The sequence below is a fragment of the Cyrtonyx montezumae genome, unplaced genomic scaffold, assembly GCF_038088225.1.
Source record: "Cyrtonyx montezumae isolate F1298 unplaced genomic scaffold, pur_monq_1.0 scaffold_110, whole genome shotgun sequence".
Taxonomy (NCBI): Eukaryota; Metazoa; Chordata; class Aves; order Galliformes; family Odontophoridae; genus Cyrtonyx; species Cyrtonyx montezumae.
The window spans coordinates 1-64,970 of record NW_027071838.1 but is presented as its reverse complement, the minus strand read 5'-3'; the positions used below and the strand labels follow the sequence as shown (position 1 = coordinate 64,970).

General features: G+C 61.1%; 6 protein-coding genes across 6 annotated transcripts in view; 4 read left to right on the top strand and 2 right to left on the bottom strand.

Annotated features, from left to right (window-relative positions):
• KCNN3 (potassium calcium-activated channel subfamily N member 3) overlaps positions 1–18,101 on the top strand; it is a 19,314-nt gene extending 1,213 nt beyond the window's left edge. Inside the window, exons 2-8 of the mRNA XM_065729840.1 lie at positions 3,445–3,540; positions 7,444–7,862; positions 13,218–13,359; positions 14,706–14,816; positions 15,940–16,067; positions 16,388–16,457; positions 17,526–18,101. Coding sequence (XP_065585912.1) covers positions 3,445–3,540; positions 7,444–7,862; positions 13,218–13,359; positions 14,706–14,816; positions 15,940–16,067; positions 16,388–16,457; positions 17,526–17,822 — 1,263 coding nt within the window. The 3' untranslated portion in view covers positions 17,823–18,101. The remainder of the gene's footprint in view (positions 1–3,444; positions 3,541–7,443; positions 7,863–13,217; positions 13,360–14,705; positions 14,817–15,939; positions 16,068–16,387; positions 16,458–17,525) is intronic.
• A 12,456-nt stretch (positions 18,102–30,557) lies between these two features.
• On the top strand, positions 30,558–40,838 carry ADAR (adenosine deaminase RNA specific). Its single transcript, XM_065729839.1, is given in 15 exon segments — positions 30,558–31,567; positions 31,570–32,281; positions 33,501–33,687; positions 33,769–33,923; positions 34,303–34,444; positions 34,580–34,788; positions 34,953–35,109; positions 36,062–36,233; positions 36,742–36,835; positions 38,099–38,224; positions 38,302–38,435; positions 38,595–38,777; positions 39,203–39,315; positions 39,821–39,948; positions 40,218–40,838. Coding segments are annotated over 15 exon segments (2,760 nt in total). The 5' UTR covers positions 30,558–31,560; the 3' UTR covers positions 40,459–40,838.
• Positions 40,839–41,940: 1,102 nt separating this feature from the next.
• CHRNB2 (cholinergic receptor nicotinic beta 2 subunit) lies at positions 41,941–45,942 on the bottom strand. Its single transcript, XM_065729836.1, has 6 exons — positions 45,803–45,942; positions 45,114–45,259; positions 44,490–44,534; positions 43,935–44,044; positions 42,885–43,845; positions 41,941–42,114 (listed from the first exon to the last, which is right to left on the bottom strand). Exons 1-6 carry the CDS (start codon positions 45,843–45,845, stop codon positions 41,944–41,946), a joined length of 1,476 nt encoding a protein of 491 aa, XP_065585908.1. The 5' UTR covers positions 45,846–45,942; the 3' UTR covers positions 41,941–41,943.
• A 663-nt stretch (positions 45,943–46,605) lies between these two features.
• UBE2Q1 (ubiquitin conjugating enzyme E2 Q1) lies at positions 46,606–53,887 on the top strand. The gene is made up of 13 exons (XM_065729838.1): positions 46,606–46,908; positions 47,502–47,606; positions 47,913–48,017; positions 48,433–48,483; positions 50,385–50,525; positions 50,904–50,988; positions 51,259–51,319; positions 51,809–51,899; positions 51,998–52,056; positions 52,327–52,375; positions 52,566–52,661; positions 52,965–53,031; positions 53,461–53,887. Exons 1-13 carry the CDS (start codon positions 46,621–46,623, stop codon positions 53,490–53,492), a joined length of 1,230 nt encoding a protein of 409 aa, XP_065585910.1. The 5' UTR covers positions 46,606–46,620; the 3' UTR covers positions 53,493–53,887.
• A 2,320-nt stretch (positions 53,888–56,207) lies between these two features.
• Positions 56,208–61,039, top strand: SHE (Src homology 2 domain containing E). The gene is made up of 6 exons (XM_065729835.1): positions 56,208–57,037; positions 57,504–57,630; positions 58,680–58,910; positions 59,408–59,552; positions 59,636–59,755; positions 60,672–61,039. Exons 1-6 carry the CDS (start codon positions 56,600–56,602, stop codon positions 60,856–60,858), a joined length of 1,248 nt encoding a protein of 415 aa, XP_065585907.1. The 5' UTR covers positions 56,208–56,599; the 3' UTR covers positions 60,859–61,039.
• Positions 61,040–62,815: 1,776 nt separating this feature from the next.
• Positions 62,816–64,413, bottom strand: IL6R (interleukin 6 receptor; the record flags this gene model as incomplete). The annotated part of the gene is given in 8 exon segments (XM_065729834.1): positions 62,816–63,320; positions 63,323–63,351; positions 63,449–63,500; positions 63,503–63,555; positions 63,652–63,737; positions 63,862–63,902; positions 64,010–64,154; positions 64,253–64,413. Coding segments are annotated over 8 exon segments (713 nt in total), but the record flags the coding sequence as incomplete, so codon positions are not given.
• Between the last annotated feature and the right edge of the window lie 557 nt (positions 64,414–64,970).

Here is a 64,970-nt window from a genome sequence, read left to right as displayed (position 1 = left end):
ACGTTGAGGATGTTGGGGTCCTGTAGGGTGGGCATTGGGGTGTTGGGGTCCTGTAGGGTGGGCATTGAGAACATTGGGGTCCTGCAGGATGAATGCTGGGGACGATGGGGTCCTGTAGGGTGGGCATTGGGGATGTTGAGGTCCTGTAAGATGAACCTTGGGGATGCTGGGGTCCTGTAGGGTGGGCACTGGGAACACTGAGGTTCCATAGGGTGGGTGCTGGAGATGTTGGTGTCCCATGGGGTTGGCACTGGGGTTCCTATGGGGTTGGCGTTGGGGATGTTGGTGTCTCATGCAGTGGGCATCGGGGTGCTTTGCCCCCACCGATGTTGGGAGATTTGCTCCTGAGGTCACAGTGGCGTTGGACATTGGACGGGGCGGGCAGTGACAGATGCCCATGTGTACCCCACGTGCCTGGGGGGTGTCAGGGGACGGAACGGGATCTGTCACTGCTGTAGCTCCTGGACATAGAGGGGAGGGGTCTGCCAGACCCCCGCGTGGTCTTGTCCCCACCTGCAGCTCTTACCCAGAGGCCTCATAAAGGCCCCATGTGTTCCTTTCGGGCTGAGAGGGGTCCTGGCCGTGTCCCCCCCCTCCCCACCCTACAGTCTGAGGGTGGGAACGCAGAGACTGAGTGCTGCAGGGGACAGAGGCCCCACTGCCACCAGCACACGGGTGGGTGCATCCCCTGGAGGATGTCCTCTCAGGGTGGGGGCTGCAAAGTGGGGGCTCTGGGGGTCCTCATCCCCTCCCATCATGCGAACATGCGGCCGTCCCCATCCTCTCCAGGCGTTCCTTGAGCAGCCGCGGTGCAGCGGTGCTCTCCATCCTCCTCCACACCCCTTTCTTCCATTTTATTTTATTTTTTTAATTTTTTTTTTTTTTAATCGCAGGACGGTGTCTTTTATTTATAATTCTCCCCCCCCCCCACACACCCCTTTCAGCTCTGCTCCCTGGCTGTGCTCGTTGGCAGCGATATGAATAACTCTTTGTATAGACATCTGTCATGTTATTTATACCTATCCATGAGGGGAAGGGAACAGGCACCGCGCTGCGTGGCACCCATGGGCGTCCGTGGGACAGCGCTGGGGGCGGGGGCTCGGGGGACGCCGGGGGTCCCCGCGTGGCGGTGCCATGTGTGGAGGGGACGGAGCGGTGTGGGAAGGGGCCGTGCTGCTTCCCACCCTCATCCAGCAGTGCGGGCGGAGAGGGCAATGGGGCCGGGAGGAGGCAGAGGTGGGGATGTGCCTGGGGGTCCCGTGGTCCCGGTGTCCTTAGTGGGGGTGGGATGGGGGCGTGGGGGCCTCGGTGGTGCTAGGGGACACCGGGTCCTTCTCAGCACCCTGCTGCACGCCTCGCAAGGAGGGGGGAGGATGCGTTTCTCCGCCTCCAGAGCCTCTCCCGCGGGTGTTCCGCTTGTAGGAACGGTGCTGAGGTGCTGTCCCCCCCCCTTCCCCACCGCTGCCCACCACCACCTGCAGAGCCGCAGAGCCCACGGCCGCGATGCCGCCCGCAGCACCGCACCGCTCCCCGACCCCGCGATGTGAGCCGGGGAAGACCCCCCCCCCTCCAACCCCCCCCCCGTGAGTCAGCGCTGCCCCCGCGGTGCACGGAGTGCAGACGGGGACGGAGAAGGGTCAGTGTCACCACGTGCCCGCGGTCCCCTGGGGGCACCCTAGGGTGCTCCCCGCACGGATCCGGGGCTCTATAAATACAGACCCCCCCCCCCCAAAGCCCCCTCCGATGGGAAACCGGAGCTCGCAGCGGGGCCGTGGCCGTGCCCGAGGAGTGGGGCCGGCAGCTGTTGCGTGGATGGGGATTTCGGTGCCGCCGGCCCTGGCCCCGCTCCAGCGCGGCCCCATTGGAGATGCCACGCGCTCTTTGGGGCTGGGGGAGGACCCCACCGCCGTGCAGCCGCGCTTTGCTCTCTGCCCACCCTTTTTGGGGACACGTGAGTGGCACACGGTGTGAGCAGCACATGTGTCGGGGTCCCTCGTGGTGCTGCGGTGCCGGTGCCCCCGGACGAGGTCTCGGTGCCCCACGGTGTTGTTGATGGCAGCGTGGGAGCCGGCAGTGGCTCTTCCTGCTGTGTTCCTCCGGGACCAGCGCCGGGCTCCGGCCGTGCTATGCGGCCGTATTGTGCCAGCCTGCCCCATAGCCACACCGGGGGGGGTTCTGCTAACCTGCCCCATAGCAGTGCCAGGGGGGGTCTGCCGTCCTGCCCTATAGGCACAGCTTGGAGGTCTGCTCCCTGTGCTGCGCTCTCGGAGCTTTGCCATGGGGACATTCGGTGCTGGGCCGTGCTGGCACCCATCTGCCTGTGTGCTCGCCCATAGGGTGTCCCCGTGGAGGTGACACGGGGTCGGTGTTGGCAGTCAGCGGAGGAGGGATGCACCGGGCATGGGATTTTCCCATCTGCCACCCATCCCCGCTGTGCTGGGTTGGCACATGGCTCCACGCACGGCACCGCGTGCCAGGACCTCATCGGGGCACATCGGGGCATCCCACGGTTGTGGGGTCGGGTGATGCCGGTGCTCTGCAGCCACGCTGGCAACGGGAGGGTTAAAGATGTCTAGACGGCGACTGAGATTGGCCCTAAAGGATGCCAGATCCGTTGCGGGAGTGACATCTCTGCAATTAATCCCGGTGTTCCCCCAGGCACCGCTCCGCTATAAATAGCCGCGGTGCTGTCGGAGCGCTCGGGGTCCCACCGCCTCAGGGTCCCGCGTGGGTCCCGTGTCACCGGGCAGGGCGGCGTCTTCGAGTTTGGGGGGGGGGACCCTTGGCACGAGCCCTCCCTGAGGGCCGCCTATTAATAGCGTTGTTTGGTCCCGGCACTTCTCTCAACACAGCCATTATATGCAGACAATTGCACGGCGGGTGCCAAGTGCTGGAGCCGCTCACAATGCGCGGCCCCGAGCTCCCCGTGCTGCCTCAGCTCGGGGAAACGTTGCCCTAAATAATCCCACGCGGAGGAAAAGCCCCACAGAGGGGGTGATGGGATGGGATGGGGTGGGGGCGGCGGTGGTGTTGCACTGGGGTCTCAGCACGGCAATGGGATGGGTGCTGCCGTCTGTCTGTCTGTCCTGCTGTCCCTCTCTGTGCCACCACTGTGTCAGTCCTGGGGTGGAGTGAGGGGCTCACAGGAACCAAACAGGGTCTGGGGTCTCACACGGGGAAAATGAGCACTGCTCCTCCCCGCAGGGACCTGCAGGAGGTGGGGAGAGTTTTACTGTAGTCGCCATTAAATCAGGGGTCAATTGACATAGGGCTAATTAGCAGGAGGGTCTTAATTAACTTGCCCATCAGGGTGCCATACCGTTGGGCTGGGTGCAGGTGGGTCACCAGAGCCGTGGGGAGGGCGGTGGGTTCAGTGAGCGGACCACGGGGGTCCTTCAGTCCCATCCCCCCAGCTGACCCTCCCTCCCCCCTCTCTCCCTGCAGGACTCCATGTTCTCCCTGGCCTTGAAATGCCTTATCAGCCTCTCCACCGTCATCCTGCTGGGGCTCATCATCGCCTACCACACGCGGGAGGTGCAGGTACGTCCGGGCTGTGCACGGGGGACCCGTCCCCATCGGCTCCGTGTGCTCTGCGTGGCTTTGGAAGCAGGGATGTCCACTCCCCCCCCACCCCCTCCGTCCCGTCCCTCTCACGGGGACAAACGGCTGCAGGAGCCACGGGCTCCGTCCCGCACATCCCCTCATGCTGCCCGCAGCCGGGTGCGAGCCGCAGGTTTTCTCCCTCTCTCCCCACTCCGGACTTGTAGGTCGGGGGGGGGGGCCGCATTTCTCCTCTCTCACCGCGCGGCCGCTCTGCCAAGGAAAGCTGTGAAATACTTTCCTAATCACGCCGCCCATTCTCTTCCTCTCTGCCCTCCCCGGCTTTGCAGGGAGATAAAGGCTCCGGTTCGCCCCGGTTTAGTACCGGCGTTTTGGGGCCGGGAGGGGCCGGGCACAGCGTGGCCTGCCCTGTGGGGTTGGGGGCTGTCCCCTGGTGCGACCGTGACCCAGCACCGCTGTCCCCACGGTGCCCATCCCTCGGGAGCAGCCAAGGAAAGGCGCGGGAGCAGTCACCTTCCTGCCGGGCCCGCGGCCAAACCGGGGCTGCGGCGGCCGAGCAGCGGTGCCGGGAGCTGCCGGCGTCACACTGCACCCACCGAGGGACACCGGGAGCGGGGTCCCTTCATCCTGCGCCGTACGCGCCGTCGGGGCTGAGCTCCCGAGTGCAGAGCTCCGCAGGAGATCTCTGCCCCTTTGTGCGGGCGAAAGGCCGCCCAAAGCAAATATTTGAGGAGCTGCGCTGTGCTGCAATAATATTTACCCCCAGGGCCGCTGTGTTTGTGCCCGGCCGGGCTGAACCCGGCTCGCCGCCGCTTCCTCCGCTCGTTGTTCTTGGTTCTGTGCTCCCGTCCCGGCTGAGCCCCGCGGTGCCGCAGCTCCCGCTCGACGTGCGGGGCAGGGCTGCTTAAATCCGCCAAAACCTCGCGATTTGGGGACAGGCCGCTGCGCTGGGGGCTGTGAAACCGAAGCACCCCCAGCGCGGAGGTGTCCCACCCCCAGCTCTGCCCTCCCCCGCTTCCTTCCACCCCTCCCCGTGGGCTCTCCGAGGTCTCTGCATCCTCACATCCTTCAACGCGCAGCCACGCGGCTTCTGTAGCCGATGTTGGGTGGCAATTAGCGGCGCGTGCTAATTTCCTTGCTGCCCATCCCTTCCCCCCCCCCCCAGTGCAGACCCCTAAATGTGAAGTCCAGCACCCCTGGGCTGGCGGAGATGGGTTTGAGTCCGCTTGCTCCCACAAATCCGCGCCTGCTGTCGGCGGCTCTGTTGTCTTTTAGGTGCTTAGAAAGGGATTGCTGCTAATGCGCCCGTGATCCCGGCGGGGATGGATGTGGGGCCGCCAGAGCCGTAAATCCTCTGCCACCGCTCCTCCCCACCTGTGGGAAGAGCTCAGCTGCTTCCCCGGGTGTTAATTATGTTAATTGCCAGCTCCCTGGGGACGTTCCCAGCTCTCCCTTTGCCATATGGGGCAGTACTGTCTGGGGGTGGTTCTGGGGGGCAGTGTCCTGCTGGGATTCTGTAGGGCTGTGGGGCGGTTTTTGGGGGGCAGAAGGAATCCATCCATCCTCAGCTCCCCCCACAGGGTCCCCTGGGGTGGGCACAGGATTTCCCCTCATCCCATCGCTGCTCCAAATTTGGGAGAGAAAACTCGAGGCTGTTTGAGGAACTGTTGGACGGGATGTCCTGGGAAGGTGTCCTTAGAGACAAAGGAGTGGAGGAAAGCTGGCTGCTCTTGCAGGATGCCTTTCTGAGAGCACAAGGGCACTCTGTCCCTCTCAATAAGAGCCCGGGCAGGGGAGGCAGGAAACCAGCATGGCTTGGCAAGGACTGGTCACACTGGGGAGAAGGGATTGTACCGACTGTGGAAACGAGGACGTGTCACCTGGAGAGAAAACGTCACTCCCATTTACAAGAAAGGGAGGAAGGAGGACCTGGGGAACTGCAGGCTGGTGAGCGTCGCCTCTGTGCCTGGGAAGATCACAGAACAGACCCTCCTAGAAGACAAACTGAGGCACACGAGGGATGAGGGGGTGACCTCGGCCGGGCTTGGGTGGATAAGGAGTTGAAGGGCTGTAGGCAGAGGGCTGTGTCATGGCACAGTGTCCCTGTGGAGGTCGGTGACGAGCGGTGTCCCCCAGGGGTCTGTCCTGGGACCGGTGCTCTTCGATATCTCCATCAGTATCTGAGAAGGGATGATAAACGGAGGGGAGTCAACTTTTTATGAGAGCAGGTAGTGATAGGACAAGGGGGGCTGGCTCTAAGCTCAGGGAGGGAAGGTTTAGATTGGATGTCAGGGGGAAGTCCTTCATGGAGGGAGGGGCGAGGTGCTGGTACAGGAGAGGACTCCATCCCTGGAGGTGTTCAGGACCAGGGTGGGTGGGGCAACCTGGGCTAGCACCAGAGCTGGAGGTCGGTGGCACTGTGGTGGGGGGGTTGTAACTCGATGATCCTTGGGATCCCTTCCAACCAAAGCCGTTCTGCGAAGCTGGGGATGCCCGGGTATCGCCGGACTGTGCCGAGGTTTCCATGGAAACCCCATGCAGCCGTGAGCTGCCAGTGCTGGGGAGTGGGGTGGGGGGGCTGTGCCAAGGGCCCCCCCTCCCCCCCATCCCGACACCCTTTGCCCAGTATGCTGCCAAAAGGCTCTTTCTGCCTCTTTCCTCTCGCTTATTTGTTTATTTTTAACACCCTTTTCCAGGAAGGAATGGGCTGTCAGCTCGCTAAATGCCTGAGGATCTCCCCTGACAGCTTGGAGCGTTTTTATAAACAGTTTCTCCAACAAAGCAGCTCAAAGGAGCGGAGCTTTCCCAACACAGGGAGGTGGCCGAGCCGCAGGCAGTGTGCGTCAGCCCCCGGGGACGGCTCTGGGGGACGGCCCCGCGCTCTGCCCGTGTGACACAGTGCTGCCCTGGGGTCCCACCCGTGCTCCCACCCCCCACCCCCCCCCTTTGAGTCCGTCTCCAGCCGTGTCTTTGCAGAGCGCTCTTTGTGGGAGGTCCCCGCTGGTGTAGGGGACGGCACTGATGCCTCTCTGTGTGCTCTGTGCAAAGCAAAGGGCGGTGGGAGTGTGTCCTGCAGCCCTTCCCCCTTCCCCCCCCTGTGGGGGGCTCGGTGCAGACCCCACCGCAGCGCTCGGAGGAGCTGCTTCGCCCAGGATGAACCTGCGCGTTGCCATGACAACGCAGCATCCATCGCTGCCTTCCTCCCGAAAAGTCACCCTCTGGGCGCAGCTGGGAGCGGTGGCACACGGTGACACTGCTGCCGTGCAGGAGGTGTCTCATGGGGTGGGTGAAAGGGTGGTCCTGCGGGGACACTGTGCAGTGGGGGCATCCCGTGTGCCCTGGGAGTGAGCTGGAAGGGACCTGAGGCTTTTGAGTGTCCCCAGTGTCACCGCCATGCCCTGAACGGGAGGAGGTGGGGATGTCTTGGCCCTGCTGTCCCCATCCGTCCCTGCTCCTTTGGGGGCATTCCCCTCAGCCCAGTGGAGCTGTGTGATGGGGTCCCCTCCGTGTCCATCCCCTCAGTGGTGGTGGGATGCTGCAGGGATGCTCAGGACCCCTAGTAACCGCGGGATCTCATAGGGCCATCAATAACCACGGGGTGCCATAGGTCCACGGGTAACTATGGGATCCCACAGGGCCCCCAGAGATCCCATAGGGCCACCAGTAAACACAGGATCCATGGGGCCACCAAAAACCATGGGATGCCATATACCAACAGTAGCCATAGGATCCCACAGGGCCACCAGAGATCCCCTAGGGCCACCAGTAACCATGGGACCCCCTAGGTCCACCAATCACCATGGAAGTGGGGTGCCATAGGGCCACCGATGACCACGGGGTGCCACGTGGCTGCCCGTAACCGCGTGCTCCCCCTCCCCACAGCTCTTTGTGATCGACAACGGCGCCGACGACTGGCGGATCGCCATGACGTACGAGCGCATCCTCTACATCAGCCTGGAGATGCTGGTTTGTGCCATCCACCCCATCCCTGGGGAGTACAAATTTTTCTGGACCGCGCGCTTGGCGTTCTCCTACACGCCCTCGCGGGCGGAGGCGGACGTGGACATCATCCTGTCCATCCCCATGTTCCTGCGGCTCTACCTGATCGCGCGGGTCATGCTGCTGCACAGCAAGCTCTTCACCGACGCCTCGTCGCGCAGCATCGGCGCGCTCAACAAGATCAACTTCAACACCCGCTTCGTCATGAAGACCCTCATGACCATCTGCCCCGGGACGGTGCTGCTGGTGTTCAGCATCTCCCTCTGGATCATCGCCGCGTGGACGGTGCGGGTGTGCGAGAGGTGAGGGGGGGGGGGGACGCCCAGGAGGTGTTGTGGGGGTGGTGATGGGGATTGGGGCACCCAGGTGGTGCCATGGGGGTGGCAGTGGGAAATGGGGGCACCCAGGAGGTGTTGTGGGGGTAGCAGTGGGAAATGGGGGCACCCAGGAGGTGACATGGGGGTGGAGATGAGGATTACGGACACCCAGGTGGTGCCATGGGGATGGCAATGGGGATTGGGGCACCCAAGAGGTGCCACGGGGATGGAGATGAGGATTACGGATACCCAAGAGGTGCCAAGGAGATGGTGATGGGGATTGGGGCACCCAGGAAGTGCCATGGGGATGGCAATGGGGCACCCAAGAGGTGCCACGGGGATGGAGATGAGGATTACGGACACCCAGGAGGTGCCGTGGGGATGGAGGTGAGGATTACTGACAGCCAGGATGTGCCAGGAGGATGGCGATGGTGATTGGGGGCACTCAGGAGGTGCCATGGAAATGGGGAGGTGAGCAGCTTCGGTGGGTGCAGGGGGGATTTGCACAGGGAGAGGTGCAGCTCGGCTGTCTGTGAGTGAGTGCCATGACAACACGGTGCTTCCAAACCCACTGCCGGATGGCAGCGCGGCACTCGGCACTGGCGTTGCTGTGGCGACCGGTGCCAGCGGGTACCACGACGCGCCGGCATCAACAGCATCCCCGTGGTACCGGGGCCATCCCAGTGCTGTCCCAGTTGCTGGGAGCAGTTCTTCCCCATTCCAGCAGCCCGGGTGGGATGCAGAGCCACGAGCAGGGCAGCTCTGGTTGCTCAGTTGGGCACTCTGTCCCTGTCTCCATTGGGAGCACATCCCCACGGAGGATGGAGACGGGGCACGCGCTCAAGAAGACAAATGCACGATATGATTTGCTTTAAGTGGATTAGCTCAATCGCATGAAATCCCTTTAAGTCGCCGTGGCGGGACGGTGCCGGGCTCAGCGATGCGGGGTCGGGTCACCCCATCTGTTCCCTCCTCCTCCTCCTCCTCCTCCTCCTCCTCCCAGTGTCACTGTGTGATCCCATCTGCATCCCTGTGCTGCACAGAACCACGACTCTCAGTGGTGTGGAAGAGCACTGGGGTTGTGGGAGCTCTTCCAGGCCGTGCTCCTCTTAATGAGGTCTTTAGAAAGTGCTGGAGAGCTGTGTGCCCTCGCTGCATCAGGAGGTTCTCCTTTGGGAATCCTGAAAGGGAGCGGGCAGGCGGGGGGGGTCTCCTGTGGGGGGGGGGGGGGGGGGGGGGGGGGGGCTTCTGCACCGGAGGGGCTTTGTCTGAAGGCACAGAGGATAGGAAGGACTGGTGAGGAGCGGAACAATGCGGGAGGACTGCTGCAGAGTGGGGTCATGCAGGGGGTGGGGGCACACAGGGAGCAGAGACACGCAGAGAGTGGGGACGTGCGGGAAGTGGAGTCACTCAGGAAGCGATGCTCTGACCCTACATGAGTGCTGGCCCGGTGTGACAGCAGGACCCTCGTGCCCACCCACGGCAGCATGCAGGGAGGGGATGCAGGGAGGGGATGCGTCCCCCTATCCCCACCCCGGCAGCCCTGAGGGCTCCGTGCCCCACCGTGCACCCCCGGGATGGTGGCGCGGTTGGGGTGCATCCCCGAGGCCGTGGCATCGCTCCAGGCGCCGTCTTCCCCCCCTTCGCCCCCCCCCTCCACCCCCCCCTCCGGGTGCCACATCCTCTCCGGAGGCAGCGAGTCTCTTAGCAACCCTCACCCCACCGCTGCCTGCGGTGCTGCCGCGCTGCCCGCGGCCGGCACACGTGTGCACACACGTGCGTGCAGCCCGCTCCCCTCCCGCATCTTGCACCGGGGGGTTGCATTTTTCACCAGAGCTGTTTGCATTCTGCACCGAGGGGGGGGAAGTTGCGTTGTCCTCCGGGAATGTTTCCGCTTTGCACCAGGCTGCATCTCACACCAGAGGTGTTTCCATTTCTCACTGCCGTGGGGCAGTTGCATTTTCTACCAGGGGTGTTTGCGTTTTGCACTGGTGGAGTGGTTGCATTTTGCACCAGATGTGTTTCCGCTTTGCACCGGGGGTAGCAATTGCATTTTGCAATGGTGGGCTTTGCACTTTGCACCAAGGATGCTTGCACTTTGCACCAGCACTGCTTTGCATTTTGCACCAGGGATGCTTGCACTTTGCACCAGCACTGCTTTGCACTTTGCACCAGTGCTGCTTTGCATTTTATACCAATGCTGCTTTGCACTTTGCACAAATGGGCTTTGCACTTTGCACCAGTGGGCTTTGCACTTTGCACCAGTGGGCTTTGCATTTTGCACCAGCACTGCTTTGCACTTTGCACCAAGGATGCTTGCACTTTGCACAAATGGGCTTTGCACTTTGCACCAGCGCTGCTTTGCACTTTGCACCAAGGATGCTTGCACTTTGCACCAGCACTGCTTTGCACTTTGCACCAGTGCTGCTTTGCATTTTATACCAATGCTGCTTTGCACTTTGCACCAGTAGGCTTTGCACTTTGCACCAAGGATGCTTGCACTTTGCACCAGCACTGCTTTGCATTTTGCACCAGTGGGCTTTGCATTTTGCACCAGCACTGCTTTGCACTTTGCACCAAGGATGCTTGCACTTTGCACCAGCACTGCTTTGCACTTTGCACCAGCACTGCTTTGCACTTTGCACCAGTGGGCTTTGCACTTTGCACCAGGGATGCTTGCACTTTGCACCAGTGGGCTTTGCACTTTGCACCAGTGGGCTTTGCACTTTGCACCAGTGGGCTTTGCATTTTGCACCAGCACTGCTTTGCACTTTGCACCAAGGATGCTTGCACTTTGCACCAGCACTGCTTTGCACTTTGCACCAGTGGGCTTTGCACTTTGCACCAGTGGGCTTTGCATTTTGCACCAGCACTGCTTTGCACTTTGCACCAAGGATGCTTGCACTTTGCACCAAGGATGCTTGCACTTTGCACCAGCACTGCTTTGCACTTTGCACCAGTGCTGCTTTGCATTTTATACCAATGCTGCTTTGCACTTTGCACAAATGGGCTTTGCACTTTGCACCAGTGGGCTTTGCACTTTGCACCAGTGGGCTTTGCATTTTGCACCAGCACTGCTTTGCACTTTGCACCAAGGATGCTTGCACTTTGCACAAATGGGCTTTGCACTTTGCACCAGCGCTGCTTTGCACTTTGCACCAAGGATGCTTGCACTTTGCACCAGCACTGCTTTGCACTTTGCACCAGTGCTGCTTTGCATTTTATACCAATGCTGCTTTGCACTTTGCACCAGTGGGCTTTGCACTTTGCACCAGTGGGCTTTGCATTTTGCACCAGTGGGCTTTGCATTTTGCACCAGCACTGCTTTGCACTTTGCACCAGCACTGCTTTGCACTTTGCACCAGCACTGCTTTGCACTTTGCACCAGTGGGCTTTGCACTTTGCACCAGGGATGCTTGCACTTTGCACCAGTGGGCTTTGCACTTTGCACCAGTGGGCTTTGCACTTTGCACCAGTGGGCTTTGCATTTTGCACCAGCACTGCTTTGCACTTTGCACCAAGGATGCTTGCACTTTGCACCAGCACTGCTTTGCACTTTGCACCAGTGGGCTTTGCACTTTGCACCAGTGGGCTTTGCATTTTGCACCAGCGCTGCTTTGCACTTTGCACCAAGGATGCTTGCACTTTGCACCAGTGGGCTTTGCACTTTGCACCAGTGGGCTTTGCATTTTGCACCAGCGCTGCTTTGCACTTTGCACCAAGGATGCTTGCACTTTGCACCAGTGGGCTTTGCACTTTGCACCAGCACTGCTTTGCATTTTGCATCGGATGTTTTCGCACTGGATTTCCTGCCCGCTCCCGGACCCACAGCCACGCACGTGCTGCTGCAGCAGCATCCTCGTGCCGCGACGCTCTGCTCCGAGCCGGGGTGATGCTCCTTCCGGGGAGAGCAGACGAGGGGGTGACGGAAACCGACGCTCGGGTCTAAACAATTGCATCAGCCCTTGGCGTGTGCAGCCGCCCCTCTTCCTGCTCGTGCTGATGCCAGCTGCTCCTGTTTATGAGCTCCGAGTGCTTCTGGGAAGAGAAAGCGTCGCTCTGTCCGGGAGCTCTGCAGATCTTCGTTCCCATCCCGTCCCGATGTCACAGCAGCACCACGAGTCCCTTAGGGGCTGTGCTGTGGGGGGGAAGCACGTCTGCGTGGTGTGGGGTTTGGGTGGGTTTGGTGTAGGGGGAGAGGGTGAAAATGTCCCAGTTTTGGAGGGGGATCCATCACCGTGTGGCCGTACTCTGCAGCTCTGCGCTGCTGCCTCCTCCTGCTGTGCTGATCTGTTGGGGTCTCCCGTTACTATGGGGGGGGGGGGGGGGAGAGAAAAACAAAATGCAGAAAGAGGAGAAAACCCAACTGTTGGGAGAGTTACGAACTGCAAGGCTTGGATGAATCGATTTGCAGGGAATTGCCAACAGCTCCATCTGTTTTTCCTCTAATGATTTCGCGAGGAGGCCGAGAGGAACCTGCTGGGGGGGGGGGGGGGAAGGATGCAGGAGACAGGGCTCCGTGATGGGGAGGTGGGGGGCTGTGGGGTGCACTGCCCACCCCAAGGTGCTTTGGGGGGCTCCTGACCCCATAGGAAGTGGGGCAGTGGGGTTCAGTGGGGCTGCATGGGGGTTTGCAGCATCCCTGGATCTGTGGGTGCTCTGTGTGTGCACCCCATGGTGCTCTGGCAGCCGGGAGCTGATGCGAGGTAGGGGGACAGAAACAAAGCAGCACGTGGACATCGGGGGGATGGTGTCCCCCCTTTGTAGGGCTGGTGGTGCTCGGGGTGGGGAGCTCGTGCGTGGCTCAGGGTTGCTTCAAGCAAAGCTCCTGCCGAGTGCATCCTCCCCTTGCACCATCCTGCCATCCCAGATGTGGGTCCTGCTGGGTCCCTTTGGTGCTGCTCAGCCCCATGCCCTCCCACTGTGAGTTCTGTGCATCCCAACCCCATGGGTCCAGGGGGGCTCCTCTCCACCCACACCCACCCTCCTGCAGCCCCACATCTGTTTCTGCCATCAGCCACGTGGCACCGGGGAGGGGGGGACCGCACCGCAGTGACAGCTCTGACCGAAAGCAGAAGCCCTCACTGCTGGATTTTTGGGTGGTTTTTTTTACCCTTCGATTTTTATGCCGGAAATTGTGCAACCTCTGTGGGTTTGGGGTGTCCTGCTGCATCGTTCATCTTCATCCTCTTTGCTTCGCACAGTGCAGGAGGAGCCCCACCCCCCAGCGTCCTTTGGGACCATCCCCTGTGCCAGCACTCCCCATGGTCCCCAGCTGCTGTCCCAGCCCTGTCCCCGGCTGTGACACTCACACTTCTGTGTCCCCCTCCCCCCGCACAGGTACCACGACCAGCAGGATGTGACCAGCAACTTCCTGGGGGCCATGTGGCTCATCTCCATCACCTTCCTCTCCATCGGGTACGGGGACATGGTGCCGCACACCTACTGCGGGAAGGGGGTCTGCCTGCTCACCGGCATCATGGTAAGCACCGCGCTCTCCGGCCGGGAACGGGGGGCATGGGGTGCTCTGGGGGACCCGTATCCCCAGTGCTCTGTCCAAGCATCGAGGTCTCGCAGCCTGAGAGCTGCTGGAGCTGTCCTTACTGTTGGTTTATCAGTTTTGTGGTGATTTCAGTTTGAGGGAGGGAGCAGCCAGCCCATAGCTGCGTGGGGATGGGCTGGTCCTTAGGAAGCAGCGGATGGGGGGACCAGGGGCCCCGTGCATCCCTTGGCTGCCGGTCTGACTTCCATCACACCGAGCAATCCCAACTGCTGCTGCATCCCACGGGGAGCAGGGACAGCTGGGAGCGCTCCCGCCCACAGCACCGACCCGCAGGACCCCGTCTACCTGCTCCAAGGGGCTGTGAGCCGGCCCAGCTCACGCTGCTCTGCAGCTGGGGACGGCTGCTCCACGGCTCTGCACTGCTGTCCCCATCCTCCGTAGCGTGTGATGCTGCCACGACCCAAAAATCCACACTGGGGGGAGGTCCCGGGGCTCACACCCCACCCAAGCTGATGTTGTGAACTGTGGTACTGTGCAGCGTCCTGGAAATGGGGCGGGGACCTCTGGGCTGGGGACCCCCCAGTGCCGCCCTGCCAAGCACTAGTAGTGCACTGGGGGTCCCCAAAAAGCAGCACTGGGGTGGGTGTGCTGCTGGCAGAGGGAGAGACAGTGAAAGCCAAGAGCGCATGCTGGAAGCTGCAGGGACCCGAAAGGACTCAGCTCAGCCCATGATGTTAATTAATGACTCTTTAATAAATAAAGGATTGCGTGCCAGGGTCATGGGCCTCTGCCAGAGCTGCGGGAAGGGGGAGCGGCGCGGGCAGAGCCAGGCGGCACAGAGCCCTGGAGGAGTGGGGTCCCCTGCCTGGCACCTTCCGTTCCCAAACACGCACCGGATCTGGTGCTCCTTGCCAAGACAAAGCCCGTGCCAGCTGCCACCGGCTGCGGCCAGATGGGGGTCCGGCCCCGTCCCATCACCACTCCCCTGTGGGTGCTCCGTGTCTCCTTGCCGCCTGGATTCCTCATGGGTTGCCCATCCCATGGGGACATACAGTGCTGGGATGGCACCGGTGGACGTCAGGGACCACTGACCTCGTCAGTCAGCCCCGTTAATTACTGGGAGCACTGGCTGCTGCTCAAGGCCGTGCTGCAGAGTTTGTGCAACCTGCAGGTGGGGGCTGGGGGGCGCGCGGTGCTTCTGCTAATTGGGGTTTGCACGTGGTTCCGTGATCCTTGGGGTGGGAATAGAAGTGGGGGGGGGGGGCAGGTGAACCCCATCCCCAGGTGATGTCCCCATGTCCCCCCCCATCTCGCTGTCCCCGCAGGGCGCTGGCTGCACGGCCCTGGTGGTGGCCGTGGTGGCACGGAAGCTGGAGCTCACCAAAGCCGAGAAGCACGTCCACAACTTCATGATGGACACGCAGCTGACCAAGCGGGTAAGGGCTGGGGGAGGGGTCCGTGGGGGGGGAGGGGAAAGAGGGGGAGGGGGTGCAGCATCCCTGGGGCTGATCCCATTGGAGTGCTGAGTGCAGAGCATGTTGAAGCATTAGGGTAAAAGCAAAGAGCATCGGCCCTCTGCTCCGCTTTGCAGCACTTTGTGAAATGCAGTGAGTGTGGCTGCACCCCGGGGAGGAAATACGCCTTATTTTCTCCTTCTCTCGGAGGAGATGGACCATCTCCTGTGGTGGAGCATGAGCTCACTCATCTCGGCGTCGGGGTTTTGGTGATTCAGCAGCTCCGTGCTGTAGCTGAGTGCCGTGCTGCAGCGATGCTGTGTGCTCCGTCCCAGTGGGGCACCCACAGGTCGTGTGGGTCCGTGGGTGCTGGTCCCAATTGGGCTGCAGCCCCCAGACCCCAGCGTGGCACTGGGATGGAGATGGGGCTGTGGGACACCCAGGTCAGGTCCAACATGAGCAGAGCACACAGCAGCATTGGGGTTTCAAGTTCAGACGTCTCCTTACAGAATAACCCCACTTCTCCCAGGGAATTAAATCCCACATTTTTCCGTTTGTGCTGTGCGGTGCCACGGCGTCGATGTCACTTCAGGTGACACAGATGGCACAAGATGTTCTGTCCTCAGCTGTGTGTGAGCTCAGAGGAGGAGAGCTCTGCCTGCAACCCAGTGGTGCTATAGGGCTGGAGGGGCTCCCAGTCCCCATTTGGGATCACTTTTGGCACAAGGGATGCATGGAGTTAGGAGCAGTGCAGGCACAGGGGTACTTTGAGCCCTCATTTGGCTCTGGGGGGTGCAGGTGGGGCACCCCCAGAGGGCAAAGAGAGCGAGGAGCCCCATGGCTGGAGCACGTTTCCCCGAAGCACTGAAACAGGATGGGGATGAAGCAGGACCAGGGTCCATCTCTCTGCCCGGAGTGCTCCATCCCTGCCGTGCGTGACCCCACACACGTCCAGTCCTGCGGACGGAGCTCCCAGCTGGGACGAGTCAGCTCCTGTGATCCCAACCAGCAGCACCCAGCGGGGCCAGAGCTCTGTTTCCGTGCAATAACTCGTCCCACGCGCTGCAGCAGATGGGGCCGCTGACCCGCTGCCCTTCTCTTACAGATCAAGAACGCGGCGGCCAACGTCCTGCGGGAGACGTGGCTCATCTACAAGCACACCAAGCTGCTCAAAAAGATCGACCACGCCAAAGTCCGGAAGCACCAGAGGAAGTTCCTACAAGCCATCCACCAGTAAGCGGGGAGACATGGGGCGCTGCGGTGGAGGGGGAGGGGGCTCTGAGCCTGGGGAGGGGGTCCCTCTGGGATCCCACGGCGATTAGGAGAGCTGGGCTTGGGGAGGGGGTCCCTCTGATGTCCCGCAGTGATGGGGGGGGCTGGGCTCGGGGAGGGGGGTCCCTCTAGAGTCCCGTGGCAGTGAAGAGGGCTGGACTTGGGGAGGGGATCCCACCCCATCCTCAGCATGGTTCTCCATTTGCTGGCAATGGGAAGGTCCCGGCAGTGTTTTGTGTTTGGGAAGAGTGGTGCCTCACGTCGCTCTCCCCCCTCCCCAGGTTACGCAGTGTGAAGATGGAGCAGCGGAAGCTGAGCGACCAGGCCAACACGCTGGTCGACCTTTCCAAGGCAAGTCCTCCCGTAACCCCACGGCCCCGTGCTCCTCCTCCCTCAGAACACCCGAGGCAGGACCTGGCTGACCGCGGTGCTTCGGCTCCTGAGCTGTCAGTGGGAACAGTTCGCAGCCCCTGCATGCACAGCAGAGCACACCACGAGCAGGGACGGGGGGGGGGGGGGGGTCACCCCGTTTCCAATAGGGCTCTGTGCTCTCCGCCCCATGGGAACGCCCCACGGTCCAGCTGGGGATGCTCAGGGCTCAGCAGTCCTCAGGTTTCATCATTCCTGTCTCCTCGCAGCGGAAACCGGGCGCGCCAAGCACCGGTCCCGGCACGGGGGAGTCAGATGAGCACCGGGTGTGCGACGTCTGCTGTGCTGTGCTGAATCCCCGTGACCCCGATGTACCCACCCCTCATCCTGGGCTGGTGTGGAGGGGCTATGGGGCAGCGGCTGGCTCTGCTGGAAGGAAGGAGTTAAAGTGATGGGGATTATCTGGAGTGCTGCTCCCAGATGGCCAAGCATCCTCTGGGGCCCCATCCCCGCCTGCATCCCAGCAGCAGCTGGCTGCAACCAGCCCTCTCCGTGCTCTGCTGTGGGGGCAGCTCTGTCCTGGGGGCTCTGCGGGAGGGTTTGAGTGCAGCAGTGGGGCTGGGGTGGATGAGAGCAGCCCGTGTGTGGCACAGAAGAGCCCTGCTAATAATTTTGCTGGGGCACAGATGGGAGCAGAGGCTGCAGAGTGTCACAAAGCTGCAGCAGCCCCTTCATGAGCTGCCCTGCCATCAGCTGCTGCTGTGTGAGGCTGAAGGCTCTGCACAGGGCACGAGCTGGCAGTGCTGCTGTCCCCATCCCCTCCACTTGCTCTTTCTTCCCTGCATTGTGCTGAGCTCGCAGAGCCCCGGGGCGGTCTGATGAGAGCTGACAGCAGCAGGCTCAGGGTTGCAGAGCAGGCAAAACCTCCGGCTGCGATAGCTCAGGAGCCATCACTCTTAGAGCCCCAGGAAGGGTTGGGGGCTGCGCTGCTGCACAGGGGGGCTCCAAGGTCTCAAAGCACTGAGCCAACCTCTCTCCTTCCCTCCGTAGATGCAGAACGTGATGTACGACCTCATCACCGAGCTCAACGACCGCAGCGAGGACCTGGAGAAGCAGCTCGGCAGCCTGGAGGCCAAGCTGGAGCAGCTGAGCACCAGCTTCAACTCGCTGCCGCTGCTGCTGGCCGACATGCTGCGCCAGCAGCACCAACGCCTGCTCGCCGCCGTGGTGGAGGCTCGGGCTGTTGCCGTGCCCACCGGCACCCCGCAGACCCCGATGTCCGAGAGCCCCATTGGGGTCAGCTCCACCTCCTTCCCCACCCCGTACACTAGCTCCAGCAGCTGCTAAAAGCGCAGAGCAAAGCCCCCTCCCGGCGCTCCGTGGACACGGGGAGAGCTGGCGGCGGTCCCGAGGACCTGGTGTTCCCGCTGGGAACGGTGTTGGAGCGGTGACGCCTTGGGATGGACATCTCCCCCCCACCCCTCTCTCCCCACCCCCCCCCCCACCCCCACCCCATTTCGGTGCCTCTACTCGTGGTGAAGGAAGGGGACGGAGGCGACGCCTCGCGGCGCTCGGTGGAGGACAGGAATCCACGCTCAATCTCAGGTCTTCACATTGAAAACAAAACGAACACAAACCAGTCGGAAGCACTGAAGCGACGGAGACACCGGAGGGAGAGCATCGCACCATGTGGAGCGCAGGGGGATGGGGGCTGCTCACCCCCCCCCCCCCCCCGTGGTGTGTTCCCCTCCTCCTGCCCCGCAGCCCCGGCGCTGACCCTGGAGTTCTTGCACAGCTCTGCCCTGAGATGTCTGTGCTCCGTCCCGTATCCTTACCAAGACACCAACACGTTCCCCTCGCTGTGTTCCAGGGTAGGTGGTGGGCTCCGAGCTGCCCGGGGGGGGCTCTCTGCTGGGGCAGAACCAGATCTTTATTTTGGCTCATTGGAGCCCAGAACAGTGCTTAACACAGGTGTGGGGACGGCCCCCCCGGTGCCCCCTGCCCCATCTGGGGGTCTCCAAGCCATGGAACATCCCTACAGTTGGGGAAGGCACCGGGCACAGCTCCGACCCCAATGCTATGGACGATGCTCAGTGTGGGACACTTCATCTGTTTAAAACCACCCCAAAACCGGGGTTTGCTGGGGGTCAGCAGCACCGGGGAGCAATGGTCCCTGTTCTGCTGTCACCGTGTCCCCCCTCTCGTGTCACCCCACAGCGGTTCGGGGTTCTGCCCGGTCCCCGCGCTGCCCCCGCTCTGGGGACGGTGTTTGCTGCTTTCAGTGAAAACACAGCAGAGGATATTTATATATTTTTAAACAGATGAAGTAAGCGTGTAATTACTCCGTGATATTAATTACACATCGCCCGGCAGTGTCAGTAATTGTAATCAAAGTCACTGTGTTACTCCAGGTATACTCAGCCTGTAATCTTCTCCTTCGTAACTCTTTCGCTCCCGTCAGTAACGCTGCGTTTCGAGCGCACGTGGGCAGGGACGGATCAGCCCCAGTGCGGAGGAATCGCTGTGCAAAACCCCACTCCCTGCTGCTGGAAGGTGTCTGGCTCCTCGTGCCCTGCAATTAAGGCTGCGCAGGAAACAAGCAGCACTTACAAGGCGCTCTCCCCCACCCCCCAGCAGCCCCACCATTGGCACGTGGTGGAGGAGGAGGAGGAGGAGGAGGAAGGCTCCTCCAGAGGAGCTGTGAAATGCGCTCCTGGTGCTGCAGAGGTGCTGTGAAGCCTGTTGGTAGCACGGTAGCAGCCCCGGTTGTTCTTGTCGCGTGGTTTGCATTCAGGGAGCACGGAGCTCACTGCCAGCGTTTTTCTATTCCTTGGCCGGCAGCAAATCCTCAGCTTCTGGGAAGGAGCTGCCCTTCCCCTGCGTGAAGATCTTGTCATTAGTGTAATTGCAGGGCGGGCAGAGCTGCTGGGAGCGTGTCACTGCCTCGGCAGAGTGCCAGCACCGGTCCCCTGTGCCTCCAGGTCACCCACTCCTCGCCTCCCCGCTCCTCGGATGGGGTGAAGAGGAGATGCCCATCTTCCCAAGGAGATTTGGAGCACGGCAATGGAGAAAGCCTTGTAAATGCGAAGGATGAGCCTAAAATACAGAATCTCCACTGGCCGCAGGCAGCCAGCAGAGAAAAAAAAACGTTTCCACGCCTCTCCTGTGGTTTGTGTAGGAACAAACGGCCGTGCACAACGCGTACATGGAGATGCAGCCGTGCATCGCGGGGCTGAAGGAAGTATTGATGGCTGGGAATCGATATCTCCAGCGGGAACCTCCTCGTGGGCTGGTGATCAAGTCTGGGAAAGCAGCATGAGTAGGACAAGAGGAGGAAGTGCCAGCTGGGCTGTGAGGGAGTGACATAGTGGTGATGAGAGCTTCGGCATTGCCACCCGTGCAGGAGCACCTCGTCCTTGGGCAGAGCTGCTTCTTCCTCATGGCACCGCTGCAGCCCACGGCCCTGCACCCTCCACCGCGTGCTCGGAGCTCAGAGCTTGCACGTGGCACCCCCAGCTCTGCACCTTGCACCCTGCGGACCCCCATTGCTCACTGTGGCACAACCAAACCGTCCCTCTGCCCGGCACCCTGCACCTCATGCACCTTGCACCCACGCACCTTGAATCCCACAGCCTGCATCCCTTGCACCCTACACCCTTCATCCCATGCATCCTTCATCCCGTGCATCCTTCATCCCTTGCACCCTACACCCTGTATCCATGCACCCTACACCCTTCATTCCATACACACTACACCATGCACCCTACAACCTCCACCCCACGCACCCTTCATCCAATGCTCTACTCCCTCCACTCCATGTACCCTCTGTCCCATGCACCCTTCATCCCTCGTACCCTACACCCTCCGTCCCATGCACCCTTCATCTCCCATACCCAACACCCTCCATCCAATGCTCTACACACTCATCCTCCACCCCTCCCATCGCCGCCGGTTCAGCACCGCGGACAGCACCGCGCCGGTCCCGGTGTCGCTCCCGGTGTCGCTCCCGGTGCTCTTTGGGGTCTGAGCCCATCAAACACCGATGGACGCGGGGGGACCTCTCTCTTCCCTTGGGCTCCGAGCACCAAAGCGAGCGGGGAGGAGAGCTGGGACCAGCGGGAGCCGTGGAGGAAAAGCACAAGAACCAAACCGCAACGTCTGCTCATAAACCCAAAGAGATGCCGACCTCCCTCCAGGAAGAAACCCTCAGACCCCCAGACCGGATCAACCCACCCCTCCCCCCCCCAGTTTTGCAAAGCGAGACAACGACCACCCTGAGCACCCTCCGGCTGCTATCCCCGGGTGGGGCAAGCGTACCCCGACGCCCTCTGCACCCACCCACCGCCGCCGCCCCCTGCGGCACAGCCTCGGTTTTCCCTCTGCGAAACTCTTGCACTGCCTGCAAGGAAACGTCCTAGAAACGCCAGAAAAAAAAACCAACGAAGACATCCTCTCTGCAAACCCACAGACTGAAGCGTTTCTGTCCAGACTGAAGGAGGCGTCCACACGGGTTTGCACCTTTGCCTCTGTACTGCTCGCTTCTTTTTTTAATAATAGGGGAAAGCATAATAGTTTATTTTAACTATGAAATATATTGCTATATTACAAAGGTTATTGTAACTTTCAATTATGGTTTTGTACCCGACCTGTTGTCGGCAGGCAGCGACGCCCGCCTGCTGCCAATGTCTGTTTCTGAGTACAGTCACCGCTCCACGCGAGGACGGGGCCGGGGCCGGCGGGAGCTCCCTGTCCCATCCCGATCCCTCCCATCCCAAGGCGTTAATCCCAACTGGGATTCTAAATTCGTGCCGCACCGGGGCTTTGCTTTCCCCTTTTCTCAGCCTCCTGAAAGCCATTCCCTCCCCTGGTCGCACGCTGTGTGGGGTCCCCGTTTTCCTGCGGGACGGAGGCTCTGGGAGCAGTGCTGCTCACGTAGGAAAAGAACCAATCCATTTTGGCTCAGTGCAGCGACACCGGCAGAGTGCGGTGCGCTCTGAGCTCAGGGATTGCCCATCCCTCCTCCTCCTCCTCCTCGGGGCAGGAGGGCTGCAGGGTCCTGCTCTCTTCTTCCTCTCAGGTCAACATGTCCCCACCACGGGGATGATGGGGTGAGGGCACCCCCACGCCCCTGCTGTCCCCACAGGTAAGGATTTTGGTGCAGGGGGCACCCCGAGGTTTTGCTCCTTTCCATCTCAGGCTGTGGCTGTGTAGGACGGAGGGGCAGCCCCGAATTTAGGAGAGGGACGCGGTGAGGTTGCAGGGAGTGTCCCAGCTCAGCCTTCCCATGCTCTATGGCACTTGGAGGGCATCTCAGCACCATGTGCAGGACGAGGTCCGGAGGGAAATAGTCCTAAACCCACTTGTGCAGCCCTGCTCCGTGCTCCTGGCCGGATCCTTCTGTGTGGAGCCTCAGCCAGGGGAGGGCAGGGTGTCTGGGACCAATTTCTTCTGCCTTTCTTCAGCACAGCGAAATCCCCTACACAGCTCTTCTATCCCCCGTCCCCGCAGCGCCGTCACTGTTATCAGTTATCGCTGTCAGGTCCCTGCAGCAGCACACAGCAGCAGTTCTGCTTCGCTGAGGGCTCGGTGGGCTCCTCGCAGGGGTGAAGCCCCCCCCCCCCCCCAGCAGCTCCAGCTGCCCCTCGTTGGGCTCAGCCTGGGCGGGGGGGGGGTTCCTGGGCTTTATAGCCGGGCTGGTGGAGAAGGGCTGGCTCCTCTCCTTGTGAGTGGTGGTGAGGGTATTGCTGACCCCTTCTGCTGGGGCTGAGGTCTGTAGGGTGCTCGGGGCCTTCATGCTCCTCCCGTCCCCAGCTGTCTCACAGCTCTGTGATCCCCAGGTAGGTGTGCGGGGTTCTGGGGTACCTCCTGGGGGGGGAATGCTGCTGCTGGGGGGCTCTTTTTTGCTTCCTGCCCCATCTTCTCCCCGTTCAGCTCTGAGCTCTCTCCCTAAAGCCGCCCCAAGGGCTGCAGAGGGGATATAGAGAGGGGAAGCCACACTGCTCTGGGGGGTTTCTTTCTTCCCCTTTGGATGAGCCCCTATTAGTGTCCCGTTGTCTGAGCAAAGGGGAGGTCTGCAGCCCCCAGGATGCGCTCTGCTCTGCCTTCTGCCCAAAACTTTCCCTCCCTGCACTGCATACCCCAGCACGGCCCTGCAGAGCTGCTTGGGGCTGTGGTCAGGATCTGGCCCTGCACTAGTGTTCCTTCTCCCAGTCTGTGCGTGGTCCTGAAGCGGGGAAGGGATCGGGCCCTGCCCGCCCCAGCAGCATTGCCATAAACTGAGCTGTACCCAGAAACAGGCGCATTTTAAACTATGGCTTTAACCTGTTCACTGTAAAAAGTGCCTTGGACTTTAATCTGAAGAGGTCAGTATCTATAAATATTTACCTGTGCGGGTGTGTAAGTATGCAGATCTCTATGTATAGTTACACACACAAATATATGACATATACGTACCTATATAAACGCTTCAGACCCCTCTGTTCTGCTGGTCCTTGGAGCTCTGTTCTCGGTGCTGGAGGGAGCAGTCTTTGGGGGTGGGGGGGGCTGGTGTGATGCTCGGAGTGGTCGTGCTGTGGGTACACTGCCATTGGGGTGCTGCCTCTGGGGGGTGCAGGTGGTGGAGCAGCTCCTGCTGGGCACCTCGCTGGGGGTGAGGGGATGGGGGCTGAGCTCCTTGGACTCCAGGGAAAGTCTTTGTGTGCCTTGGGGTCAGTGCTGGGCTGCAGTGGTCCCCACGTGACCTTTAGGAAGACCCCCACCAAGGGGAACATCAGGGACACTTGGATGCAGTGTTGGGGACATAGGGAAAGATGGGGGCAGTGTCACCAGGGCCGGTCTTCCAGGTGGATGATGCCATCACTGCCTTCGTCAGCGGTTTGAGGGAGGAGAGGGGGAAATGAGCCTTCCCCGGGGGTCACCCTGAGCTGCAGCAGTGGGGTGCTGTGCGTGGAAGCAGCTTGGGATGGCGGTCTCTGCTGTGTCAGCAGCCCACCAGCACGAAGCTTCACGTGCTGAATGAGAGCCCCTCTCCTCCGGCATTGTGCCGAGGTGCCCTGAAGATTTCCCTCCTGCTGAGCCCAACGTGACCCGAGCAGATGCTGAGCTGCTCCCCCTGGATGGGTCACTCCTCACCAAAGAGACAGGAGCTGGTGCGGCATGGGACGGAGCCTCGACAGAGCCCGGGCGCTGAGCTTTGGCTCCAGAAGTCAAAAACATGGATTAAACCTCCCCACCCCCGAAAAAAAACCCAACCCAGATGCAGCGAAGCATCTGCCCCAGCTGCGGCCCGGCACCCACGGAGTAAGAACGGGGTGACATGCAGTGATTGCACCGCTCGGTCGGGCACTGCTTTGAGCCGAAGCTGCGAACTTTCAAACCGCCTCCAGCGCTCCGAGGGGCTCTCAGAGCGGCAATTAACGCCACGCGGCTCCATTTCCCAAATTAGTGTCTTAGCAGCGCAGAGCCCCGTGCCACGAGCGCAGCTGTGCGCTGGTGCTGCCCGCGGAGACGAGAGGGATTCGTTTAATCTCCGCATGCGGCACCAAATCTGCTTTTATTAACGGCTGGGATTAAGGCAGGAGGCAGAGCCGTGTCCCTGTGTCCTCTGCCTCCCGGCCCCATGGTGAGAGGTGAAGTGAACCTGGAAGGAGGAACTAAATAATAAAAGAGAAATCAACGCTGTTGAGCGCTGAGCTCCGCCGTGGCTTGAAAAGCAGATGGAGCTTCTTATGAACAGTGGGGAACCGCTGGCCCACACCTGAAGATGGGAAACCCACGGGCACGATGCTGTAGGGCTGAACTGGTGTGTGCTGGGAGCGTGGGAGCAGCTCCCGGGGTGTGGGGTTGCAGCTCCCGGGGTGTGGGGTTGCGGGGGGCTCGGCTCCCTCGGGCTCCCCTTTCCCATCTCGGGGGTCGGGAGCTGCTGTCGGTGCTGGAAGAGCAGAGCATCTCCACGGGGGTTCTGCTCCCGGGGTGTTGTGCCGCAGCGCAGCTCAGGGTCGTCTCCCGCACCGATTCATTTTCCCGAGTTCAAATGCGGGGCCGCTAATTTCATCACGCAGCCCTGCTGGGGCTGTTAGTTACCGCTAATTATCCGCGCGGCGGTGTGAGGTCTGCAGAGCAGATCGCGCCTCGGAGAGGTCTGGGCAACGTCAAGGGAGCAGCTCAGCTCTGCAGCCCCCGATCCCACGGCTCGGCCGCTTCGTGCCCCACACACAGTGTGGGGCTGCGTGCGAGGGCTCCTGTGCTCACCGCAGCTGCTGCGTGCCGGCACCTCCCTGCCCAGTCCGCAGTGTTTGCACAGTTTCCTCTCTCCCCGACGTGCCCGGGACTCCCACGAGCACGGACGGAGGATACATCTGCCCGAGGGGATGCAGAGCTCGCACTGATGGAGCCGTGTCCCTGCGTGCGGCCGCAGGATGGGAGCAGTTATCTCCGCTTCCCAGCGCCTGCTGACCCCGTGCTTGCACAATGAGAAGGGATCCTCAGCAGGAATCAGCTGTGAAAAGCAGTGGTAAATGTCACTTCGCTGCGAAATGGGTATTTCTGGGTTTCCTGCTGGGGAGCGGCTGCAGCGGTGGCAGTGCTGGAGGGGGAGGGGGTGGGCTTTGCTGCAAACCCCCTGGAAAAGCGTTCCCTCCTCCGCTGTTGTGCTCTGCCAAAATGCAGGGCTGCGGGTTCCTGGATCTGCTGCTGGGGGAGAGGGGAGTGGTTGCAATAGGGGGGTTCAGAGGGATCAAAGAGGAACCCCCCCCCTCAGGCGGCATTTTTGAGAGTGCTGAACCCCGCAGGGTTTGGGGTCACTGCTCCAGCACGGGACCGGGAAGGCTCTACTTGTACCCAAAATTGATTGGGAGCAACAGGTTCTGTACTAATGAAAGAGGAATCAATTAGGCTGCGAGCTACTCAGCCACCTGGTGCTGCTGACTATTTTTTCCTCCTCCTTTTCTTTCTCCTTAACGCGCTGCTGCTGCCTCCGGGGAAGTCATGAAAGAAGCGAGGCACGTTCCAGCTTCTCGCTTGCTTTTAGATTAAAAAAATATATATTAAAAAAAAAAAAATCGCCGTTTGTGGGGAAATCTGTGCAGAGCATCCAATTAAAGCGGCGTGCGCGGCCCTGAGCTCCGCGAGCAGCCGTCCCCTCGCCATCCATCAGCGCTGGGCTGCGGCTGTCAGCCGCTTTGTGCTGTGCCAACAGACCCATTTGCAGCGATCAGAGGGGAGAAAGAGGAGAAAAGGTGCGATGAGATGCTGTGGGAGGCACAGGGGAGATCAGCGCGAAGGAAGCCCTTTGGAGATCTGACTGCAGCCCTGGTGCTCAGCAGCTCTGGAAATGCACAAAGACAGGGGCTGAGCGCTGCACATCCAGTGTGCAGAGTGCTGACCCTGGGGAAAACGGCAGAGGGGTGGGGGGAAATAACCCCTGCCGCTGTGCCCCGGGGTAATGGGGAGCCCTGCAGGGGAGGGTGCAGCCCTCAGGATGCATTCAGCCCTCGGGTTGGGGCTGTGCCCAGATGGGGATTGCAAAATCCCTTTGATTTGGCTGAGCACACACTAAAGCTCTCTCTCTCTCTCTCTCTCTCTCTCTCTCAGCCAAATCAGATTTAATATTAAATGCAAAATAGGGTGGCAAAGGGCAGGAGGGAACCTGGGCTGGATGGCACCGTAAAGGTTACAGAACAGAATGTTAATGCCATCTATCAGGTAGCTCCCTGGAAGCTGGCGGTGGGAAGGCTCGCTGATGTGACGGATGAGCTGTCTGAGAGCTGCTGCCTTCATTCACAGTGGCACTGGGAGCCCCTTCTCACTGCTCCCCCTCCCCCCCAAGGAGCTGATGAGACACGCAGCCCGCAGGGTTCCTTTACACAGCCCCCCTCCCCTCCCCCCAACCCCGGGGGTGAAGGGTTCAAGCAGCAGAGCCACGCAGGAACACAGGTCCCTGAGCAATGGCAGAGCGAGGCTGAAGGCCAAGGCGCCTGGCAGACGCTGACAGCCATAAAAACGTGACAGATGAGCCCACCAGCAGCCAAGGCGGGGGCTCACGTGGCAGCCCTGGCCATGGGGATCGCTGCCGTTGTCGCAGCCAGCGTCAAGCTGCAGCTGCACAGTCACCGCACGGCTCCTGCAGCTGTGCCGTCCCCACCCACACCCCCACTCGGTGCAGGGAGAGCCCCCACCCCCCCCCCCCCATTCCCCTGCATGCTGCATCGGGATGAGCAATCGCTGCTGATATCTGCAAAGCAGCCCTGGCAGCTGCCGCCGTGCCATCCAAGCTCAGCTTCACGCCTCTGCTGAGCAGCAAGGAGCCTCAAAGAGAAACGCTCACACAGTGCTGAGCGAGGCTGCTGCTTCCCCGGCCGGGAGCCCACCTCGTGTCAGCTGGAGAGGGCACGGAGGGGCTGCTGCAAAGTGGGAAATCCCATTTGGGAAGCAGCAGCACGCATGGGGAAGGCAGGCCCAGGGCTGGAGCTCTGCACACAGCCGCCTTCGGGGTGTGAGCGTCGGCTGCTCCTTTCCTGCAGGGATGGAGCGGATGGCACTCGTGGCAGTTCTGCAGGTGGAGTGACTGCCATCTGCTCGTTAAAAATGGGCCACCACCATCACCACCGGGAGGTACCTGCGCTGCAATAAAAGCCCACTGGGGAAAAAAATCCCTTTAGAGGGGAACTGGAGCTGCGATGATGCGGCTCGTGGCTTTGCACCTGCACCCAACGCTGAGCAACGTTGTAGGGACCCAACCCCACTGCCTGCAGCACTGTGGGGCTCAAGGGGTGCACTGCAGGAACGCAGAGCCCAGCCCTGGGCAGCAGCCACCGCACCTCTGCCCAATTAAAGATCGCCGTCAGCCGATGGAGGAGAGTAACAAAATGTCCCCGCTGCAATCGAGCCATCAGCTTTTATCTCCCGGCAGGAACAGGCTGATTCAACAGCGAGGAAGCGATATTTCAGCGCGTCTCATAAAGCAGCGCACGGATGAAGCCCGGAGGAACAATGGCCTTCCAGCAGCGGGTCGGGCGGGGGAGCTGTGCCACAATTTATGTCATCTCATCACGGGGAGCAGAACAAAGGCGGCACCTGAGGCTCTCGGTGCCTTGGTTCATGCTGCCATCGTGCGGGGGGGATGAGCCCGGAGCCGGGGGTCCCCCTCACCCTCTGCTGGGGGAGGTGTGAGCAACGCCCTGAGCTCTCAGCCCTTTATCTCCAAATTAACCCACAGATCCCTCTGATAAGAGCTCGGCGGCTCCATCTCTCCCACAGCGTTCCTATGGAGACGAGCTGGAGCCTGCCCAGTTTTCAAACGGATCCAGAGGATGCGGAGTGAACGCTGATCGATGGGTGGCCGTCGTTGCGGGGGGGGGGGCGCGATTTTTGGGGGGGTACACGGCTCCGTGGCTCCGGAGGGGGACTGCTCCAACGTGCATCGCGTTGACACCACGCAGGGCTCTGCATCCTCTGCTCTGCCCTAAGAGCTGCAGGGATGAATCACGTTCACGGAGGTTGGGTTATAGGCTGAGAACGATCACTGGCAAAAAAAAAAGAGTGAGAAAAAAGAGCAGATTGAGGGCTGTGTGCGGAGTGCGAGACGTTGCATGCCCGGGCTGGCAGCGCCCGACCTCACAGTGTGTGTGTGGGGGGGTTGTGCAATCACAGATCCTCCTAGGAAGTGGGAATTGGGGCTGGTGGAGGGGTTGGAGGACAGGTATAGCTATTGCAAAATAAATAAATAAATAAATAAGAAAAACAACAGCAAAATCATCTTTACAAACTCACTCCCAAATATGAACAATCGCGGACTGGGCCCTGCACCTGACTTCCCAAGTAATCCCAGCCCTATTTAATGCCAGGGAGAAGCGGCCCCATAGGTCGCCCTATCAGCCCCATAGATCCTCCTCTCAGCTCCATCCCTCTGGGGCCACATCCCCACGTGTTCAGGTCCCTGTAGGGCCTCCATGAAGCACCCCCAGCCCCTACCCACCCCCGAGGCTCCCCCAGCATCGACCCCCTGGGGAGCAGAGAGGCCAGAGGCTCCCATGGGTGCCCACACAGAGATGTGGGGCTCCCCGTGGGCGCACAGTGCGATGTGGGGCTCCCAGCTTTGTCTTGCTGGCAGATGGCACACAGCGAGCAGCAGACGGGAACAAGCTGCTCTGTGCTCTGATGGGTGTAAGGAAGGAGGGGCTGAGGAAGGGAGGGAGCAGGATCCACGCTGGGAGAGGGAGGAGGAGGTAAACAGTGCAGAGAGTGGGGGACGCAGCTTGGCTGGGGGGGGGGGAGGAGCAGCTCCGTGACACTAAAGATGAATTTAAATGGGAAACACAGGGGGTGGGAAGACCACAGGGGGCACAATGAGGACCTTTGAGAGATGGAGGGGCTGCTGGGGGTGGGGGTATGGAAGGTGAGTGAGCCCCATAGGAGATGGGGGGGACCAGGAGGGGCTCTGTAGGGCTGGGCATCAAGAGAACAATAGGGACCGTGGGATCGGAAGAGCTGTAGCGATCGCAGAGCCCAGGAGGACCGTGAAGGACCCAAACACGGACCACCCCGGGCACATGGACAGCGCGCACTGCGCATGCGTCCACCCGGGCGGCGCGCGTACTCCTCACGGTGGCGCATGCGCGGTAGCGGGCACGTGTAAGGGTGAGGCCCCGCGCGGCCGCGCTCACGCCAACCGGCGGCGGCCGGGGAGGAACGGGGGGCTGTGGGATCGGAGCGGCGTTCCTCGCGGGGAAGCAGGCTGGGAAGCCCTGCTGCCGCCGCCGCCATGTGTTGCTCCGCGTTGCCCTGCCCGAACGTGGCGCCGTGCCCTGAAGGAAGATGGCGGTCGCGGCGCCGCGTGGCGCTCGGCGCGCTTCGATGGCGTCATCAGTGTGCGCCAGCGGCGGCGCCGGTGGCGGCGGAGGGGGGTAAGAGGGCGCGGGGTGGGGGGCGGCGTGCCGGGTCCCGCCGCACAGGGATGCGCCCGGAGCCCTGGGGGGGGAGGGGAGGAGATGGGGGCACAGGGACGGGGCCGTGCCGCCCCCCCCCCCCCACGCAGTGCGTGAACGCGGAGAATAAAGAGAATTTCCCTCGCGTGGCTCCGGCGGTGCTCGCAGACGCGCAGCGCGGTACCGGGGACCGAGCGGAACCCTTCCCCGGGCTCCGGCCGCACTCCTCCCCCCATCTCCGGGCACGGCGCCGCGTCCCAGCGCTGCCCGCCCCCGGGCGGGGCGGGGAGGATCGTTGCTGGGACGGAACCGAAAGCGAAAGGATCCGCAGCCATCTTACGGGGTACCCCGGGCTCGGCACCGCCTCTGGCGCTTCGCTTTAGCCCTCCCGACACAGACAGAGCCCCGCGTGGGGCTCACGGCCGGCGAGCAGGTAACGCGTGACGGGAAACTCTGTCCCGGATCGCTCGGTGCTCCTTTGGGCCGAAGGGAGCCCCGTACCGGGAGCGGGGAACGGCCGGAGTTGGTGGTCGGCTCGGTTAAGGGGTGAAGCTCGAGGTGCCGTGAGCCCATTTAGGGATGGAGCGCTCCACGTATGTGTGGGAACTTTCTTTGCAGGGAGTTTGGTGACGTGGGGGTCGGTGGGAGGGAGCCTGGCAGGAGGTATCCGTCACTGTGTGTAGAAGGGGCAGGGATACCCCCGCCTCGCGTGCCTGCTTCTCTCTAACCAGCTCTTTAAAAACTCCGAGCTGCAGCCCAGGGGGGTGGCACGGCCCAGAACACCTCTGTGGCATTACAAAGTGTGCAGCTATCGGTTTCTCTGTAGGTTATCACTTTACTTCTCCCGCAGAACGATGCTTTATCTCTGTAGGTCATGTGCGGTCCACGAACGAAAGGACATTTAGGTTTCAGGCTTCAGCTGCAAACCTGAAATCCGCCATGAGGCTTTTGCAGCTCTGCTCTGTGCCACATTGAGCTCCCTCAGTGCAAGAAACAGACCTGATTCTTGCCTTCCCGGGGGCACGGAAGAGGAACTTGTGATTTGGTGTGGCCCAGTGTTGCCTAAAGGGTTGACCAAAACTCAGTCTGTGCAGCTGGCTTGATGTTCAGCCCAACAAGAGCAGCGTCCCTTTTATTTTAAAGCTTTTTTCTTGTTGACTTCACCCAGGGTTCCTGACTGCTGGCTTCTGACCTGGGCAGGTGTAATTTGCCAGTTGTACTCAGATGAATAATTTAAAGTCAGTGGAAGGCAGGAAGGCTTGACGAGGTGCGCATCTCCGTAGCACAGAATCTGTTCAGACTGCACCTCTGGAAGCGTGCGGTGGTGTAATTGAGGTTTTTCATCCATATTGGGTCTCTTTTGTGTGTGCCTTCCCTGCAGGTATCCGCTGAGAACTGGGGATTCAGAGTCACTGCTCCTGGTGTGCAGGTGGCCTGACACAAACGTGTGCTGAAGCAGTGCGCTATGAGCAGAGGCACTGCTCGAGGCAAAGGCTCATATCTCACCCAGGCAAGGCATAACTGCTCCAACGCTAACCCAGCTTTCTTTACCAGCCCCCGTCCCTCACAGAAAACAAACTGGGAGTCCTCTTCGCACCTGGCAGAGCAGGATGGTGATGTCTGCTTAATTCAGAGGCCGCAGTCGTACAGCAAGCTGCGTGCTGGAGGATGGCAGGCTGTGGCTCTTGCAGGGAGTGGGCAAGGCAGCTGTGGCAAAGCAGAATGGCATAGGTTCTCCAGCAAACAGCAGCAAGTAGAAACGTCCCCACATCGTCCCCTTCCTCGTTATCACTTTCAGGAGCACTCGCCAGGAGACTCGTTCGCCATCAGACTGAATTTACAGAGACTGTCTCTTGCTGGCAGGACTTGGAACAAGAAATTCTGAGTATTTTGGGGCAGCTCAGGGAGGGAGAGACTTGTACAGTTCACGATCTCGTACGTAAGCTTAAAATTCAAAGGAAGAGGTCAATCGCGTTCTGTATAAGCTCCACAGAGACGGCAAATTGCACAGGATTGTGGGGACGCCGCCGCTGTGGAGGATTGCCAACCCAAACCCAGAGAGAGAGGGAAACCCTCCTGAGCACAGGGTGGGTAACGCAGACCCGGCTCCTGGGAGCAGAGAGGAGAGGAGTGCAGCTGGCACGAGAGACACCAATCCCACCATGGCTGAGACAAGGACAAAATCTGCAACTTCTTGTTCAGCGTGGCAGACACGACAGCCATCAACCTTGCCAGAAATATTGGGTTTTCAAGGGCGAAGGACGTGAATTCCTTTCTCAGTGCTCTGGAGAAGCTGGGAGATGTCTGCAAGCAGAATTCCACCCCTCCACGGTGGTCCCTAACGAGCAGGAAGCGCGAGCGGATGGAGATGAGGCTGAAGGCCACTGCAGCACCAGCAGATCCCCCACCCGAGCCAGCTGTGCCACCTTCTACACCTCCAGCTCCACAGGAGGTGGCTGCACCTTCACCAGCAGTGACAACAGCAGAGCAAAGCGTGGGAAATGGGCAGCAGAAGATGGAGCAAAGCGTTCGGAGCGATGCTGCTGGCAAGGAAGCATCCGTGCCCAAGGACTGCAAGCCCTTATGCTCTGGCTTCAGTAGCTATGATAGCTCTGAGAACGGCAGGTGGGCTTCGGATGACATCCCAGATTATCTGAACACTATCACCAAGCAGTCGGATGAGTCAGAATCCATCATGCACTCCCAGTCTTCCCCCAGCTATGCTGCCCAGTTTAACACTGTCTTCCCGTGCACGCCCGTGGAGAAGCTGCTGGCTTGCCAGGAGAAGAACCCGGTGAGCGGCCTCACCGAGTACTCCCAGTTCACCTACCAGCACTGTGAGTTCACCATGCTGGAGCAGAGCGGGCCCTCACACGAGCCACGGTAAGGATGCTTCCCAACCTCCCTGAGCTGTCTTTTTGTTTCTGTTTAACTTCAAGCAGCTTCACCCTGAGTGCTGTCCCATAGGGCCTGCTCGTTAATGTTTGCTGTGCTTTGGGCTGATTAGCCTGGCTGATTCCTGCTTAAACACAGAAGTTAAAATTGAACCCCAGGCTGCCTGAGTCTGGTAACTCCACACCTCGTTCAGGTGGACAGAGGTAGAATTCACCTCTTCGGATGCTCTGTCTGATTTGGTCCCTTGGATTTTGAACTCTGTTATATTGAGAGAGTGAAACTGGCGTTTCTGGGGTACCTCTGACTTATCCAGATGTGAGCTGTTACGTAGCACAAAGGAAGCTCCAAACAAAGCAGTGAGCTTGGGTGAGGTGAGGTGAACCTACCTGCCATGTCCCCGTGGTGTGGTCGGTCAGAGCTGAGCATGATGCTGTGCAGAGTTGGTCTCTGGGGGTCCCACCTCCGATTGCTAAATTGTGGCTGCTCCTGAGTGCCCTTGAGATGGTGAAAAGTACGTATGTGCCACGCTGGAATATGTCAATAGATTCGCTAGACAGGAAAATTGGCCTAATTTCTGAAGGCAGAGTCCCAGGCCTTTTTTGTAAGGGGAGATGGAATGGATTCAGCTCATCTCTGGATCCCGTGTGACCCCTTTTCTCTGGAAGAAACTTTCCTCTGCGTGGGGCTGGAGAACAGCAGCGAAGCTGCATAGATGGCAAAAAAAAAACCACCAGGAGGTGTATGGGGGTGAGCTGCTGTGAAGGCACTGGGCAGCTCACAGCACTGCTGGGACTCAGGGAAAGTGCCAGAGGGGCAGAAGAGCCCGGGTGACCACGTACAGAACAGCACAGGCTGCTCCAAGACTCCCTGCCTTCCTGCAGATGTGACCGAGCTGCTCTTTGCAAGCAGTCGTTGCGTGTTTCCAGCTGTCACTTGCAGCCCAAGGCAGCTCATCCCCGCTTTTCAGAACAAAATCTGGAGCTGCTGTATCTCTCCTGAGTGAGCAGCTCTGGAGATGCTGGGGGGATGAGACACGGAGCTCTCCAGCTTATCCTGTCTGCACACAGCAGCGAAGGTTTGCTCTCAGCCAGGAGCTAGCTCCTTCTCATCAACTACCCACAGCAAACGCTCGTGGTGAGAACACCACAGCTTGGCCTCTTGATTTACCTCGTTCATTTTTGCGTTGGTTTTTTTTTTTCTTTTGAAGGTTTAAGTTCCAGGCATTGATTAATGGGCGCCCGTTCCCACCAGCAGAAGCAGGAAGCAAAAAACTGGCTAAGCAGGAGGCAGCAGCTAATGCCATGAAGGTCCTGATGCAAGAAGCAGAGAACGGGAGCCCCGACGGAGTTAACAGTGAAATGCCATTTGTGTCTGACATCCCTGAGTCGGAACAGGCAGGTCTTGTCTTCTTCGTTTTGAGTTTGCTCAAGCAGTGCTCGTTCTGAAGCCTCGTCTCCTCGATCTTCTCGTTGCAGCCTTTGTATTCAGAGCCAGAGTTGTCTGCACCAGCTCAGCTCAGCCTGCTTCCTGGGAAGCACCCCATCAGTGTGCTGATGGAGTACGGGCAGAAGTCGGGGAACGTGATTGAATTCCTGCTGCTGTCTCAGGACGGCCCTCCTCACGATCCCAGGTATGGCACGCTGCTGTCAGCTCTGGGGAGGATAGAAACCCTTCCCTTCTTGCCTCCCTGTTTCCCTGTGCTCTTCCTTGAGCTGTCCAGTGCTCCTCTCACCAAGGAGTCCGTGCGTGGCTCCTCCACAACATCTGGCTCCAGAAGGAAACTAAAAGAATGCCTTTTCTCAGAGAAGGGATGCTGAATCAAGAGCAGCTTCTAGTCCTGTATACCCCACCTGGTAGCAGTGCTCTGGGATTTCCAACTGTGAGGCCGTTGTGGTAGATTCAAAGTGGAGATAATGCAGGAAGATTTAACTTGAACTGGGAGAAAGGGATAATAAGCGGATTGAGACACGTGTGCTTAACCTTCTTCGTATGCTATGATGTCCTGTCAGGTTCAGCTACTGTGTGAAAATGGGTGACCAAATTTTCCCTGCTGTGGTAGGAAACAGCAAGAAGGGAGCAAAGCAAATGGCAGCAGAGGTTGCTGTGAAGATTCTTTCTGGGGAGTCTGCGCCGTGTGTCCCACCTGAACAGGTACAAAGAGCTTTGTAAGACCCAAGTGCTTCGTTGTGCCACGTTCCCCCTTTATTTCATGGATTTCACCCCTTGCAGGAACCTCAAGGCCCGTGATACCATTTAACAGCCCTGTCCTGTCCAACTCTCTTCCAGCTCACGGTGAAGCCCCAGGGAGAGCAGAGCTGTGGTCTGCACATCATCGTTCCTGATGAACCCAAAGCAACGAAAGCAAAGGGTGTTGGGGAGCTCATCAAATACCTCAATGCCAACCCGGTCAGCGGCCTGCTGGAGTACGCCCGCTCCAATGGCTTTGCTGCAGAGTTCAAACTCATTGACCAGACAGGACCTCCCCACGACCCAAAGTAAGTGGCTGCATCTCTCCAGGGGGAAACCTTGCCAAACCTCACGTCCAGCTCACGATACACGGCCTCTGCTCTGCTCTTTGCTGTGCTGGGAGGTTTTAAAACCAGGCTGAAGTGGGGAAGGTTTCCTCTGTTCTCAAAAGCATGCTGCTGTCTCTTTACAGGTTTGTCTATCAGGCCAAGGTTGGAGGCTGCTGGTTCCCAGCTGTAACTGCACACAGTAAGAAGCAGGGCAAGCAGGAGGCAGCTGACGCAGCACTCCGTGTCCTGATCGGGGAATCAGAGAAGGCAGAGCGCATGGGAGGGATGAGCATGGCAGAGGTAATGTCCAGCAACAGGCTGGGTCTGATTTTTTAGCCCTTTCTCTCTCCTGTGCTGCTCGGAAAAATGCCTCATGATTTTTCTCTGAAGGTGTGGATGAGCTGACGCTCTCCTAAAATGGGTTAGGTGTTTCCCAGGGCGCAGCCACGCTCTTCGCTGCTGCTGGTGTCTGCTTTAGGGCTTCATTATCTTCTGATATTTCCACGAGCTACTGAAATAGATTCCTGTGGTGGTACAGGAACGTTCTCATCTTCTGATTAAAAGAGAGGGAAAAAAAAATCCATTCCAAAAGCCTTCATCCTAGACTGAAAATTACATCAGCTCAGAAAGTGGTACGTCAGGATCAGACACAAGTGAAGCTGTGGCTGAGTCGGGATGGCACTCCCAAACCTGCGCTGCTTGAATCGGTGCTTTGAGTTTGGTGTTCTCTCAAAAGCTCCGTTCCCAACTGCACAGCTGTGGCTCTAAATAGAAAATCCACCAGGGAGGATGTGGCAGTCGGCGGTGCTGGAAGAGGCAGGTGCTGGTGCAGCCTCCCAACAGGCAAGCCAGAAGATTCCTGCAAAGCCACGAACACGTTTCCCTGGCTGAGTCTGTGGGAGAGGGCGAGGTTGGGTTTTGTTGCTTTGCAGTGGGGTTCCCCCTGGCCGTCTCAGGAGGCCGTCCCTCGGCTCGTTTAGCTCGCTGCCAGGAAGACAGCTTGCAGCAGTTAATGATGTGCTCAGAGCAGAACTCGAAGCGTTGGAGAGGGCTTCCCAGAAATACCCAGAAGAGCCTCACCCCCCCCCCTTGATGCGACACTCTGCGTGTGTTCAACCCGAAATGGCATTGCCTGGATATGTTCAGCCCGAAATGGCATTGCCTGGATACGTGTTGCGTGTGTTCCTGCCTTCTGGGTTAGCTGTGTTTCGGGTTAGCTGCTGCCTGAGCTGTTTTCTTCCCTGCCCCGCAGCTCCCGGTGAGGGGCAGCACCCTCCACGACCAGATGGCCATGCTGAGCCACCAGCGCTTCAACGCCCTCACCGCCCGCATCCAGCACAGCCTGCTCGGGAGGAAGATCCTGGCTGCCATCATCATGAGGAAGGGAAGCCAGGACCTGGGAGTGGTGGTCAGCATTGGGACAGGTACGGGCTGCTTCCAGCGCGAGCTGAGCTCTAGAGCCCCCCACCGGGCTCCCCATCAGCTCTGACCAGGAACGAGTGCTGCTGGAGGCTTTGTGGAGGGCAGGCAGTGCTCCCAGGGCTCGCGTGGTGTCACAAGTGATTTAGCTGGAGAGAGAGGACAAAGCGATCGCACCTTCAGCTGTTGTTGCTCTTAATCTCGTGGCTCCATCCCACATCTGATACTGCAGTTCCCTGCTTTGTCCCAGCTCCTCCCGGAGTGGTGGGGTGAAAAGCACTGAGGCTTTGGGGGACACTGCCCTGAAACTGTGGCACTCAGAGTCTCTGCTGTCTGTGGAGCAGTGTGTGCTCTCTTTGTCCCTTGTTTTCCTCCCTGCCTGGGTCAGGGTGATAAGCACTCAGGGTGGTGCTGCTCAGGAGCCCGGAGAAGTAAAACTTGATGAGATAGAACCCTCCTTTTCTGCAAAGCTTTGTGTGACAAAGGCATTTCTCTCTTATTTTTTCCCCTCAGGTAATCGCTGTGTGAAAGGAGAAGAATTGAGCTTGAAGGGGGAGACGGTGAATGACTGTCATGCAGAAATCATTTCTCGCAGAGGCTTTGTGAGGTGAGACGAGGAGAAAGCCCAAGGAGAGGCAGAGCTGCCTCCCAAGGGGTGTAACCACAGCAGTTCCTGCGATGCTCTAACGCTGCAGAGGGATGTTATCTTCTGATAAGAGAAGGGACACTTCTGAACGGTGCCCAAATTAGTACCAAACTGGAGAGCTGCCAGGAGCCCGAGGGGCTGCTTCTGCTGCCTTTGAAATAAAGCATGGTGCAGAGCCGCGCGGCCGGCACGCAAAGCACGGCTCTGTCCTGAGCACAGCTCTCTGGGGCAGCCAACCTGCAAAGCCAGATCCCGCTGTGCCACTTCTGGGTGCAGAAGGAGTGTGCTGATAAGTGACAAATCCCTTTTCATCAGCTGGGAAAGGCTTTTCCCAATCCAAACTGCCTGATTGTTCTCTTATCTCTAAGAGCATTCAGCGTGGTGCTCCTTGAAAACTGAAGTGAAATGCAGTTGGGTGAGCCTCAGTAATTGCCTGCCCTTCCAGTTAGGAGCAGCAGCAAAGACAGCTGCTTTTGTAAAGCTGTTATCTGCACTCTGTGCCTCCCTCAGCTCTGGAAGGCGTTGAGGGTCCGTCCCCAGCAGGCTGTGAAGTCGGAGGGCTTGCTGTCTGTCTGAGCTATTCATCTTGACAGCTGGGGCTGCTGGGCTGCTGTGGCACGGCGGATTCTGCCAGAGATGACAGCACTGAGCTTCACGTCCCCCTCAAAGTCCCTGCACTGCACGCTCTTCTTGAGGGATCTGTGTGAAGCTGCAGTTTTTCTTTAGTCCTTGACGGTGTGTTGGGGACCTCGGGGTTTTCCTCTGTTCCCAGAAGCAGCCATGCAAGACTCAGTCGCTGCAAACAGATCTGGGGTTGTGCTATTAATACTGCTCGCCTTCAGCTGCCTTTGGGGCTCTTTACTCTGCGTGTGAGCTCGCTGCTGACTAAAGGTGCTAGGTGAACAACCTTGAAGTCTTCTTCACGCTCAGATCAGATGCATAAAAGCAGCAGAGCTGAGCCAGCCAGGCTCCTTCCCTCTCCTCTGCCAGTGCTTCTGACTGCTTACCTGACACAACGCTTATTTGGTGTGGCATGTCATCTGCCTGGCAGGAAATCTGCTCTGTTTCGTGCCTCTCTGTGGTGTCACACGCCATTCATTGGCTTCTCGTCCTCGGTTTGATGGAGGCAGAGCTCAGGACCCCGCCTGGCCTGGGCCTGGGCGGCTCGATGTGCTCCTTGTCTGAGCAGCAAAGCACCTCTTGATGTGATGTTCCTGTTTTCAGGTTTCTCTATAGTGAGTTGATGAAGTATGACCCCTCTAAACCTTCTGCAGAAGAGAGCATTTTTGAGCCAGCAGGAGGGAGGAGACTCAGAATAAAGAGCAGCATCACCTTTCACCTCTACATCAGGTAGGTGTGGGGTTATGCCCCTGGCTGTGACAGCTCTCTGTGACCCGGCCTTAACCTGAGGAGCATTTCACTTCTAGCACAGCACCTTGTGGAGACGGAGCGCTCTTCGATAAGTCCTGCAGCGACCAGGCAGGCGTGGTGGGGCAGGCAGAGCACCAGCCCCTCTTTGAGAACCCCAAACAAGGCAAGCTGCGGACCAAGGTGGAGAACGGTGAGTGCAGGTGGCTCCAGTCCTCCGCTCTGAGCCATCCTGGAGCTCCAGGCTTCCTTTCCTCACCCTGTGCGGTGCTGCTGTGGGATCAGAAGCGTGCAGGAAACGAAGGGATTGAATGTCTGACTTCTGACAGAAGAGCTTTCCTTGCTCACGCAGGGGAAGGTACCATTCCCGTGGAGTCGAGCGACATTGTGCCAACGTGGGATGGGATCCAGCACGGGGAGAGGTTGCGCACCATGTCCTGCAGTGACAAAATCCTACGCTGGAACGTCCTGGGTTTGCAAGGAGCACTGCTGTCACACTTCATCCAGCCAGTGTATCTCAGCTCTGTTACTCTCGGTATGAAATTCATCTTCCCTTTCTGGGTTGGGGCAGAAACCCAGTTTTGCTCCTGGGAGCGAACTGCAGTGCCAGATAATCCCCTCCCACCGTGGACAGCTCAGGAGTAACAGACTGAAACATCGATCTTGGCAGAGCTGCTCTGTTTCGAAGTGAAAAGGGAGTTTGTGGATTTTATGTAGTGGGCGGTGTGAGCTTTCCTCCGAGGTTCTTGATTTTTTTTTTTCTCTTTTTAGTGTGATTTTAGGAGGGTGAGACAAAACTTGCATCGCCGAGGACACATAGAAGCGTGTTGCAGGCTATAAGCCTTCACCTATTAGCAGCAAAATCACTGCTGCTGATCCCCGTGGCTGCCAGCTTTCAGTGCTGCAATTCTCAGGGCTCATTACCTGTGCAGTTATATTTCCTGATGCATGTCTTCATAGGTTACCTGTACAGCCAGGGCCACCTGACACGAGCGATCTGCTGCCGCCTGCTGAGGGATGGGGATGTGCTGCAGAAGAGGCTCCAGGCTCCGTATCACATCAACCACCCGGAGGTTCGTGCTCCTCTTTGTGTTTCCATCCTCTCTTCCACCTCTGTTCTCGCTGGGGCCCCCGCAGGGTATCACCTGCAGAGCCTCTGCAGTCAGAGCTGGGACGCTGATGGCCCATAAAGCAGCGTGTGCCATCCCACGGTGTCCGTGGGTTCCTGGGGGAAATGCAGACTGGGGTTACCATCGTAGCTTAGGAGCAAGCAGTGGCTTCTTAATCTCAGGACTTTGGCTGAGCTGAGCGGAAGGGTTGGAAACGCCTCAGGTTTCACTTCTCCCAGATGGGATCAGACCTAGCACGGTCGTTTCCCAAAAGGAGCACCCGTGGAGGACCTTCAGCGTGGGGTAGCTGTGATTTTAATGTGTAGAGCACCAAGAATCAGGAGTAGGAGGCAGCTGAGCACAGGGATGGGGGCTGCTGCGTGCCTGGTTCCCTGCAAGAGGTGCTCCCCCTACCCCCAGCTCACGGTGGGCTGAGAGTTGGGACCCCCCCTTCCCTCTGTGGCTGCAGGTTGGACGAGTCAGCGTGTACGACTCTGTGAGGCAGACGGGCAAGACGAAGGAGTCTTCAGTGAACTGGTGTCTCGCTGATGGAAGCGAAGTGGAAGTGTTGGATGGCACAAAAGGGAAAGTAGATGGGTAAGAAGAGCCTTTCCTGATGCTGCTTTTCTGTCTGGGGAGATGGGGTCACTCTTACACAGAGAGCGTTGCAGCGTTTGCTGTGGGGAGAGGTGTTTCGAGCTGACTCAAACCAGAGCTCGTGAAGCAGAACAGATTCTGCCCAGGCCCTTCACCAGAGCCCCAGGGGATGTCATGGTTCTCTGACCAAGGGGTTGTCCCCTGAGTCCTCTGCTCCTTTGCTTCTCTGCTTCATATCTTTCACTGCTGCCTTTTTTCTTCCTCCTCAGCCCGAAGCTGGAGTTGTCTCGCGTCTCCAAGAGGAAAACGTTTGCCCTTTTCCAGCAGTTATGTGCCAAGGCCGACCGCAAAGAGCTGCAGAAGCTCTCGGTGTACTCAGAAGCAAAAGAGGCAGCTGTGCCGTACCAGGAAGCCAAGCAGTGCTTCTTCAGTGCTCTGGAGGAGATGGGCTACGGCAGCTGGATCTGCAAACCACAGGAGGAGGACAACTTCTCCATCTCTGATGCATAACGGCATGCCCTGGGTGTGTGAGCGTGAGCAGGGTGTGAGAGTCCATCTTTCACCACTTTCTTTCTGAGATGGAGTCAGTAGTGGCAGCAGTTTTCCCCCGTAGGCCTGGCTGCCTTCTCTGTCTGCTCCTGTTTCTGCCAGGCCCTGCCCTTTCTCTTTTAAAACATGCATGAGAATCGTCATCTCTTTTGAATTTTAAGCTAGGGCAGCCTGACTTGTGTTTGCTTTCTCTCTCTTCTGTTGTTTTTTTTTATTAAAAAAAAAAAAAAAGGCACAAGAAACCAGAGGGACTGCAGCCCTGAAACATTTGGACCGTGAGCTGCAGCTCCCTCTGGCAGATTTCAGGGCAGGTTCTCTCTTTGGAGAAAGCTGCTGGGCTGTTTTCTGTCTCGTTCTCCCTGCTGGCTGGGACGCAGGCTGAGCTCTGCACAGCTGCCAGCGGGGCCGCCGTTGCATTCCGTGTTGATAAATTTTCTGTATTGTTCCCTGGCTCTGCTCCGTGGGTGTGTGAAGTGTCAGGGGTTGAGAGGGGATCCCCGAGGGCTGTTTCGTGGGGAGTATGCGAAGCGAGGGATGATCTGCACTGAGCTGTGGCAGTGGTGAATGAAGCCCCTTGCCTTAACCAAGAGCTTCAGGGGCAGAATCGAGCCCTGCGTGCAGTTCCCCCACCTCCTCTGTCTCTTTGGGATGGGGCTGCTGCTCTCTGGTGTGGGGAAGTCACGTTGCCTTGCTGCTGGGAGGCTGCAGGTGGGGCTGAGCTCCACCTCACGTCAAGCAAAGCACTCTTGTGGAAGGTGAGAAATGCCCAGGAGGACTCAGTGCTCATTGCAGGGCTACAGGGCAGAGCTGACTCCCTTCCTCCTCGCTGAACAGCGTGACGGGTCCAAACCCCAGCATCTCACTGCCTCCTGGGTGCGGGATGAGCTGAGGAGCAGCAGGAAAGCAAGAAGGGGCAGCCTGGGTGCTCCCCTGTCCTGTGGGGGCTCAGGGCTCCCCACACCGTTGAGCTCTCCCCAGGAATGATGGGTCCATGTTCAGTGGGGACAGAGAAGGACACGGGACGCACGCAGAGGTGGGACATGTGGGCCCGGCAGGATGCTGCTGTAGGGGTGGTGAAGCTCTCAAGGTTTTCATGCCAGGAGCGCCTGACAGGAGATGGTTGAGGAGCAGTGGCTGCAGCAGCCCGGGATTCCTCCTGCTGCGTAAAATGAATCGTGGCATCATCGATCCTGTATGGATAAGTGGGTTTTAAATCATTTCTGGTGCGTGCTGTCCCAGATCTGCTCCGTGCTCCCTGGGGGAGCCGGGAAAGCACATGGAAAACGTGCCTCCCCCCCCCCCTGCCCCACACAATGACACTACAACAGAGCGGCCGCTCCTCTGTGAGTATTTATTGGTTTGCAGTGGCTGCCCCCAGGCCCTGCCCGCGCGGCTCCGCTGCGGGGGGAGAGCACAAAGCCCACTGCCCCCTGTGGACCCCCAGCACTATTTGGAGGTCGGGGTGCCCTGGCCGAGCTGCAGCAGGGAGTTGGTGGTGTAGTTCTGGAAGAGGGGCTGCAGGAACATGCCGACGGTGCCGAAGACGCAGACGAAGACGAAGATCCATAAGAAGAGGCGATCAATGACCATGGCCACGTACTTCCAGTCCTCGCTCACCTGTGTGGGGCCGGGATTGCTTCGGTCAGTCAGCTCGGGGCTCAGCTCCCGGCCCTCTATTCTGCGGAGCCCCAGATCTGCACCCTCAGCACTGCGGCTCCCAGGGCACATCCCTGCCCCGGCAGCTCCTCTGCTGAGTCCAGAAAACTCATCTCGCCGCTCAGCCGCGCTGGGGCTGTGTCCCCATCCTGTGCTGAAATCTGCAGCCTCATGGTGCTGCGGCAGCGGCTGCGTGGGTCAGCCCTCCTGGGAGCAGCCGTGTGGTGCTGGGTGGGGGGGGGGAAGGGGGCAGGAGCAGGGCTGCAGGGGTTTCTGAGGATGTGGCCGGGCAGGGACCCCGTGGTGTGGTTGTGTACATCCCTTCCTGGGGCACAGGCAGGCACCAGCATGCACCCCACAGCCCCGTGCGCCCCTCACAGCTCTCCATGCACCCCACAGCCCCGTGCACCCCTCACAGCTCTCCATGCACCCCACAGCCCCGTGCACCCCTCACAGCTCTCCATGCACCCCACAGCCTCGTGCACATCCCATAGCTCTACCGCAGCAGCGTGCAGCCCACAGCCCTCCCTGCACCCTGTGCCCCACAGCCCTCCCTGCACCCCACAACGCTGCCTGCACCCCACAGCCCTGCTTACATCTCCCAGCTCTACGTGCACACTCCAGCTCTGCTTGAACCCTACCGACACCCCACAGAGAGACCCCCCCCCTACGGCTCTGCCTGCACCCCACCCCCCTGCCCGCTTTTCCCCCTTCCCCCACCCCACACTCACACTCTGGTCGTCATCCTCGCTGCGCATGTGGTCTGCAATGAAACGCACGCCCTCCACCGCCTCCTCCAGCCCACAGCCGCACGGGGCCGGGGGGTCCGGCACCTGCCCCTGCCGCTCCCGGTAACCGTTGATCCCCTCGGCCTTGGCAGCCCCGGGGTTGGCATAGCAGGCGCAGGTACGGGCACCGGCCCGGAGGAAGAGCGTGGCGGCGGCCGCACGCTCCTGGGTTTGGCGGCGTTGGCGCAGGCGTTGCCGTGCGCAGTTCTGCTGCGGCTGCTTCATGAAGAGCAGCGCCGGGAGCTTGCGGAGGAAGAGGGTGCGCACCCAGGGCGGCATGGTGTGCGTGGTGGGCGAGCGGTGGTGCACGTTGAGCACGCAGACGCTGGTGACGATGGAGAAGGTCACCAGCACCATGGTGAACATGAGGTACTTGCCCACCAGCGGCACGTCCAGCGAGGTGGGCGGCACGATCTTGGAGATGAGCAGCAGGAAGACGGTGAGGGCGAGCAGGACGGAGATGCAGAGCGTCATCTTCTCGCCGCAGTCGGAGGGGAGGTAGAAGACGAGGATGGCCAGGGAGGTGATGAGGATGCAGGGGATGATGAGGTTGATGGTGTAGAAGAGCGGCTTGCGCCGGATGATGAAGTCGTAGGTGATGTCCACGTAGGTGGAGTCGTCCGGGTTCTCGTTGCGTCGTCCCGGCAGCGCCACGATGTCCCACTCTCCGCTGGGTGTGAAGTCGTCCAGGCTGGCCACCTCGCTCTTCAGCACCAGGTCGATCTCGGTGCGGTCGTAGGTCCAGGAGCGGAACTTCATGGTGCAGTTCTGCTGGTCGAAGGGGAAGTGCTTCACCTCGATCTTGCACGCGCTCTTGTAGATGGCGGGAGGCAGCCAGAAGATGCTGCCGTCGTAGGAGATCACCGCGTTGGAGTAGAAGGAGACCTCGTACATCCCATCGGCGCTGGGTGGTGGGATGCGCTGTCAGCCCTGGGGTCCGAGTGGGGTCGGGGTATGTACACCCCCCCACACACGCCCCCCAAAAGCTCCTACTTGTTGTAGAGAACCACGTCAGGCAGCCAGATGTGCTTGGAGGGCAGGCGGACCTTCTTCATGTTGTCAAAGTCCTCTGGCTTCCAGGTGAGGCGGTAGTCCTCCCACTCCTGCCGGCACCTGTGCTCAGCGCTGCCCCACTGCGGGCAGGGGGGCACCGGGGGGCTTGGGGCAGGGGGTGGGGCAGGGGGTGGGGGCAAAGGGGACCCAGATCGGGAGGTATGGGGCCCCAGAGCAGTGGGATCACAGGGCAGGGGACATAGGAGTCTGGGGGATCTAAATCAGGGGGTATGGGAATCCCAGGACAGTTGGTGTCACAGGGAAGGGGATGTGAGGATCCCAAACTGGGGGGCAAGAAGGTCCCAGGGTAGGGGTTTCCAGGGCATGGGGCATAGGGGAACCAAACTGGAAGGTGGTCTTAGGGCGGGAGGATCCCAGGGCAGGAGGAACAAGGCAGGAGGGCATGGTGGCCCCATAGCAGGTGATATGGGGTCCCATGGCAATGTGCAGGTGGTCCCCGAGCAGGAAGCATGAGGATCCCTCACATGGGCTCACCTGGGTCAGCCACACGTTGGTGGTCATGATCTGCTCCCGCTCGTGCTGCAGAGAGAAGGGGCAGTTATAAGGAACGGGGGGCAGTTACAAGGTGCTGGGGGCAGTTATGAGGCCCTGGGATCCTGGGGGAGGGGGCTTAAGGTATCCTGGGGGCGGCTATGTGGTCCTGGAGGTGGGGGTTAAGATGTCCTGGGGGTGGTTATCGGGTCCTGGGGGTGTTATGGGGGTGCTGGGGGCAGGTATGTGGTCCTGGAGGTGGGGGTTAAGATGTCCCAGGGGCGGTTATCGGGTCCTGGGGGTGTTATAGGGGTACTGGGGATGGATATGGGGTCCTGAGGGGGTGAGACTTAAGATGTCCTGGGGGTGGTTATTGGGTCCTGGGGGGGTGTTATGGGGGTGCTGGGGGCAGTTATGGGGTTCTGGGGGTGGGGGTTAAGATGTCCTGGGGGTGGTCATCGGGTCCTGGGAGGATGTTATAGGGGTGCTGGGGATGGTTATGAGGTCCTGCGTGGGTTATGGGGTACTGGGAGTGAATATGAGGTCCTGGGTGGGTTACGAGGTCCTGTGGGGGGGGAGACGGGGGGGTTATGGGGTGCCCGTTCTTTACTGGGATCTGGCACTCACCACGCTGATGAGCTGTGCCAGTGACACCATGAGCTGCACGGTGACGAGCTGCGAGCCGTTGGTGGCCGGGCGGATCAGCTTGTTGTAGCGTGCGGGGTCCAGCAGGTACTCCACCAGGCGCTCCTCCGTGTCCGTGCACAGGCTGCCTGCGGGGAGGGGGCTGAGCCGGGGGGGCCGGGCGGGATGTGGGGGGGGTGGGTGTGTAACGGGAGTGGGTGTGAGGGGGTGCTGGAACGATGGGGTGAGCGTGGGGTGGGGTGTGAGTGTGGGATGGAGTAGAGGGGTGGGATGGGGCGGGACGGGGTGAGTGTGTAAAGGGGGTGATGGGGTGGGATGGGATGAGTGTGAGTGTGCAATGGGGTGATGGAGTGATGGGGTGACGGAGCGACGGTGTGGGGGGGAATCCCGTTGTGTTCCCGGTGCCTCGGGGGGGTCCACACAGCGCCGGGGTTTGGGGGAGGGGGATGGGGGGGAAGAGAGCGGCCCAAAGCTGCACCCCAACGTCCCGGCCCCGCCGGACCCCCGCTCCCGCCGCACAGTGGGCATTGCGGGGCGGTAACGGGCCTTCCCCGCCCCTCCCCCCGACATCGTCGTCCACCGGGAGCAGCCCCGGGCCCGCTGCAGCCCCCTCCCCTCGGTCCTTCCCCTCTTCCCCCCTCCCCATCCCCACTCCCGGTGCCGGTGCTTACGTCGGAGCGCGGCGAGGAGGCAGAGGACGCGGAGCAGCGCCATGGGGGCTGCCCGGTGCCTCCGCCGGTGCCGGTCCCGGTGCCGCTGCCCCGGCGCTGTCCCCGGTGCTGCCCGCGCTCTCCGCGGTGCTGGAGCCGGCGGCGGCGACGGTGGCGGCGGCGGCGGCCCGGGCGGGGCGGCCCCGGGCGGGAGGCGGTGCCGTACGCTGTGCCGGGGCCGCCCCGCGCCGCACCGCTCCGCTGCCGTCAACGCCGCCGCCGCCGTCAGCGGGGCCGCAGCCGCCCCGCCCCCGCCCCGCCGCCACCGGGGGCACCGGGATGCGGGGTGGGGGCAACCGGGAAACCGGGCAGAGTGAGGGAACCGGACAGCTCCCGGTGCCCCCCGCAGCCGGTCCCGCTCTGTGTTGGCTCGGTACCGGCTGGACCCGGGGGAGAACGTGGACCCACTCAGGATCTGAGCCTCGGGAGTACCCCGTTCGCACCGGAGCTACCGACCTCCGGGACCCCCGAACCGGGCCGGCTCTGCCCCCGCCCCCTCCTCTTGCCCCGCCCCCTAAAGCTCAGACCCCGCCCCTCCTCGCACTGCGCCACGCCCCCTCCTCCGCCCCTCCCTCCGCGCGGTTCGTCACTTCAGGCTCTCGGCTCCGCGACGCCTCTCTCGCGAGCGGCGCTTCCGGCGCTTGTCCCCGCCCCTTCCGCTCGCGGCGGGAGGGGTCAGTTCCGGCGCGCGGGGCCTTCCCGCCGCCATCTTGGGCCGGCTCCGGGGTCTGCGGCGGAGCCCGGGGCCGTCGGGGCGGAGCGGGTCCCTCCATGGGAAGATGCAGCGGGCGGGGGCGGAGGAGGCGGCGGGGTCGCAGGCGGCGGCGGGGGGAGCCGGGCGGAGCGGGGCCGGGCTGGCGGCGGCGGCCCCGGCCGGGCGGCTCCTGAAGCGGGAGCTGCGATTGCTCGAGTCCATCTTCCACCGCGGCCACGAGCGGTTCCGCATCGGCAGCGCCTGTCCCGACGAGATCAGCTGCGAGTTCGTACCGGGAGCGGGCGCCAGAGCCGGGGGCTCCGCTTCTCGGGGGCCGCCGCCGGGGCCCGTCCGCATCCACTGCAACATCACGGTGAGGGCCGGGGGGGGTGGAGGGGGGGAGGGGGCTGTACCGGGCGGTGTGCGGTATTTGGGCACCGGCCCCGTGGAGCCGTTGTGCGGGACCTGCGGGCTCGCGGTGCTCTCTGGAGTCGGGTCCCCGGGGCCGTGAACGGCTTCGGAGCTCCGCTAGCACCGAACGGCGCACGGTGCTGCCCCGTTCGGTTGGGGCCCACCGGCGCTGCGTTGCTGCCGCGGGGCTCGGGGCGGGGTTCTCCAGCACCGACCCAGGCAGGGTTTGGATGGGGCGTTGGTGGGATGTCCCGGCGGGGTTGGGCTCCCGGTCCGTTCGTCACCGTCACCCGCGGAGCTTCCCGAGGGTCGTGGGGCTGCGGGTCCGGGTCTCTCTGGAGCAGCAGTGGGAGCTGTGTGGCTGCCTTTTCTTTCCTTCAGCCCTTCTGTCCCAGCGTGAGAGGCACTGCTGGGCGCTCCGTGTCCCGCGTGAGCTCCTCTCTCATCCCCCACCAAATGCTCCGAAGAGACCTCGTTTTGCTCCCCCCGAGGTGTCAGAGCAGCACAGTGGGAGTGGGGTTTTTGCAGTGCTCAGCCTCTTCTCCTTCCTCTCAGGAGTCGTATCCAGCTGTTCCCCCCATCTGGTCCGTGGAGTCGGATGATCCCAACCTGGCAGCTATCCTGGAGAGGCTGGTGGAAGTCAGGAAAGGAAATACGCTGGTGAGAGGCACTGGGGGAGTGGGTGGGGAAGGATAGGGGAGGGGGAACAGCTGCTTCTGGTGTGGAAGCTGCCGAGGTGGGGGCATGCTTCTGCTCCCACAAAGGGTTTAGGAATTGCAGTATCAGCAGCTCTGACTCCTGTGTGTGTATGCGTGTGCCTTCCTATGCATCCTCACTTGGGATTTTAACCTGCTGTGCTCGGAGAGCAGAAAGGAGCATCCGTGGGGGCCTTGCTCACTTGGGAGGGGGGAGGTTCAGCTCCCTGTGCTCTTGTGTTTCTGTGACACCTGTCTGCTTTCTGCACAGCTTCTGCAGCACCTGAAGCGAATAATTTCAGACCTGTGCAAACTCTACAACCTCCCCCAGCATCCCGACGTGGAAATGTTGGACCAGCCTCTGCCGGCAGAACAGGTGAGGAGCGCAGGGTGAGGTTTTCTAAGCTCGTTTTGGGAGCTGCCTTGTTTTAAAGGCTGAGGCTTCCTGACCCCAAAGGAGGGCTGCAGCAGGTGAGGGTCTGTGTCTTCTCCCTGCAGTGGGCTCCTCTCCCTGGTGCTGCTACCCGGCCAGCTCGGTGGGCTGGGTTTTGTCTCTCCAGATTAATGCCTGGCAGTGCTCGGGATGTTTCTCACCTGACTTCTTCTATCTGCTTCCCTCACCTTGTTCCTTCCGTAGCTGCTCAGGTTTATAACCTCCTAGAAAGTTTCTTGGCTTTGCGCTGTCTTTAAATTGGTTCTGTGTGTGAATCTCACCTCAGAGGTGTCTCAGAAAACAGAGGAGCATTGCCAGAGGAAGCTGTCAGTGCAGTCATATCCTTCTGTCCTCACAGAGCACGCAGGAAGAGGTGTCCTCTGAAGAGGAAGATGAAGAGATGCCAGAGGTAAGTGCCTCCTTGCTGTGTAGCAGACAGCTGCGAGATGTGCTGAGGCCCAGAGGTCGTGTTTGGGTGAAGCTGGAGGAGGTCAGGCAGGATGGAGCCCGCTGGAGTCAGTTTGGCTTCAGATTTGTTTGTTCTCAGCGTGTCGCTGCTGCGCACCCAGGTCCTGGTCACCAAAACAGGAGTGGTGCGTTGACAAAACACGGAGGACTGCAGCAGTGACCTCTGAGGGCAGGTAAACGAGCTGAGGTCAGAACCCCTTGGGAGGGTTCTCAGTTTGTGCTGCTGTGCTCTGAGATTTCCTCACGAGTGATCTGCTGCGTGTGGGGCTGAGTTGATCCACAGCGTGAAAACTGGACTCCTGCGGAGAGGATTAGGTGGGATGGCACGATGTGTGAGGGAGATAATTGGCAGGAGAGGCAGAGGCAGCCATGTTTCACTGCAGGCTGAGAATATCATGCTGAAAAACCCACAGGCTCCGGTTGTTTGGTTTGTGGTTTAGAGATCTCTAGAAGTGGGTGGAATAATCTTGAATCTCCATGGTGACGTGGTGCGATGCGCTTCTCCTCGGGTGCCTGAGGTCTGCGCACCTCAGAGCGCTGCAGAACTGGAGGGCAGGTCACTTGGCAGCAGCTGAGCTCCTGTTGGGCTTGGAGCCAAGTGGATAGCTCGCTGAACTGAGGCCTTTAACAAGGGTCCCCCGGAGAAAACGAGGAGGCTTAAACTGATACCGCGTGTCACCGAGCTGTCTGCGAGCTTGCTGCCTTGTAGGCAGATCCCTGCTGTGTAAATCCTTGTGCTCCTGTAAGCTGGGAAAGAAATCCCTCAGGGAGGGAGTTAGCAACCAGCGTGCCCCCTGCGAACGCCTTGCTTCTCGTGGAGAGCAAAGGTTTCTCGCTGAGCAGTGGGATTTGCTGGGCGGCGTGGGGAGAGCGGAGCAGGAGAGCTCTGTCCCATTGTGGAGATGCATTACACAGGTTAATCCACTCGAGGGATTTCCTGGGAGGATCTATTTTCCTCTGACACGGTCTAAAAATGTCAAAGCCCTTCCCGAAGTGCTGCTCCTCCAGAGTAGCAGCAGCCAGCCCGGAGAGGCTGAAGCCAAACACTTTGCTCTGAGGGTTTAACACCAGCACTGTGTATCCACAGCCATTTTCAGGTGGCCCAACTCAGCATGCTGACGCTGTGGAAGTGATATCTGCAGCGGTCCCTGATTGCTGCAACTGTTTTCTGCTGATGTGGCTTTGCACACGTCAGCCCAGAGGATGCTGATGTGGAAGGGGATGAGGGGCAGAGCCTCTGCCCTTGTTGGGGACAGCATCGGGAGCAGAGCGGGAGCTGAGCTGATGCAGGAGAGCCTCCAGATAACGCTGTGAAATGTGACCTCTCTTGGAGAGGAAAATGCCCTGTGGGTCTTGGGAGTCTCTTCGTGTGCTCCTGTGCCGAGCGTTGGCAGAGCAGGGATAATGCAGCCCAGCAGCAGTGCCCACGCTTTGTTGCAGCCTCCAGAAACGTGGCCCAGGGCTGCTGGAGCCGATGTGCAGCGCTCTTCAGCCACACGAGGCTTGCTGGGGAGCATCTGCGAGATTAATGGCTAATTATAACCAGGCGTGAGACTTGGCAGAGAGGGATTCAGTGAACAAAGAGCTTGTGTGAGCCCAATTTAAATCTGGAAAGGGAAGTGTGCCTGTCTGCCTGCTGGCTTTGGCACAGGACGGAGCCTGGTGCCTGAAGCTTCCTCACTGAGCGTGTCCAGGCCTTGTGCTAAAGTCTTCTCTTCCACCCAGCGCTTGTGCTTGGGATCCCTCAGCCCGAGGAAGGAAGGATTCGGGCCGCACATCTCTGCGCTTGGAGCAGGGAGCAGTGAGGTGGATGTGGTGCCATCTCTCCTCTCCCCCTCGCAGGACACCGAGGACTTGGACCACTATGAGATGAAAGAAGAAGAGCCAGCAGATGGAAGGAAAACGGAGGACGAAGGCATTGGGAAGGAAAACCTGGCCATTTTAGAGAAAATAAAAAAGAACCAGAGGCAAGATTACTTAAATGTACGTGCCTCGCAGAGGGCGGGAGGGCTGGGGAAGCAGAGGGGCCTGAGTGAAAGGGGTCAGCTCTGGCCACAGGTACAGCAGTGGCCTTTGGGGTTGGCTGAGGGTTATGCAGAGAAGCTGGAGAAGTGCTCCCAGGCTTTGGGGAGCTTGGTTCCACGTTTGGGGATCCCTTCTGACCCCAGGAGCTGGGCCTCACCTCTGGCCGTGGAGAAGGGTGGTGGGTTGTGTTTTATGTTGTGGGTCTGGAGATGCAGAGAGAAAAGGGAAAACCTGAGAGAGGGAGGGGGCAGGTCTGGGTCGGGGGCTGTGGCCTGGGCACTGGCTGTGATGGGAGCAGTGTAACAGCGCAGCTTTTCCCCTCCTGTTTCCTTGCAGGGTGCAGTGTCTGGGTCTGTGCAGGCCACTGACCGGCTAATGAAGGAGCTCAGGGATATTTACCGATCACCAAGTTTCAAGGGCGGTAAGTGGAGCGATCCGTGTGGGTGTGGGGCTTCTCCTGTCGTTCAGGGTGGCACTTAAAGGGCCTCAGGATCCTTCCTCTGTCGTGGGCTGTGTCTCGGGTTTTGGGACACTGTGGTTCAGTCGGGAGCGGGAGAACAGCTTGTGCTCGGTGTCTTTCAGGGGCAGTCTGTGCCGGGCTGAGGACGTGCTGCAGGGCCGAGGGGATTTGCAGAGCGGGTGGTGGCTCGTCCCCCTGTCCCTCCTGTTCTGACTCGTGTTTGCCTTGCAGGATACTATGCAGTTGAACTAGTGAACGACAGCCTGTACGATTGGAACGTCAAACTCCTGAAGTAGGTGGCTCAGTTTGGGATCGTGGCTCTTTGGTGGTGGGACCAAACTATGGCAGCGAGCAGGGCAGAGCTGGGCTTAGCATCTTAGTCCCGTGGGCGCCTCAGAGAGGAGGGGCACATCTCCAGAGAGAGACGAGATAATCTGAGGGCTCTGCAAGTCTGTCTGCTGTTCCTAGAGTCCTGGAAGAGGTGCATCAGGCAAAACCCCGAGCTCTCACACCCTCCAGACACCAGTGCTGCCTTTTCCTTGGGCCGGGCGGTCTTTATTTTTAAGCTGGCATGCAAAAAGGGTGTGATGGCCTTCTCTGGAAACCGGGAGCAGAATGCTGGCAGCGTGTGCTGTCTCTGCCCTCTGGGTGTGAACCCCAGGGCCCCCGTGGCAGCCGGGGCGCGCAGGTACGGTAGCTCTGGGCTCCGTCGGCAGTGAGCGCGGCTGAGTCAACGTGCACCCCCCCCCTGCTCTGAACCTCTGGGCTTTCCCTCCGGCAGGGTTGACGAGGATAGCGCTTTGCACAACGATCTCCAGATCCTCAAAGAAAAAGAAGGAACAGATTTCATCCTCCTAAACTTCTCCTTTAAAGTAAGGCCTTCCCCAAACCCGGCGTCCTCGGTGTGAGCCCTCTTCCGTGAGCCCCCGGAGGGGATGTTTCTCAATGTGCTTCCCTTCTCTTGTTCCAGGATAACTTTCCTTTCGATCCACCGTTCGTAAGGGTTGTGTCCCCAGTGCTGTCGGGGGGGTAAGTGACTGCTGGCCCGGCTCTGCTTCCTGGGGCAGTCCTCACGAAGGGTGGGGAGCGCTGCGTAGCTCTGTTACCCTTGATGTGCTTGTGGCAGCCTCCCTGGGAAGTTTGGTCGGGGTTGGTGGATGGTTTTTCCTGTTCTGTTCTTTTTTCTTCCCATGAGAGATCCGCTTTGAGCAAACTGCAGAGCGGGGTGGGGGAAGGGGGGGGGAAAAGAGGGGTTAGGCTGCATCATATAACGTAACTTTGCCCAATTCCTTCCCCAAGGTATGTCCTGGGTGGCGGTGCCATCTGCATGGAGCTGCTTACCAAACAGGTGAGTCCCAGAGCTCGAAGCGTCGCTCCTGGGGAGCTGCTGCTGCTCTCACCCTTCGTACAACTCCTCGGGTCGCAGCTGAGAGCTTGTGCAGCCCACGCAGGGCTTGGAGATGCCCTTCCTCTTCCTCTGGGCACTGCAACCCGTGCTGCTGTCCGTGCTGACCTCCGTGCTGTGCTCTGTCCCTCAGGGCTGGAGCAGTGCGTACTCCATCGAGTCGGTGATCATGCAGATCAGCGCAACTCTGGTGAAAGGGAAAGCACGAGTGCAATTTGGAGCCAATAAGGTGGGGCCCGGCGTGGGGCAGGGCTTGGGAAGAGCAAAACCTGCTCTGTGGAGCTGAGGCAGAGCTGCACCTGGGGGTGTTTGGGGGCACGAGCACCCACGCAGAGGCTTCTGTGGGTGTGCTGTGGCTCTGAGAGTCGTCCTTGGGAAGGAGAGGGTGCGTGTCTGAGTGCAGAGGGCATTTCTAAGTGAGCTGAAAAGAAGCTGGGGGAGAAGGGAACCCTAGAAGTGCATCAACACGTGGGGAAAAAGCTGCTCTGTTACTCTGCCTTCAGCTGAACTGTCACCCTGACTTCCCTTGCAGAATCAGTACAGCCTGACGAGAGCACAGCAGTCCTACAAGTCCCTGGTTCAGATCCATGAGAAGAATGGTAAGGTCTGAGGGACGGGGTGTGCTGCTCAAGGCTTCCAGCTGGGGGGCTGAGAACGGTGTGGCAGTGAGATAAGGTGGGGGGAAAGCACCCCAGGGGGCTGGGGGTCCAGCTGGGGGGCTGAGAACGGTGTGGCAGTGAGATAAGGTGGGGGGAAAGCACCCCAGGGGGCTGGGGGTCCAGCTGGGGGGCTGAGAACGGTGTGGCAGTGAAATAAGGTGGGGGGAAAGCACCCCAGGGGGCTGGGGGTCCCTCCTGGGTGGGTGTAGTGTGTCCTGAGCCCCGTGGAAGTGGGGCTGGGTGCGTTGGCATTGCCACAGCTGTTTGTGCTGGCTGTTTCCAGGTGTGGGCTTTGTGTCCCTGTGCAGCCCCATCCCTCACACGTGTGTGTGTGTGTGTGTGTGTGTGTGTGTGTGTTCCTCTTTTCAGGCTGGTACACACCACCCAAGGAGGACGGCTAGCACGGGCACTGCAGGACCCACCTCCTCCTCCCAGATGCTGTACTCGGATCTCACCACGCCTCTCCGGCTTTCTCCCAGGATATAATAGCTCTGCCTGTTGCAGGACAATAATGGCTGTTATAAACTTTAAAGAAAACAGTTTTAAGAAGTTTGGACTGACCTAAAACACTTGTTGGGACCCTTGTTAGCAGGCATTCTTATTAAAACAAACTTTTGAGCCTCTTGTTTCGCTGGAAACTTTCGACTCTACTCCGGTCTAGAGCGTCCTCCTTACCTATGCTATGGATTTAATTTATTTTCTTATTTCATGTACACTGCTTTTTTTTGTTACAGTGTATGATGGATGTGTATGGAAAATGTATCTTTGGAGAAAAAGTACAGTTTGTTAATTTGAAGGTTAGTGGTCTAGTTTCTGTTTTGTTCTCCCGAGCTGCTGCGTTGGATCCGGGGTGGCTCTCCCACGTGGTGTGTTCTGCAGTGGGCCCGGGGTGTGGGATTTGGGGGGGGGGGGTGGAGAAGTGGGGGGAGCCACACAGGGAGGGCTGCAGCACCTTGGAAGATAAAAGCCCTTCTTTCCGTGTGAGCGAGGAGCTCCTGTTCTGTTTTTCCACCTGTGGCAATGGTCCTTGAGCGTGTCCTACCTGCCCTGGGCCCCAGGTGTTGGGAGGAAGGAAGGAAATGCTGGGTCCTGGAAGGAGGGAAGGAAGGAAGGAAGCGAGTTCTGGGTCCTGGAAGGAGGGAAGGAAGGAAGGAAGCGAGCTCTGGGTCCTGGAAGGAGGGAAGGAAGGAAGGAAGCGAGCTCTGGGTCCTGGAAGGAGGGAAGGAAGGAAGGAAGCGAGCTCTGGGTCCTGGAAGGAGGGAAGGAAGGAAGGAAGCGAGCTCTGGGTCCAGGAAGGAAGGAAGGAGCTCTGGGTCCTGGAAGGAAGGAGGGAAGGAAGGAAGCGAGCTCTGGGTCCTGGAAGGAGGGAAGGAAATGAGCTCTGGGTCCTGGAAGGAAGGAGGGAAGGAAGCAAGCTCTGGGTCCTGGAAGGAAGGAAGGAAGCGAGCTCTGGGTCCAGGAAGGAAGGAAGGAGCTCTGGGTCCTGGAAGGAGGGAAGGAAGGAAGGAAGCGAGCTCTGGGTCCAGGAAGGAAGGAAGGAGCTCTGGGTCCTGGAAGGAAGGAGGGAAGGAAGGAAGCGAGCTCTGGGTCCTGGAAGGAGGGAAGGAAATGAGCTCTGGGTCCTGGAAGGAAGGAGGGAAGGAAGCAAGCTCTGGGTCCTGGAAGGAAGGAAGGAAGTGAGCTCTGGGTCCTGGAAGGAGGGAAGGAAGTGAGCTCTGGGTCCAGGAAGGAGGGAAGGAAATGAGCTCTGGGTCCTGGAAGGAAGGAGGGAAGGAAGCGAGCTCTGGGTCCAGGAAGGAGGGAAGGAAGCGAGCTCTGGGTCCTGGAAGGAGGGAAGCGAGCTCTGGGTCCTGGAAGGAGGGAAGGAAGGAAGCGAGCTCTGGGTCCTGGAAGGAGGGAAGGAAGGAAGGAAGCGAGCTCTGAGTCCTGGAAGGAGGGAAGGAAATGAGCTCTGGGTCCTGGAAGGAGGGAAGGAAATGAGCTCTGGGTCCTGGAAGGAAGGAAGTGAGCTCTGGGTCCTGGAAGGAAGGAAGGAAGGAAGCAAGCTCTGGGTCCTGGAAGGAAGGAAGGAGCTCTGGGAGCTGCAGCTGCTCTGGCGTGAGTCCTGGGCTGGAGGACATTGCGGACTCACGAGCATCACACCCCATCAGTGCTAACGCATGGTGTTTGAATAAAAGTTCTGAGGAAATCAAAGGCCCTCAGAAGAAGTTGGTTATCTCACCCAGCAGCTGCTCCGCTCATTACCCCTTTGCCCCACTTTGAGCCTCGAAAGGCGCAGATGAGGGGAGGTTAATGAAGCAATGACGGGGCTCTGCCGGGGGCTATTTTAAGTGCTGTGCTGTAGGCTGGGAGGAGAAATGTGTGCCAGGAACCTCGAGGAGCTCTCCAAGGAGAAGTGCAAGGTCCTGTCCTGGGGAGGAACGGGAGCCCCTCTGCGGGGAGGAAAGGATGAGGGACGCTCGATGTGGGGCAGAGGAGGGGCTCAGGGGGTCCCATTGGCGGCCATAAGTCCCTGCAGGGAGGTACACGGGGATGGAGCCCAGCTCTGCTCAGGGTGCAGTGGGTGAACCTGGAGTTTGGGAGGTTCACTGGGAGCACTGGGAGTGGTCTGGGCTCAGCACAGCTGCGCTGCAGCTGGAATTGAACGCTGCCCAGCAGCTGAAGGGATGCTCGGCCCCACGGCTCCCACCCCAGTGCTGCAGAGCCCTCAAACGCTCGTGGGGTTCTCCTCGTGCCCTGTGCCCCGCTCAGAGCCCCACAGCCCTGCTCCCAGCCCCACAAGGAGCCGAACTGGGTGGGGTTTTCCGCAGTGCTGCAATGGGGCTGAGCTGCGGCTCAGGGGGCAGCACACAGTGCATGGGGTCAGGTGTGCAGGCACCGTCCTTGGGGTCAGTGCACGGGGTCGGATCTGTACCCGCTGCCCCCACCCGCGTTGCCCCACTCGGCCGCCACCGGACGGGGACCCCTCGTACCGCCCCGCGGTGCTGCGGGCGAAGTCTCCCCGTCGGGCCGCACCCGATCCCCGCCACCCCCCGGGGTCGGGGCCGCCCCCCTCCGGATCTGGGCGGGAGCTCCGACCCCGCCGCTCCCTCCGGCTGCTTCCAGCCCCGCCGGGCTCTGTCCGTCCCGTCCGGTCCCGTCCCGCCGCCGCCGCATGGGGCCCCCCGGGCCGGTGTGACCGAGCCGCACCCCCGGGGATCGCCCCCACCGCGGAACCGCCACGGCCCCGGCGATCAGCGCGGAGCTGCCCCGGAGCGCCGAGAGAGGATCCCCCCCCCCCCTCCGCCCGGGGCTGGAGCCGCGCAGAGCCCCCCCCCCCGCGCCCATCGCTGGAGCAGAGCCAGGACCCCCCCTCCCCGTCCGCCCCTCTCCTCCCGAGGGCACCCCAGGACCCCGTCCCCGTCGGGGCGAGGGAAGCTCAGAGCGGTCCCCGGTGCTCGGGGCGGGGGGAGCGCTGCGCTGGCCCTGACCCCACCGCCGGCCCCGGGGGGGGCGAGCCCCCGGCCCTATGGCGGCCAAATGGTTCAAGGAGTTCCCTTCAAACCTGAGGACGGGATCGGAAAAAGCGCGGCCGAACAAACCCGGCGGCACCGCCCGTAAGAGCCTGGGGGGCACCGAGCCGCCCGGGGGGGCCCCGCCGGGGAAAAGCCGCAAAAACTCCGCGGCGGAGGTGGGGGGCTGCAGGGCCGTGCCCCCCCCCGGGACCGGCAAGGATGGAGGTGGCCGTCTGTCGCGGGACAACCTGCAGGGACTGCTGCACGCCGCCGCCGGGAGGATGCGCAAAAACTCGAGGGCGGAGGGGGTCGCGGTGGATGGACCCCCCCGGAGCTGCGGGACCTACATCAACCGCTTGATCAAGGTGGAGGCCCACGAGAAGAGCCCCAAGGGCTACCCCAGCGCCGGGCCCGTGCCCGAGGAGAAGGGCAAGAGCCCCAAGATGGAGACGGTAAGGGAGGGCTGTGGGGTGGGGTGGGATCATGGCACTCCCCCCCCCCCCCCCCCCCCCCGGCCCGGCTGAGCCCCACTCCGGGGTCCCTCCATCCCCACTTTTTCCCCTCCGCCGTCCCCTGACCCCAATATCCCATTAAAAGAGCGCTCTGCTGGGAACCAAAATGGGGTACAGGGGGTGATGGGAACGGGGCCGTGTCCCCAAGTGATGCCCTTTGTCCCCCTCTGCCTCCCTATGGCCCCAAGGACCCCCGGGGTGCACGGGGTGGGCACTGCCCCCACCCAGCTCTGCCATTCGTGGGCACAGCACTCATCCCCAACACGCACCCCACACCGGGAGCGGGTGCTGGGAGGTGGCACCCCATGTGCTGCCATCCCACTTGGGGACATCCAGGGCACCGGGGACTCCGGCAGGAGCCGAGCAGTGATAGCATCCCTGGTGCCCCCCCGTGGTGCCCCCCCAGGTCATCATCCTGGAGGACTACGCTGACCCCTACGATGCCAAACGCACCAAAGGGCAGCGGGACGCCGAGCGCCTGGGGGAGAACGATGGCTACATGGAGCCCTACGACGCGCAGCAGATGATCACAGGTGTGTGCCGTGGTGTGCCGTGGTGTGCCACGAGTGCCATCGTGTGCTACGCTGTGCCGTGGTGTGCCGTGGTGTGCCATGTTACACCATCCCGTGCCACGCTGTGCCGTGTCGGTGTGCCATGATTGCCATCATGTGCCATAGTGTGCCATGGTGTGACTTTGTCTTGTGCCATCATGTGCAGCTTGGTGTGCCATGGTGTGCCGTGGTGTGCCGTGGTGTGCCGTGGTGTGCTGTGTGGTGCCATGGTGTGCCGTGGTGTGCCGTGGTGTGCCATGGTGTGCTGTGTGGTGCCATGGTGTGCCATGATTGCCATCACGTCCCGTGCCACACCATTCCGTGCCACGCTGTGCTACACCACGCTGCCCCGTGCTGCGCCGTGCCACGCAGTGCCATCCTGTGCCATCCCGTGCCGTGCCACGCCACGCCGCCGGCACCACGCAGCACCGGGGACCCACCCGGCGCGGAGCTTTGGGAACAGGAAAGCTGCTCTCCCATTTCCTGCACTGCGCCCCGAGATAAGGCCGGTGCTGCCAGCAGCACGGAGGAGGGCCATGCATCAAGGGGGGTCCCGTTGTCACTGCTCCCCCCCCCTCCCCATCCGTGGGGACCCCATCTCTCGGTGTCCCCGCACCCCCAGGCCGTGCCCCCCACTCCACCCAGGGGGCAGCAGCCGGACAGAATAACAGGAACTGAGTCGGCCGGAAGCAGGGAATAAAGGATTTGCTGCTGATGGCTTTTTTCCGTGTGGGGCAGCCCCGGGGCTGCGGGGCCAAATGGGGCAGAGGGGGGCAAATAGGGCAGAGAGGGTATTTGGGGGGGGGGGGGGGGCGTCCCAGGGTGGGGGTGTCGGGCGTAGCATCCTGCAGCCCCACTTCCTCCGGGATCCCGGCGCCAGCGCTGTGGGGCTGCGACAGCGGGACGGCCGCCGTGGGGATGGGCGCCTTCCTGCCCCTCCTGGCCCCACACGGTATGGGTCATGAGGTGTCAGTGAAGGTGGGGGGGGGGGTGCTGTCCCCTCCCCACCCCAATACCCTCTGTCCCCACAGAGGTCCGCCGCCGCGGCTCCAAGGACCCCCTGGTGAAGGCCCTCCTGCTGCTGGATGAGGCGGGGGGCAAAGCGGAGGTGGCCAAGAAGGTCGGGGGGGGCAGCGAGGCAGTGGGGCGGGGGCCACAGCTCTACGACACCCCCTATGAGCCCGGGGCTGACGAGCGCCCGGCGGCCGAGTACGAGCAGCCCTGGGAGTGGAAGAAGGAGCAGATCGTGAAGGCGCTGTCGGGTAAGGGATGGGATGGGGAGTGGGCTCCGGGGCTGAGGTGGGGACTCAGATCCTCGTTCATCCATCCCTCCATCCATGCATCCATCCATCTGTCTGTCCATCCCTCCATCCCTCCCTCCCTCCATCCATCCATCCCTCCATCCATCCATCCTTCCAACAACCCACCCATCCATCCCTCCATCCATCCTCCCACCCATCCCTTCATCCATCCCTCCACCCACCCCTCCATTCCTCCACCCATCCCTCCACTCATCCCTCCCTCCACCCCTCCATCCCTCCATTCCTCCCTCCACCCATCCCTCCATCCCTCCCTCCATCCATCCCTTCATCCCTCCACCCATCTTTCCATCCCTCCATCCATCCCTCCACCCATCCCTCCATCCCTCCCTCCCTTCATCCCTCCCTCCCTCCACCCATCCCTCCCTCCGTCCACCCATCCCTCCCTCCCTCCACCCATCCCTCCATCCCTCCCTCCCTCCGTCCGTCCGTCCCCGCAGTTCAGTTCGAGGGCTCCGAGCGTCCCCGGGAGGAGGCAGCGCGGCAGCACCTGCGCCAGAAGAGCTGGACCCCGCGCATGGTGAAACCGGCGGAGCAGAGCGAGGGGGAGCGCGTGGACCCCGCCGTGTCGCTGGAGAAGCAGCCGTGGGTCAAGGGCTGAGCTGGGGGGACTGGAGGGGCTGGGGGGCTGGAGGGGGGGGGGGGTCAGCTCATATCCCCCCCCCCAGGTGGTACCACGGGGCCATCACCCGCGCGGAGGCTGAGAGCCGGCTGCAGGCGTGCAAGGAAGCCGGGTACCTGGTGCGCACCAGCGAGAGCGGCAGCGGGAAGTACTCCATCGCGCTCAAGTGAGTGGGGCTGAGGTGGGGGGGGCACTGCGGGGGGAGGGGGAAAAGGGGGTCCTGAGGATGGGGTGGGATGGAGAGGGGGCTTAGTGACATTGGGATGGGGGGGTTCTGGTACTGGGATGGGGGGGGTTCTTGGCAATGGGGAAGGGGTCCTGGCACTAGGATGGGGGGGGGGGGGGGCTTGATGGTGGGGAGGGGGTCCTGGCAGTGGGTCGGGCTGGTTCTGATACTGAGATGGGGAGGGGCTCGGTGCTGGTGGTTCTGGCGCTGGGGATGGGGTTCTGGTACTGGGGTGGAGGGGTCCCAGCACTGGGTGAGGTCATCTCGGAACTGGGAGGGGTGTCCCGGTAGTGGGGAGGGGATGGGGGGATGGAGTGATTCTGGAACTGGGAATCCCAGCACTGGGATGGGGATTCTGGTAATGGGGTGAGGAGGGTCGCAGCTCCAGGATGGGGCACCTAGCATGGGGATGGCGGGGGGGGGGGGGGGGGGGGGGTCCCAGCACAGGAGGATCCCCCCACTGAGGGCAGTGCCCATCCCGTGGGAAGCACTGCTTTCTGAGCATAGCCCCAGTGGGGTGGCACCCCCCCCCCCCCAACACGGGGAACACAGCCATCCCCGAGCTGCCCTGGTAGGGGGGAGGGGGTTGTGGGGGGGGGGGGGGGGGTTGGGGGGGGGCAGCACATCCCCTCCCGCCCTCATTGTCGGCGGCGCTGGCGGCGTTTCCTTCCTGAGGAAGCGGAGCCCCCGGAGCCGAAACAATCGGAGCGGGACTGGAACAAACACAGGGGGGGACGCGGCCCCACAGCGCCGGGTGGGACCCATCGGGGGGGGGGGGCGGGGGGGGCAGGGGGCTGCAGCCGTCCCCCTCGTGTCCCCCCCCCCCCCCCCCATCCTCCCTCACCCCATCCCGCAGGACCAGCCAGGGCTGCGTGCACATCCTGGTGGCACAGACCAAGGACAACAAGTACACGCTGAGCCAGGCCAGCGGCGGCTTCGCCAGCGTCCCCGAGGTCGTGCACTACTACTCCACCGAGAAGCTGCCCTTCAAGGGGGCCGAGCACATGGCCCTGCTGCACCCCGTGCACTGCAAGCTGCACTAGCTGGGCTGGGACTGCCCCCTCCCCCCCCCTTCCCTCCCCACCCCACAGCTGATGGGGTGAAGGCAGCTGCCGGACCTACTACAGACAGGGGATGGTGTTTCCCGCCCGGTTTGGGGTGGGGGAACGCGCTGAGGTCGGGAGCTGTGGTGGAGGTGTGGAATAAAGATGTTGGCTGAGAGGAGTGGGGTGGGATGGAGTGGAGTGGGGTGGGATAGGATGGGATGGAGTGGGGGGGAAGAATGGGATGGGGTGGTGTGGGGTGGGATGGAGTAGGGGGGAAGAAATGGGATGGGATGGAGTGGGGTGGGATAGGATGTGATGGGATGAGATGAGATGGAGGGGGGGGAAGAAATGGGATGAGATGGATTGGGGTGGGATGGAGTAGGGGGGAAGAAATGGGATGGGATGGAGTGGGGTGGGATAGGATGTGATGGGATGAGATGGGATGGAGCGGGGGGGAAGAAATGGGATGAGATGGATTGGGGTGGGATGGAGTAGGGGGGAAGAAATGGGGTGGGATGGATTAGGGTGTGATGGGATGAGATGGGATGGAGTGGGGGGAGGGGAAGAAATGGGGTGGGATGGATTAGGGTGTGATGGGATGAGATGGGATGGAGTGGGGGGAGGGGAAGAAATGGGGTGGGATGGATTGGGGTGGGATGGAGTGGGGGGGAAGAAATGGGATGGGGTGGATTGGGGTGGGATGGAGTAGGGGGGGAGAAATGGGGTGGGATGGATTGGGGTGGGATGGAGTGGGGGGGAAGAAATGGGATGGGGTGGGATAGGATGTGATGGAATGGGGTAGGGTGGGATGGAGGCACAATGGGGCATGAATGGGTTGGAAATCCCAAGGATTTGGGGGATGGGGATGAAGTGGGGGCAAAGGGTGAAGGGATGGGGTTGGGAGGACCACAGTGGGGTGGGGATGGGAATGAGGGGGAGCATAAGGGAGTGGGGATGGAGTTGGGGTGCTGTGGACCTGAGGACGAAGGGATTGGGATAGTGGGGGGGTTGGGGGAATAAAGATATGGGGAGGCCACAATGGAATGGGGATAGGGGTGCTGGGAGCCCCAGAGATGGAGGGGAAGGGGTGCAGGGATGGAGATGGGGTCCGGTGGGGCTGTTGTAGGGCAAGAACTGGACATGGGAGGTTGGAATGGGGCTGCTGGAACGGGATTTGGGGGTGTTGGGGTTCCCAGGGATGGGGTCGGGGACCTGAGGGGTGCCACGGGGCCGTGCAGGATGGGGCCCAGCACGAGGCTCTGTGCCACACACAGCACCGGGTGCAGGTGAAACCGGGACAGGTTTCCGGGTGGGGGTGACTCCGGGGGTACAGCCCCGGATGGGGCCCACGTGTGGGCACAGCAGAATGAGGGCAGAACAACCCCGGGGGGGGGGGGAAGGAATCAGGGCTGGGTGTGCCCCAGGGGTGCCAGGGAGAGGGGGGATTGGGGCTGCCCCCGTGCACACATCTGCATCCTGTGGGGCTTTTTATAGTGTGGGGCCGGGGGGGAGCGCGGCGTCCCCACAGCACCCAGCACCGCAGCCCTCACCCTGCGGTTTCCTGCACAGCTGCAGCTCTGGGGCCCTTGCATAAAGTGGGGGGGGGGGGGGGGTTGGAGGGGGGGCTCGTGGCACGGGAGGCGACGTATTGGGTTGCACAGTACAAGGGCGCTGCGTGGCATAGGGGTGCAATGAGTAACAGTGCCTGGGGGGGGGCATGGTACTGGGGGGGGGGGGGGGGAGTATGGCACCTGGTGCAGCTGGCACAGGGGGGCACAGGGAAGGGGAGTGCCCATCCCAGCCCCCCCCCCCCCCACATTCCCACCCCCAAAAGGCTGCAGTTTCCCTCCCCCTCCTCCTCCCCCCCCCCCCCCAGCCCCAAAGCAGGAGCTGCTCCGTTAAAATCACACCGCCTTTATTGGGGGGGGGGGGGGGGGGGTATTCTGAGCACGCACCCCCCAGCACAACCCAATCCCCTCCGCGGTGCAGTGGGACGGGGCCGATCCAGCCGGACCCTCTGACCCCCCCCCCGTAGCACTGAGGGGGGGGGCTCAGCCCCTCCCTATGGCCACTCCCAACCAAATCCGCCCCGTTCTCACGCTCCAGTGCTCCCAGCTTTGGCTGTGGCCCTGGAACTGCCCCCCCCCGGGACCCAGCAAGGGCCCCCCCCCACCCCCCAGGCTGGGTCCCCATAGGGACGCTGATGCCCTCAGTGTGGGGGGAAGGCACGTGGGGGGGGGTGGGGGGAACCCACACCCTGAGCCAGGCCCCATCCCTGGGGTGGGAGAGCTGCCAGCAGCGCTCCCCCCGCAGTTATTTTCCTGAGAGGAAATAATCCAAATTGGTGACGTGGAGGGGCCCGGGGGGGGCGGCGGGTGGCAGCAGGGGGGTGGCACTCAGCGGGGAGCCGGGGGGGCACAGAGGTACCAATGGCTGCTGCCCCCCACCCCCCAGCTTCGCCCCCGCTGTGCTTGTGCCCTCTGCTTGTACCTGCAGGAGGTGGGGGGGCCCAGTCAGAGTGGGATGGTGCGACCCTCCCCCAAACCCGCCCCCCCCCCCGAAACACACCCCCCCCTCCAGCCCTCACCTCACCCCCACGGCGAAGCAGAGGGCGATGGCCAGCAGCAGGCTGCCCCCACCACCAGGAGGGCGTAGGGGGACGTGGGGGAGCGGGCGGCGGCCTCCAGCACAGCCCTGCGGCATAAGGGGGGGGGAGGGAGGGGCGGGGGTCAGCGATGGGGTATGTGGGGGGGTCCCGACACCCCATAGAACCCCCAGCCCCATCCTCACCCCCGGAGGTCATCAGCGATGTCATCCCCAAAGAGCTCAGGTGGCAGCGTGGCCCCATAGCCATAGGGGTCGTCCTCAGCGGGGAACTGCAGGGGACAGCGGGGGGGGGGGCACAGCGGGGAATTGGGGGAGGAGGGGGGGGGAACGGAGTTGGGGGGGGGGTGCAGGGAGGGGGCAGCCCCACACAAAGACAGCAACGTCATCTCCTACCTGCGAGCTGTACAGCCCCATCTCGGTGACATCGCGGGGCTCTGCACGGAGAGGTGGGGAGCGGCGTGACACAGGGACACCCCCACCACACCACCCCACACCTGGGGGCTGTGTCCCCCCCCCCACCCCCCCACCCCCCCAGGATTACCTGTCCAGGGGCTGCCCGCTGCCTCCCGGCTCCACTCGCTCCATGCTCCGTGCCCGAACTCCTCCTGTGCCCGTACCTGCACCACGTGCCGTGTGCCCCGCCACGCGTCACCGATGTCCAACCACGTCCGCGTCACCTGGTCCACCTGGGGACACACACCGTGGGGCAGGATGACACGCACAGCCCCCCCCCCCTTGCCCCTTTTCTCCCCCCCCCCCCTTCCCCCAATCCCGTGGTGCTCACCTGGGTGAAGGTGGGGGACGGCTCGGGGCGGTAGCGCACCTGGAAGCGCAGCCAGTAGAAACGGGGGTCCCAGGAGGGGGGGTAACTCCAGCGCACGCGGAGCCGCTGCGGGGACCGCTCCACCGCCTCCACCGTCACGTTCTGGGGGGGGTCCGGCTTCACTGTGGGGTCGGGGGGGGTCAGGTGGGGCAAGGAACAGGGCTGGAGGGTCTTGAGGATTGAGTACTGGGGGGGGCTCAAGGAGCGGGACCGGGGGGTTTGGGGATTAGGGCACCGGGGGGATGAGGGAGCGGGGATTCAGCAACGGGGACAGCGGGGGGGGGGGGGGGGGACTTGGGGACAGGGACACTGGGGGACTCAGGGATAAGGGCACTGGGGGAACTGGGGGCAGGGACACTGGGGGAACTGGGGGGAATTGGGGACAGGGACACTGCAGGGCTCAGCACTGGGGGCTCAGGGATAAAGGCACTGGGGGCAGGGACACTGGGGGGCTCGTGGACAAGGGCACTGGGGGAACTGGGGGGAACTGGGGGCAGGGACACTGCAGTGCTCAGGATTCAGCACTGGGGGGGCTCAGGGATAAGGGCACTGGGGGAACTGGGGGCAGGACACTGCAGGGCTCAGGGTTCAGCACTGGGGGAACTGGGGGCAAGGACACTGCAGGGCTCAGGGATAAGGGCACTGGGGGAACTGGGGGGTGGGACACTGGGGGGCTCTC

What these genes read in the sequence shown, in the direction of transcription:
- CHRNB2 (XM_065729836.1), bottom strand. Translation starts at nt 45,845, where the DNA reads ATGGCGCTGCTCCGCGTCCTCTGCCTCCTCGCCGCGCTCCGAC. An exon ending in CCTCCTCGCCGCGCTCCGAC is followed by an intron (nt 45,260 to 45,802) that starts GTAAGCACCGGC and finishes CCCTCCCCGCAG; the next exon opens with GCAGCCTGTGCACGGACACG. An exon ending in GACGTGGTTCTCTACAACAA is followed by an intron (nt 43,846 to 43,934) that starts GTAGGAGCTTTT and finishes CCCACCACCCAG; the next exon opens with CGCCGATGGGATGTACGAGG.
- UBE2Q1 (XM_065729838.1), top strand. Translation starts at nt 46,621, where the DNA reads ATGCAGCGGGCGGGGGCGGAGGAGGCGGCGGGGTCGCAGGCGGCGGCG. An exon ending in TCAGGAAAGGAAATACGCTG is followed by an intron (nt 47,607 to 47,912) that starts GTGAGAGGCACT and finishes CTTTCTGCACAG; the next exon opens with CTTCTGCAGCACCTGAAGCG. An exon ending in TCAGATCCATGAGAAGAATG is followed by an intron (nt 53,032 to 53,460) that starts GTAAGGTCTGAG and finishes TCCTCTTTTCAG; the next exon opens with GCTGGTACACACCACCCAAG.
- SHE (XM_065729835.1), top strand. Translation starts at nt 56,600, where the DNA reads ATGGCGGCCAAATGGTTCAAGGAGTTCCCTTCAAACCTGAGGACGGGA. An exon ending in CGCGCAGCAGATGATCACAG is followed by an intron (nt 57,631 to 58,679) that starts GTGTGTGCCGTG and finishes CTGTCCCCACAG; the next exon opens with AGGTCCGCCGCCGCGGCTCC. An exon ending in GATCGTGAAGGCGCTGTCGG is followed by an intron (nt 58,911 to 59,407) that starts GTAAGGGATGGG and finishes CCGTCCCCGCAG; the next exon opens with TTCAGTTCGAGGGCTCCGAG.